Source organism: Schistocerca serialis, unplaced genomic scaffold (assembly GCF_023864345.2).
Source record: "Schistocerca serialis cubense isolate TAMUIC-IGC-003099 unplaced genomic scaffold, iqSchSeri2.2 HiC_scaffold_72, whole genome shotgun sequence".
Lineage (NCBI taxonomy): Eukaryota > Metazoa > Arthropoda > Insecta > Orthoptera > Acrididae > Schistocerca > Schistocerca serialis.
This window is the reverse complement of record NW_026048321.1, coordinates 105,128-177,216: the sequence shown is the minus strand read 5'-3', so window position 1 is coordinate 177,216 and position 72,089 is coordinate 105,128. Positions and strand designations below refer to the sequence as shown.

The following is a 72,089-nucleotide window of genomic DNA, read 5'->3' as shown; positions in this document are numbered from 1 at the left end:
ACGGAAAGAAACAAACAAACAACACAGCGCACACACGCAGCAACAACAACACAGACTCTTTCGCACTTTTCAACTTCCGAACAGTGTGGTGGCCCTGAAAAGGGCCGTTTTCTAGTCTCTCCCACCCACAAGCACGGCCGCGGGAAGGCCAGCGCCCGCTGCGACGCAGCCTAACCGCCGAAACCGTACAGGGTGCGCCCCTGCCTCTTCAGGGCGTACACCACGTCCATGGCCGTCACAGTCTTGCGCTTGGCGTGCTCAGTGTACGTCACCGCGTCGCGGATCACGTTCTCCAGGAACACCTTCAGCACCCCGCGGGTCTCCTCGTAGATCAGACCAGAGATGCGCTTCACGCCGCCCCTGCGAGCCAGGCGGCGGATGGCGGGCTTCGTGATGCCCTGGATGTTGTCGCGCAACACCTTGCGGTGCCGCTTGGCGCCACCCTTGCCGAGCCCCTTTCCTCCCTTGCCGCGGCCTGTCATCCTTCCTTCCTCGGGCAAAGCAAAACGTGCACAAACAGCAGCTGCAGCGGCTGGCGAGTCGGCTACGGTCTGCGCCCAGCGCGCCCGCCGCCCCCCTATATAGACTCTGGCCCGCCCTCCCCCCACCACGCGCAACCGAGGGCATATAAGCGCAGCACGGAGGCGCGCGGGCCCGTTGTCAAGGCAGCACCGGACGCCGCGCCGCACCTAACCTCCACGCATGCACGCCGCTCCGCTACCGCTACCGCTATGGCCCGCACAAAGCAAACGGCCCGCAAGTCCACCGGCGGAAAGGCGCCGCGCAAACAGCTCGCCACCAAGGCGGCGAGGAAGAGCGCGCCCGCCACCGGAGGCGTCAAGAAGCCCCACCGCTACAGGCCGGGCACCGTCGCCCTGCGAGAAATCAGGCGCTACCAGAAGAGCACAGAGCTGCTCATCCGCAAGCTGCCATTCCAGCGCCTAGTGCGCGAGATCGCCCAGGACTTCAAGACCGACCTGCGCTTCCAGAGCTCCGCAGTCATGGCCCTGCAGGAGGCCAGCGAGGCCTACCTCGTCGGCCTCTTCGAAGACACCAACCTGTGCGCAATCCACGCCAAGCGCGTCACCATCATGCCCAAGGACATCCAGCTCGCGCGCCGCATCCGCGGCGAGCGCGCCTAAACCGCGCCGCGGCACCGCACCGCACAAACAAAAACGGCCCTTTTCAGGGCCACTAACATCTCTCCGTCGCGAGCAAACTTTGTCGGTCGCCTGCCTCTCGCCCCGCAACCCAAAAACAAAAACCACCACTTCCCGTCCGTCCGCCACACCCGCTCACTCTGCCTGCCTGCTAGCAGCGCGCAACAATCACACATCATCCCTCCCCGGCGCTCAAAGCGCACAATACCCAACGGCCGACGTCACACCGCACGGGTGGCTGGCCGGCCGCCGCTTTCGTTTCGAAAACAAAAAAAAACCCGCACTCCAACTCCGACGGCCAACGGCCAGGCAGGCGCGCTCGCTCGCTCTACACGCCACCGAAATCCCCCGCCGACTCCTTCCACATCTCAACGTGCCCCCCGTTGCAAAACATAACACACACACACAAAGAAACAAAACAAAGACCAGACACGACTCGACAAGACAGACATCCGAGAAGAACGAACGCAGGCAAGCCAACCAACGTATTCAAACAAAACAACGTGACAGAAAACCAACCGTCGGCCGCCGCCACAAACACGGCGACAATCAACCACGACAACAACAACAACAACAACAACAACAACAACACCGCTTACCGCTACCGCCGCCCACACCCGCCACCGACCCCCGCAATCCAACCACCACGGCACGCAAACAGCATCCCCACGGGCATACAGAAACGCCAGACAGACACCCACACCAGACGCAACACGACAATCAAAACCTTCCCCGACGTGCTTTGATGGCCCTGAGAAGGGCCGTTTTGGGCCGCGCGTCTCTTGCGCGCCACTAGACGACGACGGGGGGTGGGGACGACGGAGTCAAGCGCCAAACCCTTCCTTTCTCCCATCTCTTTCTCCTCTACTCTACTTCTTCTTCTTGGGCGAAGCCTTCGCCTTAGACGGCGTCGTCGCCTTCTTCGGGCGCGGCGCCTTCGGCTTCTTCGTCGGAACCTTGGCGGCCTTCTTCGCCTTCGACGGCGACTTGGCCTTGGCCGGCTTGGCCGCAGCCGCCTTCTTCGCACCCGCGGGAGCGGCCGACGCCGCAGACGCCTTCTTGGCGGCGCCCGCCTTCCGACCGGTCGCCGCCTTCACGCCACCAGCCTTCTTTGCGCCGGCCGCACGGGCGCCCTTCTTCTCCTTGCTGGCCGGAGCGGCGCGCTTCTTCTTGGCACCGCCAGCACGAGCCTTGCCGCCCTCGGCCGCCCCCCCGCCGCCGGCGCCGGCGAGCTTGAACGAGCCGGACGCGCCCTTCCCCTTCGTCTGCACCAGCTCGCCCGCCACGACGGCCGACTTGAGGTACTTCTTGATAAACGGCGCCAGCTTCTCCGCGTCCAGCTTGTAGTGCGCGGCTATGTACTTCTTGATCGCCTGCAGCGACGACCCGCCGCGCTCCTTCAGACTCTTGATGGCGGCCGTCACCATCTCAGAGGTGCGCGGGTGCGCAGGCTTGGCGCGCGGCTTCTTCGCAGACGACGCAGACTTGGCCTTCTTCGTAGTGCCGGTGGCGGCGGGTGCCGCAGCAGTCTCGTTCGTAGCCGCCTGATCTGCCATTTCGACGACGCGCGTAACACACAGCGAGAGCGAGAGCGAGCGGGACGGCAGGCAGGCACGCAAGCACAGCACAGCAGCAGAGCAGAGAATCACACGGCCCAGCCAGTGTCGCGGGCGGGCGCGGACGGCCGAGAGAGCGGCCGCCACTCTGCGCGCCGCCGCGCCGCGCCTCCCGCGCTTGCTACCGCCCAACGTCCGACAGCCTGTGCGGAGCAGCCCCAAACCTGCGCCACAACCGCCCGCGCCTTTCAAACCACCGAGGATGGGGCTACACACAGCCACACCACAGTCGCCAACCAGTCGCCACGGCAGCGCCGCAAACCACGGCCAAACTGCAGCTACCGCGCGCTACAGCCTGGGTCGGCCCGCCGAGAATCGCCGCCCCCGCCCAAATGCCGCCCCCACAGCCCCAGCCGACGACCCGCCACAATGGCCAAACCTTCGGCAAAACTCCCACACCGTCGCCGCGGCAGCCCGGCCAGCGCGGCCGGCGCCACAGCCACACAAGCCGAGGCGTGCGGCGATGACGGCCGTGCAAACGCGCCTCCGCCGCCCCATCGCCTTCCGTCGCCCTCCCGCCGTTTCCCGATCGGCCCGCAGCCGTCGGGCCACATCGCGCGCCGTCCTCCTCCTCTCGCCCGCCAACATTCACAGCCGTTTCTCAACAATTGCCCGCCGCAAACGGACGCCGCCTGCGCAACAGGCGCCGCCGCCCCTCGCCGCTTCCGACCCAACCCCTCGACCGAGGCAAACCGCAATCCGAATCTACAGACCAACCCAATCTGCCGTCAGCACACACGACAGCCGACCTTACACGTTACGCGTTACACATTACGTTTACACGTCTAGGTTAGGTTAGGTTAGGTTAGGTTAGGTTAGGTGGACGTGGGTTAGGTTAAGCGTCAAACTTAGGTTAAGCATTCAAACACGTCAGGCGTCACAGGCTAGGTTAGGTTAGGTTAGGTTAGGTTAGGTTAGGTTACACGTTAGGTTAAGGGGTCAGTGCTAGGTTAAGAAGCGTCAAACGTAGGTTAAAAAAAAAAAAAAGCGTTCAAACGTGAGGCGTGAGCCGGACAGCTTACCTTACGTAGACGTTAGGGGCTCACAGGCTGAGCTCACCTCACCTCGCCACACCACGGGTTAGGTTCGGTTCGCTCGGCTCAGCGTAAAGCGCCGAGGTCAGGGTTACGTTCGTTCACCTTCGGGCGCCACACTTTCGGTTGAAAGGTCGCGACGGGACGACGTCGGCAGGCACGCCGCAAACGAACAAAAACGTACAGACGACGTCGAAAACCGCCGACAGACGGGGGAGCAGCACGACCACGACCAGATACCGAGCGCGAACGAGACACACGCGAACCACCCCCACCGGCCAAAGGGCACCACACAACAACCCAGAGAGCACCACGTGTCGACACCAGAGCAACCCGCCGCTCACGCGACATGGCTGGCACCGAAGGGCAACCGCCCGCAACTGCGCTTTCCGCGCCGGCCCGGATGCACGTCGTGCTACAACAACACCACTACCGTACACAGCCGCTGTTCACAACATCACTATCATGCGCGCCCGCGGCTCGCCGCCGTCGCAGTCGCAGTCGCAGCCGCAGCCGCAGCCCCAACGCCAGCACTTTTGCACCACCATTCACACGCACCGCAACACAGCTCGCCGACACAGCCGAACAAAACAAACACCACACAACAACAGCAGCAACAACGCCGCCGCCTCTACTTGTGCCGGCGACCCACCCCGCCGATGGCGCACCTTTCGCCAGCCGGCAATCGACACACACGCACCCACCCACCCACCCACCCCCCCGGGGCCCAGTGCAAAAAAAAAAAAACCACACAAAAACAAAAAAAACACAACAAAAACAAAACAACACAAACGACACGGGAAGCGCACACCGCCACTTCGCGCGCACGCCACCAACCAGTCGTCGTCTCAAAATAACAAACACAAACAAAATAAACTAACAACTAGGGCAACACAAAACAAAAACGCCTCGCACGAACCGCCCACAAAAAGGACAAGCACACGCACAGCCTCTGCTGACGACCACGACGCAGCGGCACGCTGCTCCTGTCCCGCGCCCCGCGCCCCACTCGATTCACAACTCACGCGACACCGTCAACGACGGGCTCGCTTCCCGCAACCTACCACCTTTCCGCCACGACGCACAGCCCCAGCCCCACCCGACGACGCCCGTGCCAACGACTGCACTTCCACCACCGCCTCCCCCTTCCCCCCCAAAACACACACACACACACACACACAGCCAGCCAAAAACGCACTCGCGACCCACACATGCACGTGCATCGGCACACGCCAACCAGTCAACGTCGACAACCACACGCAAGGCTCGAAACGAAACCGGCGTCCTTCCACGTTGCCATCAAGCTACGCGACACAAGACACAAGGAACCAACACAACAGCCGGCCCCACTAATTCCCACTCTCACGCCGCAAAAAGCACACCGAAACCGCCAAACGCACGCACATTCCCCTTCGCACTGACACCGACCGGCTCGCTACCACACACCTCTCGGCAGCCGTTTCACGCCAATTCGCCACACCGCCCACACAGTCGACAAGCGCCCGCCCTGTACGGCACACGCAACGACGCAGCGCAGCAAAGGGCGCCCGCAACACATACCTCTCCGCCGCCCGACGCGCCAACCGCCACACCACACCGCCAGCCACTCGCAAATTGTGCACTGCCACCAGCCACACGTCCAACACGCCGCGCCGCCTCCGGCCACCCGCCAGGGGGCGCTCACGTCCGCGACAACAGCGCGGCCCGCCGGGCCGGGCCGAACCGAACCGAACCGGGCCGCCGCTGCTCTGCACTCGGCACGGCCACACCCTGCTGCAGACCGGGCTCGTCTCTCTGTACGCGTCTGCCTGCGCATCAACACAACACGACCTTTTTTTTTTTTTTTTTTTTTTTTTTCCTTCTTCCTCTCTACCGCCACCCCTTCTTCTCGCGTTTTTACTCGTTGTTGCAGCAGCGGCGCACACCTACACATCCACAGCCCCAGCCGAGCCGGCCTCACCTCAGGGCCCGCCGCCAGCGTCTCCTCCTCGGGCACAGGTGCGGTGCTGTGGCCGCCCATCCAACCGCATTGCTGGCCGTCCAGCCGCCAGGCGTTCCCACTGCCGCGAGCCACGCCGCGCACCGACCCTGCTGCAGAAAACGAAGCATAGCCAGAGACCGACCGGTACACAAAGCAAGCCGTCGCCTCGCCTCTTGTCCTTCCTGCCTTCCTTCCGCCCCCGCCCTTCTCACACCACCGCCTCTCCACTTTCGCCCCCCCCCCCCTCCTTTTTTTTGTTTTCTTCTTTCTTTCTTCCTTTCTTTCTTTCTTTGGCCCTCTCTCCTTCCCGCCATGGCGGTTACGGCACCGCCTGCAGCGGCAGATTTTTTGCGCCCACAAGCCTACTCCTACCACCATTAACCTTGCCCTGCCCTGCCCTGCCCATCAACGTCGCAGTCGAACCGACGCTTGCCAACACACTGCCCACGTTCCTTTCTCTTTTCGGCCTACGCCCATTACGCGCCGCCGCCACAGCACCTTCCCTTCCCACAACACACCGACGTCACCACACGCACCCAAAACAGGGGCCACGACCGTGTTCCTCGCCCACTCCCATCCCGCACGGTACGCACATTCCCAACTACTACCGCGCACCCTCCCTTTCCAATCTGTGTGTCTCTGTGTCCTGTCCGCGCGTGACGCCTCTCAACATCCGCCGTCCCCCGTCCCGTTTTCGCCCCCATGCCGTCGTCGCGCCGCCTCCTCCCCGTCCACCGCCGCCCCTGTCCGCCCCGCACCACACCATACACCGCTGCTTGTCCCGGCCGTTGCCACCAAAGGCGCCGACCGCAAACGCGCCACGCCGCAGCCCCCGTGCGTCTCGCGCTCGCTTGCATCTCCGTGCCGGCGCTGCCTCTCTTCCCGCTCGCACTCGACCTCGACAACACAGTCTTTGGCTCCGCCACTGCGTGTTCCGGTGGTACGCACGCTGCAACACGTACGTATTCATTACCAGAGCGATAGCGAGGCATGACAGCATCTCTGTCTGACCAGGGAGTTATTTATCGTTGCTAGTCGGCGCTTGGACCGCGCCAGACGACAGTAGTGGCACGCACCGGGTCGCCAGGAACAGTTGTTATATATATTGTAGCGCGAGTCGGGAGAGGTAGTAGTCGGTCGACAGTAGTAGCGGGTGGACGGTTGTACTGAGCGGGCGTCGGCGGCGTGCTCTGCTCGTCTCGCGACTCTGGTCACGGTTCGGGACGATGTATAGTATATTGTGTTATAATCAAAAGGTAGTGTGAAGCTGCATTGCGCAAATCTGATAACGTATGTTCATTGTACTTATTTTGTTCAACAACAAAAGCCCCACTATTACTTTTTTCTAAAGTAACTCTTGTCTTTTAACGAAAAACATTCACTTTTTAAAGACTACTTCCTATGGCATTTCCCTCCAAGGAGTGCAATTAATTACCAGCCAGCACTCATTCATTGCACACAGCTGTGTAAGGGGTATCTACAATTGAGGGGCGGATATAAATGCAATTTTTTTTTTTGTTTTGTTTTTTTTTTTTTTTTTTTTTTTTTTTTTGTGTGTGTTGTAACCTCCCCGCAAAATTTAAACTAATGGACAATGTTATTTACGGACGCTAATGGACATTGCGCTAATTGTAACCTCGCCCACAATGAGAGGTATTGAAAATGGCAACAAAAATGTGACATTCGCAATCTGACTCAAATATAAATTCTTCACAACATTTAAAGTCCGTTCAGCGACAGGAAACTTCAATTAAACCGAAATATCGGTCTTTGGCCCTGTGCAAAACAATCAGAATTAAAGTCTTACCTCAGAATAAATGGATGTCACATTTCTGCTCTTGTTGTTGCGCAGCGCTTGGAGGAACTGCATTGCAAATAATAATATTCTCTTTTTTTTTGTGATTCTAGTGAAATTTTTCTTCAAAGAAGTGGAATGAAATGTGAAGTGCAACGAACTCTTTAGTTCAATAAAAAAATTAAATGTTTGAAAAATGCTTTTGAAATACATATTATTATTGGGGAACTTGTTGGAGAATAATTACAATAAATAAAATTCTTCATTATCTAATGATTATATTAATTAACAGTATACCTTATTCACCATCTTGACCAGTGTTGCCGACCGCCTACATCACACAACCGCACTCGGCTGCTACTACTGACCGACCGCTCTGCATGACGACTATTAGCGTACTGCACGCGACGACTACTGACAGAGTACAGCCCTCAACTAGACAGAGCTACAGACTCGCAACGACTGACTGACTGACTGACTGAGAACCGCTCGCAACACTCGCGCGGTCCAGCGCAAACTCTCTGGTCACAGATGCTACAATGTCTCGCCATCGCTGCTATGTTACATTACATACGTGTTTCAGTGTCTTTTTCATTGGGGTAACGATCTTTGGCTCTTTTTATTCTGAATACAGGGCCAAAGGTCAACGCTGCTGCCCTTACACAATTTATCACGTTTCATTATGTCTGTTGCAATGTTACATACGGTTCATTCTTTCATTAATCTTATCGTTGGGTTTGTTTTGTAGGGACGTTAACATTCTTCTGGCACATTTTTATTATCATCGGACTCTCTGCTATTTGTGCAGGGAGGTTATACCTGGGTCCATTTCCATTTCCATTTACATTTTAATATTGATAGACGTTTTGTGTTCTTTTTTGTTTCTTGTTGTTTTTCCTTCTTTTTTTTTTGTTGTTTTTTTTTTTTTTTTTGTTTTCTTTTTCCCGCTCTCACCACCACCGCCGCATCACGCCTTCCGTTTTCTTGGTTTCTTTTCTGTTCTTCAACTGCTTCAACATCACCGCGCCCCATTTCCACACCACAGCCATCAGCCTCCAAGACGGGCAGGCGCAGTGTGCCATTTCCGGCGCACAAGCACACCCGTACGGTACTCTCCTCGCCCCCACGCCACCAACAACACAGCGACCACGCGGCTTTCAGGCACGGCACGGCACGGCACCGGCGAAATGCGCCGCCCCCGCCCCTCCGCGCATATCCGTCCGTCTCGCCACGTTCACTGACAGCCGCGTCTGCGGCTACACCACAACACCGCTCCCCTCCCTGGCAACTCATTGTTTTTCTCCTCCTCTTTTGCACAAACCACAACGCCGAGCACAGGCGCAAGCCACCCACACCGCGCCCCTCCCCGTCCCGTCTTTGGCCGCCGCTCCTCGTTTCCTCGTTTGCCCCCTCCCATCTCCCGAAATGCCATGCCAGCAGCGTTACGCATGCCCCTCCCCTGTCCACACAACACTACCGCCAAACGAACAGCCTTCCGGGCCACATGCAGGGCACGCCCACCTCCAAACACTGCCAATTCACGGACGCACACACACACACACACACACACACACACACACACACACTTTCTCGACACCTTTCTGTACGGAGGGTGCGTCATCTCGACCGTGACAGAGTGACGGCAACTATCGACGATCCATTTCCCCCCACTGGTACAACATGTCCACCAACACCTACATACATCATTCAAGTACACAGACAATAGCATACACACAATGGGAGGGCACACGAACATGGACGGCACGGCACTGTCATACACTCTTCCTCAGAACCATATCAACAAACGTTACGTACATCCGGGAAAGCGAAAGCGAAAGCGAAAGCAAAGGCAAAGGCCCAATGCAGCCGTCAAAGGTAACGTTCACCACGGCAGACACTTGCAGCCGCGCCGCCGTTAAACGCATTTCAGTGCGGCTCCAATACGCCTCCGACGCGGGAACGTTCCGTTGCTCTACGAATGCGTTTCTCCCCCTTTTTCCCTTCCTCTCTCTTTTGCCCCCCCTCTGTCCTTTCCTCCTTGCACTCTTGCCTCATTCCTCACGTTCTGCCCAGACATTCCGACCGATCAAAGTCAACCTTTCGTTACCGTTCTCAGCGCGACGGTGTACAACAGTATGACGGGTGTGCCCAAGACTTCGGTTCAGTTGCGTGACGCCGGTCTATCGCGCCGATCGACAGTTACTCAGGGGGCGACGGATCGGACCACGTCACCGACACACAAAACACTTTCAAACAAACAAATACATACATACCGGATGGACACAGACAAACACGTGTACAGACATTCGCCAAACAAACGACGACCGCCGCCGCCGTCGTCGTCGTCTAGCGTCGCGCTTACTGTACCTGCACTGGACACGCGTGCATCTTGAATGACGACATCGGTGTGCGTGCGTCGTACGCAATCAGTCAGACACGGCTATCAAAAATCAGAGTCGAATGGTAACATCATCGTGCGTGTCGCCGTACACGTACAGTACAATACAACAACAATGCCGTCTTAATGGCACGTTCATTTCAACGTCACTCACACACCTCCACGCTGCAGTTGCGTCGCACCATTGTCAAACTCGGCGTACAGCAAAGGGAATAGTGGGCGGCAAAAACAACCAAACAAAAACATTTCACATTTCACCCTCGCCATGTATGATGTGCAAAAAACAAACCCGCAAACGGCCGTCGTTACGGCGACACAAAAGTCGCCGATCGCACTGTCCCCCCCTCGCAGACAGGTAACACACACACACACACACCCCAACACCAATGGGTCAAAAACCACTCCAACGAGGCGTGCCACCATTCCACGCCACGGCGACCAACCTCGTGGCCGTACCCCGCAACACGCTTTGACGCGCCCCCCCCCCACCCACAATCAAAATGCACACATACATCACAGCCGTCCACACAAACAACAACAACAATTCCGCCCTTCCCGCAAAAGGCAAGTTGGTGGCCCTGAAAAGGGGCCGTTTTGCCGCTCTCGCAACGGAGGAGCCTTCTCCATCCTTCCATTCCAGAGCCACCTCCTTACTTGGAGCTCGTGTACTTGGTCACCGCCTTCGTGCCCTCGCTCACCTGGCGTGCTTGGCCAGCTCGCCAGGCAGCAACAGCCGCACAGCGGTCTGGATCTCGCGGACGTGATGGTCGAGCGCTTGTTGTAGTGCGCCAGGCGAGAAGCCCTCGGCCGCAATGTCGCTCGAAAATGTCGTTCACGAAGCTGTTCATGATGCTCATCGCCTTCGACGAGATGCCCGTGTCAGGGTGCACCTGCTTCAGCACCTTGTAGATGTAGATGGCATAGCTCTCCTTCCTCTTGCGCTTCTTCTTCTTGTCGCCCTTCGAAATGTTCTTCTGCGCCTTGCCAGCCTTCTTGGCGGCCTTCCCGCTAGTCTTGGGCGGCATCTCGAACGAACGTACGGGCAGCAGCAACACCAGTAGCAAGCGCTCCGCTCTAGTCAGCGTCTCCCCACACAGTGGCACCCGCCGCCAGCCGCCGCCGCACCTTTACCAGCTCGCCCTGTTGCGGCCTGCCGACCAATGGGGCGCGCGCGCAACCGGCCGCCGCACCCGAGCCCATAAAGCACCCCCACCCCTGCCTGCGCCGGCACGCACTCCCGCTGCTCGACTCGCTGCCGCTCGCACCGGTCGTTTTCGTTTCCGTTTCGTGTGCACCGTCGCTAGCCCCAATCGCCATGTCCGGACGCGGAAAGGGAGGCAAAGTCAAGGGCAAGTCAAAGTCCCGCTCAAGCAGGGCTGGGCTCCAGTTCCCGGTCGGCAGAATCCACCGCCTCCTGCGCAAGGGAAACTACGCAGAGCGCGTCGGCGCCGGGGCGCCCGTCTACCTCGCCGCCGTCATGGAGTACCTCGCGGCTGAGGTGCTCGAGCTGGCCGGAAACGCGGCCCGCGACAACAAGAAGACGCGCATCATCCCCGCGCCACCTGCAGCTTGCCATCCGCAACGACGAGGAGCTCAACAAGCTCCTGTCGGGCGTCACCATCGCACAGGGTGGTGTCCTGCCCAACATCCAGGCCGTCCTGCTGCCAAAGAAGACCGAGAAGAAGGCCTAAAGGAGGCCAGGCAATCGCAGCGCCGCGTGCTCCCCCTGCACGCAACGCGCTTTGCCGGCTCGGCTCGGCCCACAACAATCGGCCCTTTTCAGGGCCACCACACAAACCTACGTCCAAAGCAAAATTTCAGTCGTCGTCCTCGCCGCACCTTGTTTTGTTTTTAACTTTTGCACTTTCACAGCACAGCCGCCGCCGGCGCACGTCCGCCATCTTGTCGTCCACACAGCCCGTGTGGCCCAACACACACATTTTGCACGGTCGCAGTCGCCTTCCAAACGACAACGGCAGCAATAATGACCATTGTTAAAGGGAGGCGTGTCGACACACCGCCCTCCACTCCCGCGCGCCGCAACGGCCGTCGACACGAACGAAACAGCTGATCCGGCCGCCTATGCCCACACGCCTAACACACAGAGCCAAACCACGCAAGCAAATAATCACCGCCTCTCGCACAACAACACACAGCCCGCCATCTCCATCGCGATCGATACAAAGACACACAATAACAAACACACAAACGAAGCAGCTCCACTCTCTCACACACACACACACAGCCAGCCAGCCACATGACACGTTTCCTTTCCTTCTCCCCTCCCCAGCCACATCACGTCGCTCAAACGGAAAGAAACAAACAAACAACACAGCGCACACACGCAGCAACAACAACACAGACTCTTTCGCACTTTTCAACTTCCGAACAGTGTGGTGGCCCTGAAAAGGGGCCGTTTTTCTAGTCTCTCCCACCCACAAAGCACGGCCGCGGGAAGGCCAGCGCCCGCTGCGACGCAGCCTAACCGCCGAAACCGTACAGGGTGCGCCCCTGCCTCTTCAGGGCGTACACCACGTCCATGGCCGTCACAGTCTTGCGCTTGGCGTGCTCAGTGTACGTCACCGCGTCGCGGATCACGTTCTCCCAGGAACACCTTCAGCACCCCGCGGGTCTCCTCGTAGATCAGACCAGAGATGCGCTTCACGCCGCCCCTGCGAGCCAGGCGGCGGATGGCGGGCCTTCGTGATGCCCTGGATGTTGTCGCGCAACACCTTGCGGTGCCGCTTGGCGCCACCCTTGCCGAGCCCCTTTCCTCCCCTTGCCGCGGCCTGTCATCCTTCCTTCCTCGGGCAAAGCAAAACGTGCACAAACAGCAGCTGCAGCGGCTGGCGAGTCGGCTACGGTCTGCGCCCAGCGACTCCGACTCCGTTACTCATGTGCCTACCTGAGGCACGTGTGTGAGCAGGGTAAGCACTTGTGTGCTGTTCCTGCAGGACCTGAAAGAGATGTTTTTGAAAAAGACTTCCTAACTGTTGTTGGGGTCCTCTCGGTGTATATCTCGTGGGTCCTGGTGTTGTTGGGGGAAGGGTTATTCCCGCAACAGGTCCGGCCAACGGGTAGTTGGTCGATGGTGTTGCTGCTGGCCCAAGCCCCGAATGAGCCGATTGCGGGATTGACCCGCTTTTTGGTTAAAACTGACGTGCTAGGACTCGGAATCGGTCTCCGCAACGTCAGGATGCCCGTGTCTTCATGGAGAAAGGTGGTTGGGTAGAACCTGGGAAGGCCCAGCGCAAGCTTCAGCGCCTTGTTTTGGACGCATTGTAGCGATCGTATCGAGGAGTCGGCGGCATTGCCCCACACCACGGCCGCGTACTCTAACACTGGACGTACCAGTGTCAGATACAGCGTGATGCCGTGACGGGAGGGCAATGTGGACTCCCTATCGCCTTGTTTCGGATCCACTGGATGTGTGGGGCCCAGGTGAGCCGCTGGTCTAGTCTCACTCCGAGGTAGGTAGCTGTTTTTGACCACGGGATCGGGCCTCCCGCGATGTGTAGGGCTTCTAGGTTTGGCGGTACTCTGCGCTTCGTGAACGCCACCGCCTGGCTCTTGCCAGCGTTAAATTTAAGGCGCCACATGGTGGCCCAAGCACCAAGCGCTTCACATCCTTGCTGGAGGCGACGCCCCATGGTATGCGCGTTCATGCTCCGGGTGAACAGAGCAGTGTCGTCCGCATAGAGGGCCAACTCTACTCCGTTCACTCGCGGAGCGTCGGCGGTGAAGAGCGAGTAGAGTATGGGGCCTAGTACCGATCCCTGCGGTACGCCGGCACGTATGGGTCTGTTTGTGGACCTTCCCTGTTCAGCCCTGACGTGGAAAGTCCTGCCAGATAAGTAGGACCTGAGAAGCACTCCGTGCGACGTCGGTACCCCGAGTACAAACAACTTGTAGACGAGGCCGTCATGCCACACGGAGTCGAAGGCGCGTGAGACGTCCAGGAATACCGCCCCAAGGTATTCCCTCGTCTCCAGCGCCCTCATAGCTGGTTCCACGAGGCGGAGCAGCTGGTGGGTCGTGGAGTGACCTCCACGAAAACCAAACTGTTCGTCTGGCAGTATGTCTTCCTGGTCCACGTGTTGCAGAAGTCGCCGCACGTAAAGTCTCTCGAAAACCTTCGAGAGACATGGGAGGAGGCTGATGGGTCTGTAGCTGGATGGCGACCGGGGGTCCTTGTCTTGCTTCGGGATGGCCACCACCTCGGCATGTTTCCACACCGAGGGGTAGACACCCGAGGCCAGGATTTCGTTAAAGACTGTGGCCAGGTATTGCTCGTACTCCTGAGGAAGATTTCTAAGGAGTGAGTTCGGGATGCCGTCGATGCCACCTGCCCTCCGGGCATTGAGCGATCGGAGTTGCAATGCGACTTCTTCGGCGGTGATGGGGTCTATGCTGTCACCCTCCTCTCGTGCTTCGAGGAAGACTGGGAGACGTTCTTCCACTAGACGGACGTGGGCCACGTCGATGTCTTCTACCACGGGTCGGAAGTTTGCCTCAAAGGTGTCCGCTAGGACACTTGCCTTGGCGTCCGGCTCGCAGTAGTGGTCCTGACCGAGTTGCAGGGGGGGAATGCGCTGCCTGCGGCGCAGAAAACCTCTCACGACTCGCCATGCACTGCCGTCATCTGGGTCGAGGGACTCGACAAGGTCGGCCCATGCTTGGTTGCGGTGTTCGCGGACGGCCGCAGTGATGGCACGACGCATGCGGTTTACGCGGCGTTTCGTTTCTGGCTGTCGCGTTAGTTGCCACTCACGGAAGAGATGGTTCTTCGCAACTATAAGCTCCCGTATTGCTTGCGGGAGGCGACGCGACCTGTCTTGCGGCTGACGTGTGCGACCAGGTGTGGCAGTCTCTGCAGCTCGCAGGAGCGCCTGATTTAGGGAGGTGATGGCGGCTTCCGCCCCCACCTCCTCCGGATCAGGGGCATCTGTGAGGTACTCCCGTACCTCGGTTTGGAAGTGCTCGACGTTGATATTTTTGAAGGATGGACGACCGGCCCGCACCGCCGCGCCGACGACGTCTATGTCGAAGATCACCGGCAAGTGATCTGATGACAAAGCCGTCCTCGTCTCGGCAGTCGTAAACCGATCGACCCCCCTCAGTATAGCAACGTCGAGAACGTCTGGTTGTCCGCGCACTGGGATGTGGGTTGGGTCGTAGGGCCCTAGAATGATGGCGCCGTGTCTGAGGGCGGCGCGTTCAAGTCGGCGCCCGCTGACATTTGTGAGGCGGGAGTTCCAGTGGGCGGACTTTGCGTTAAAGTCCCCCCCGATGAACAGCCTCCCCTCCATGTCCAGTAGGGTGTCGAAATCGGCCTCTTGCAGAACACCCCGCGGCGGCCGGTATGCCGCCACGAAGGTGATCTTGCCGACAGACGTGTTGACGGTCACGCCGGTGGCTTCAATGTGCACGAGTTGTGGCAGTTGCACCGGGTAGTGCCGCAGGGACGACCTAACATACGCCGCCGTTCCGCCGCCGTGGGTCGGCCGGTCGGTGCGGTAGCAGCTGTAGTTTGCGACCCTGACGTGCACACCGGGTTTTAGGAATGTTTCACAGACGAGGCAGATGTCTACTGCCTCGCTGTATAGAAATTCCCTGAATTCACCCTGCTGCGGTATGAGACTGTTTGCGTTAAAAACGCAAATAGTCAGGCCATGGGTATGGTCGTTATCCATGACTGGGGGGCTGGGCGATGGCCTGGAGGGCCGTCGCAGCTGCGGAGACTAGACTGGGTAGTTGTGTCATGATTCTGTTTAATGTTTGCAGTAGCGTCTGCAGATCATCTGTGATAGCGCTCGCGGCCGCGGTGGCGGGTGGCGCTGGGGCTGTACTAGGCTGGCACTGTTTTGCGATGGGTGTCTGCGCAGCAGGGGCAGCCTGTCCATTTTCGGCGCGGGTCGGGGGGGGCGGTGGGAGTAGCCCAGCAGCACTGGGTTCCGGCTGTGTGTTGGTAGGTGGTTGCAGGTTGCGGGCGGGTAGGCGGCGTTCACCGCGAGGCGGGGCCTGCTGTTCAGCAGCCCGTCTCCCGGCAACGGACGCAAAACTGACTCCTGGCTGCACTTTTTTGGCAGCCTTGCCACGCTTGCGGGATTTGAATGCGTTACAGCCCCTGTAGCTTGCAACATGCGGCTCACTGCAGTTGCAGCATTTGGGCTGTTCGTCGCGCTTTTTTACGCAATCACGGCTTTGGTGTGCACCTGCACACTTTACGCAACGCGCGGGCATGGTGCAGTTGTGTGCAACATGGTCTAAGCCTTGGCAAGAGTAACACTGAAGCCTCTTGCCTTTGGCCTTGAGTAGTTCGACTGAAACGTCGATGTCCGCAATTTTGTCGAGTTGGAAGATTTTCCTGTTGTCCTCGTTGTCCACTAGGACGACAAGGAACAACGGCATCTTTTTGTGCGTGCGCGGCGATGTCATTAATTCTACCGTGCGCGCGGAAAAACCCGACTCCGCGAGTTCTTGTTTAAGGTGGGTAGGGTCCATCTTGATTGGCAGGTGACGTATAACCACCTTTAGTAACTTCAGGGACTCGGTGTTGTGGGTATAGCAGTGGAGTCCCTGATCCCTAACGAGATCCATGAGCTTTTTGTGCTCGTCTATGGATGTTGGGAGGATCTTGTAGACGTTGTTCGCTTGGACTTTGAATGACTTTACTTCCACCACATCTTTAATCATGCGGCGGAGGTCCATGAACTCGTCGTCCCACGTCACGACTACTGGAGGGGGGCGTGTGTGTTTACGTGCTGGGGCGGCGGGTTCCGCTTCCATGACAACTTCGGTTGCCTCTGCGAACCGATTTGATGTGGCTGGCGGTGGGGCGAGCACCTTCTCCAGCCTTTTGGGCTTGGCAGTGTGCCGCCGGTTTGGTACGGTAAAACCGTCTTCCTCGGCTGCAGGGGGCGCTGTGGGGGCGTCTGCAGCAGCAGCCTTCTTTTTTGTTTGGCGCCCTTCAGGCGCGGTTGCTGCGGTTTGTTCCTCAGAGTCAGAGGTGGCTGGTCGTTTCCGTGATGCCTGTTGCACATCCATCGGCATTTCTGCCGATAAAAGTGTCCCCAGGTTGGCTTCAGGAATTTCTAGTAGATCTGGCGTTGTTGGGTGCCGTGTTGGGTTTGGGTGGTCGCTGTCAGTCAGTCCCTGCACGGCGAGGACTGGCGCACTAGCGGCTTCTTCGCTGGGATTGTCCGTTGGGGCGATCAGCAGCGCACTGGCTTCTTGAGTAGCCAAGACTGGTGACGCAACACCATTCGGGGCCGCCTCCGCCGGAGCAGCAACATCTTGAGTTGCTACACCCAGCAGGGCTCCCGGCGGAACAATCACCTCTTCTATGGCCGAGCGCGGCAGTTCACTCAGCGGAAAGGAAGACTCTGTTTGCGGCTGTTGTGCCAGGGCGGCGGCTAAGTCGTGGCGCACGAAATGTTCGTACGCCTTTGCCGCGGCCTCTTTTTCTGCGGGTGTATTTGGCTTTGCTATGCGATTCATAATCACATACAGCTCAACGGCAGAGATGGGGCGGTAGCCTGAGGGGGCGCAGGAAGCGCCGACCGTGGTCGCGGTATCGCTGTAGGCGGGTGGTGTGGCGGATGTTGCCGCCGACAGAGTGCGATCTGTCGGAACAACATCCTCTATGGCGGTTAGGCAACTATTATTCGGGTCCATGGGGCACCTGTAATTGAGAAAGAAAAGATGTAGATATCTAACTCTAGTGATCGCGGACTGGTCCCACGTGAAGGGGGTCCTGGATCACAGCGTGCCCTAACGTTCCCTAGGCGTGACGCAAATCGATTCCTGAATCGATTTGTGCCACAGCCAGTTGCAGATAACACGACAATTTTGCCGCTAACCAACCCGCGCGCGAGTAGTCAGCAGGAGAGACAAGCTTTTGCTTTTGCCACGCGGACGCCGTTGACCAACGCACCTTAACAAAGGCGCGCAGACAAAGACGCGCGAGAACAATAGCGCGAGCGAGACAATAGCAGCTGCGGTGAGCCAGAGCGTCCTCTCGCTACGGCGGCTCAGCGCAGACTTCTGCGCCCAGCGCGCCCGCCGCCCCCCTATATAGACTCTGGCCCGCCCTCCCCCCACCACGCGCAACCGAGGGCATATAAGCGCAGCACGGAGGCGCGCGGGCCCGTTGTCAAGGCAGCACCGGACGCCGCGCCGCACCTAACCTCCACGCACGCACGCCGCTCCGCTACCGCTACCGCTATGGCCCGCACAAAGCAAACGGCCCGCAAGTCCACCGGCGGAAAGGCGCCGCGCAAACAGCTCGCCACCAAGGCGGCGAGGAAGAGCGCGCCCGCCACCGGAGGCGTCAAGAAGCCCCACCGCTACAGGCCGGGCACCGTCGCCCTGCGAGAAATCAGGCGCTACCAGAAGAGCACAGAGCTGCTCATCCGCAAGCTGCCATTCCAGCGCCTAGTGCGCGAGATCGCCCAGGACTTCAAGACCGACCTGCGCTTCCAGAGCTCCGCAGTCATGGCCCTGCAGGAGGCCAGCGAGGCCTACCTCGTCGGCCTCTTCGAAGACACCAACCTGTGCGCAATCCACGCCAAGCGCGTCACCATCATGCCCAAGGACATCCAGCTCGCGCGCCGCATCCGCGGCGAGCGCGCCTAAACCGCGCCGCGGCACCGCACCGCACAAACAAAAACGGCCCTTTTCAGGGCCACTAACATCTCTCCGTCGCGAGCAAACTTTGTCGGTCGCCTGCCTCTCGCCCCGCAACCCAAAAACAAAAACCACCACTTCCCGTCCGTCCGCCACACCCGCTCACTCTGCCTGCCTGCTAGCAGCGCGCAACAATCACACATCATCCCTCCCCGGCGCTCAAAGCGCACAATACCCAACGGCCGACGTCACACCGCACGGGTGGCTGGCCGGCCGCCGCTTTCGTTTCGAAAACAAAAAAAAACCCGCACTCCAACTCCGACGGCCAACGGCCAGGCAGGCGCGCTCGCTCGCTCTACACGCCACCGAAATCCCCCGCCGACTCCTTCCACATCTCAACGTGCCCCCCGTTGCAAAACATAACACACACACACAAAGAAACAAAACAAAGACCAGACACGACTCGACAAGACAGACATCCGAGAAGAACGAACGCAGGCAAGCCAACCAACGTATTCAAACAAAACAACGTGACAGAAAACCAACCGTCGGCCGCCGCCACAAACACGGCGACAATCAACCACGACAACAACAACAACAACAACAACAACAACAACACCGCTTACCGCTACCGCCGCCCACACCCGCCACCGACCCCCGCAATCCAACCACCACGGCACGCAAACAGCATCCCCACGGGCATACAGAAACGCCAGACAGACACCCACACCAGACGCAACACGACAATCAAAACCTTCCCCGACGTGCTTTGATGGCCCTGAGAAGGGCCGTTTTGGGCCGCGCGTCTCTTGCGCGCCACTAGACGACGACGGGGGGTGGGGACGACGGAGTCAAGCGCCAAACCCTTCCTTTCTCCCATCTCTTTCTCCTCTACTCTACTTCTTCTTCTTGGGCGAAGCCTTCGCCTTAGACGGCGTCGTCGCCTTCTTCGGGCGCGGCGCCTTCGGCTTCTTCGTCGGAACCTTGGCGGCCTTCTTCGCCTTCGACGGCGACTTGGCCTTGGCCGGCTTGGCCGCAGCCGCCTTCTTCGCACCCGCGGGAGCGGCCGACGCCGCAGACGCCTTCTTGGCGGCGCCCGCCTTCCGACCGGTCGCCGCCTTCACGCCACCAGCCTTCTTTGCGCCGGCCGCACGGGCGCCCTTCTTCTCCTTGCTGGCCGGAGCGGCGCGCTTCTTCTTGGCACCGCCAGCACGAGCCTTGCCGCCCTCGGCCGCCCCCCGCCGCCGGCGCCGGCGAGCTTGAACGAGCCGGACGCGCCCTTCCCCTTCGTCTGCACCAGCTCGCCCGCCACGACGGCCGACTTGAGGTACTTCTTGATAAACGGCGCCAGCTTCTCCGCGTCCAGCTTGTAGTGCGCGGCTATGTACTTCTTGATCGCCTGCAGCGACGACCCGCCGCGCTCCTTCAGACTCTTGATGGCGGCCGTCACCATCTCAGAGGTGCGCGGGTGCGCAGGCTTGGCGCGCGGCTTCTTCGCAGACGACGCAGACTTGGCCTTCTTCGTAGTGCCGGTGGCGGCGGGTGCCGCAGCAGTCTCGTTCGTAGCCGCCTGATCTGCCATTTCGACGACGCGCGTAACACACAGCGAGAGCGAGAGCGAGCGGGACGGCAGGCAGGCACGCAAGCACAGCACAGCAGCAGAGCAGAGAATCACACGGCCCAGCCAGTGTCGCGGGCGGGCGCGGACGGCCGAGAGAGCGGCCGCCACTCTGCGCGCCGCCGCGCCGCGCCTCCCGCGCTTGCTACCGCCCAACGTCCGACAGCCTGTGCGGAGCAGCCCCAAACCTGCGCCACAACCGCCCGCGCCTTTCAAACCACCGAGGATGGGGCTACACACAGCCACACCACAGTCGCCAACCAGTCGCCACGGCAGCGCCGCAAACCACGGCCAAACTGCAGCTACCGCGCGCTACAGCCTGGGTCGGCCCGCCGAGAATCGCCGCCCCCGCCCAAATGCCGCCCCCACAGCCCCAGCCGACGACCCGCCACAATGGCCAAACCTTCGGCAAAACTCCCACACCGTCGCCGCGGCAGCCCGGCCAGCGCGGCCGGCGCCACAGCCACACAAGCCGAGGCGTGCGGCGATGACGGCCGTGCAAACGCGCCTCCGCCGCCCCATCGCCTTCCGTCGCCCTCCCGCCGTTTCCCGATCGGCCCGCAGCCGTCGGGCCACATCGCGCGCCGTCCTCCTCCTCTCGCCCGCCAACATTCACAGCCGTTTCTCAACAATTGCCCGCCGCAAACGGACGCCGCCTGCGCAACAGGCGCCGCCGCCCCTCGCCGCTTCCGACCCAACCCCTCGACCGAGGCAAACCGCAATCCGAATCTACAGACCAACCCAATCTGCCGTCAGCACACACGACAGCCGACCTTACACGTTACGCGTTACACATTACGTTTACACGTCTAGGTTAGGTTAGGTTAGGTTAGGTTAGGTTAGGTGGACGTGGGTTAGGTTAAGCGTCAAACTTAGGTTAAGCATTCAAACACGTCAGGCGTCACAGGCTAGGTTAGGTTAGGTTAGGTTAGGTTAGGTTAGGTTACACGTTAGGTTAAGGGGTCAGCGCTAGGTTAAGAAGCGTCAAACGTAGGTTAAAAAAAAAAAAAAGCGTTCAAACGTGAGGCGTGAGCCGGACAGCTTACCTTACGTAGACGTTAGGGGCTCACAGGCTGAGCTCACCTCACCTCGCCACACCACGGGTTAGGTTCGGTTCGCTCGGCTCAGCGTAAAGCGCCGAGGTCAGGGTTACGTTCGTTCACCTTCGGGCGCCACACTTTCGGTTGAAAGGTCGCGACGGGACGACGTCGGCAGGCACGCCGCAAACGAACAAAAACGTACAGACGACGTCGAAAACCGCCGACAGACGGGGGAGCAGCACGACCACGACCAGATACCGAGCGCGAACGAGACACACGCGAACCACCCCCACCGGCCAAAGGGCACCACACAACAACCCAGAGAGCACCACGTGTCGACACCAGAGCAACCCGCCGCTCACGCGACATGGCTGGCACCGAAGGGCAACCGCCCGCAACTGCGCTTTCCGCGCCGGCCCGGATGCACGTCGTGCTACAACAACACCACTACCGTACACAGCCGCTGTTCACAACATCACTATCATGCGCGCCCGCGGCTCGCCGCCGTCGCAGTCGCAGTCGCAGCCGCAGCCGCAGCCCCAACGCCAGCACTTTTGCACCACCATTCACACGCACCGCAACACAGCTCGCCGACACAGCCGAACAAAACAAACACCACACAACAACAGCAGCAACAACGCCGCCGCCTCTACTTGTGCCGGCGACCCACCCCGCCGATGGCGCACCTTTCGCCAGCCGGCAATCGACACACACGCACCCACCCACCCACCCACCCCCCCGGGGCCCAGTGCAAAAAAAAAAAAAACCACACAAAAACAAAAAAAACACAACAAAAACAAAACAACACAAACGACACGGGAAGCGCACACCGCCACTTCGCGCGCACGCCACCAACCAGTCGTCGTCTCAAAATAACAAACACAAACAAAATAAACTAACAACTAGGGCAACACAAAACAAAAACGCCTCGCACGAACCGCCCACAAAAAGGACAAGCACACGCACAGCCTCTGCTGACGACCACGACGCAGCGGCACGCTGCTCCTGTCCCGCGCCCCGCGCCCCACTCGATTCACAACTCACGCGACACCGTCAACGACGGGCTCGCTTCCCGCAACCTACCACCTTTCCGCCACGACGCACAGCCCCAGCCCCACCCGACGACGCCCGTGCCAACGACTGCACTTCCACCACCGCCTCCCCCTTCCCCCCCAAAACACACACACACACACACACACAGCCAGCCAAAAACGCACTCGCGACCCACACATGCACGTGCATCGGCACACGCCAACCAGTCAACGTCGACAACCACACGCAAGGCTCGAAACGAAACCGGCGTCCTTCCACGTTGCCATCAAGCTACGCGACACAAGACACAAGGAACCAACACAACAGCCGGCCCCACTAATTCCCACTCTCACGCCGCAAAAAGCACACCGAAACCGCCAAACGCACGCACATTCCCCTTCGCACTGACACCGACCGGCTCGCTACCACACACCTCTCGGCAGCCGTTTCACGCCAATTCGCCACACCGCCCACACAGTCGACAAGCGCCCGCCCTGTACGGCACACGCAACGACGCAGCGCAGCAAAGGGCGCCCGCAACACATACCTCTCCGCCGCCCGACGCGCCAACCGCCACACCACACCGCCAGCCACTCGCAAATTGTGCACTGCCACCAGCCACACGTCCAACACGCCGCGCCGCCTCCGGCCACCCGCCAGGGGGCGCTCACGTCCGCGACAACAGCGCGGCCCGCCGGGCCGGGCCGAACCGAACCGAACCGGGCCGCCGCTGCTCTGCACTCGGCACGGCCACACCCTGCTGCAGACCGGGCTCGTCTCTCTGTACGCGTCTGCCTGCGCATCAACACAACACGACCTTTTTTTTTTTTTTTTTTTTTTTTTCCTTCTTCCTCTCTACCGCCACCCCTTCTTCTCGCGTTTTTACTCGTTGTTGCAGCAGCGGCGCACACCTACACATCCACAGCCCCAGCCGAGCCGGCCTCACCTCAGGGCCCGCCGCCAGCGTCTCCTCCTCGGGCACAGGTGCGGTGCTGTGGCCGCCCATCCAACCGCATTGCTGGCCGTCCAGCCGCCAGGCGTTCCCACTGCCGCGAGCCACGCCGCGCACCGACCCTGCTGCAGAAAACGAAGCATAGCCAGAGACCGACCGGTACACAAAGCAAGCCGTCGCCTCGCCTCTTGTCCTTCCTGCCTTCCTTCCGCCCCCGCCCTTCTCACACCACCGCCTCTCCACTTTCGCCCCCCCCCCCCTCCTTTTTTTTGTTTTCTTCTTTCTTTCTTCCTTTCTTTCTTTCTTTGGCCCTCTCTCCTTCCCGCCATGGCGGTTACGGCACCGCCTGCAGCGGCAGATTTTTTGCGCCCACAAGCCTACTCCTACCACCATTAACCTTGCCCTGCCCTGCCCTGCCCATCAACGTCGCAGTCGAACCGACGCTTGCCAACACACTGCCCACGTTCCTTTCTCTTTTCGGCCTACGCCCATTACGCGCCGCCGCCACAGCACCTTCCCTTCCCACAACACACCGACGTCACCACACGCACCCAAAACAGGGGCCACGACCGTGTTCCTCGCCCACTCCCATCCCGCACGGTACGCACATTCCCAACTACTACCGCGCACCCTCCCTTTCCAATCTGTGTGTCTCTGTGTCCTGTCCGCGCGTGACGCCTCTCAACATCCGCCGTCCCCCGTCCCGTTTTCGCCCCCATGCCGTCGTCGCGCCGCCTCCTCCCCGTCCACCGCCGCCCCTGTCCGCCCCGCACCACACCATACACCGCTGCTTGTCCCGGCCGTTGCCACCAAAGGCGCCGACCGCAAACGCGCCACGCCGCAGCCCCCGTGCGTCTCGCGCTCGCTTGCATCTCCGTGCCGGCGCTGCCTCTCTTCCCGCTCGCACTCGACCTCGACAACACAGTCTTTGGCTCCGCCACTGCGTGTTCCGGTGGTACGCACGCTGCAACACGTACGTATTCATTACCAGAGCGATAGCGAGGCATGACAGCATCTCTGTCTGACCAGGGAGTTATTTATCGTTGCTAGTCGGCGCTTGGACCGCGCCAGACGACAGTAGTGGCACGCACCGGGTCGCCAGGAACAGTTGTTATATATATTGTAGCGCGAGTCGGGAGAGGTAGTAGTCGGTCGACAGTAGTAGCGGGTGGACGGTTGTACTGAGCGGGCGTCGGCGGCGTGCTCTGCTCGTCTCGCGACTCTGGTCACGGTTCGGGACGATGTATAGTATATTGTGTTATAATCAAAAGGTAGTGTGAAGCTGCATTGCGCAAATCTGATAACGTATGTTCATTGTACTTATTTTGTTCAACAACAAAAGCCCCACTATTACTTTTTTCTAAAGTAACTCTTGTCTTTTAACGAAAAACATTCACTTTTTAAAGACTACTTCCTATGGCATTTCCCTCCAAGGAGTGCAATTAATTACCAGCCAGCACTCATTCATTGCACACAGCTGTGTAAGGGGTATCTACAATTGAGGGGCGGATATAAATGCAATTTTTTTTTTTTGTTTTGTTTTTTTTTTTTTTTTTTTTTTTTTTTTGTGTGTGTTGTAACCTCCCCGCAAAATTTAAACTAATGGACAATGTTATTTACGGACGCTAATGGACATTGCGCTAATTGTAACCTCGCCCACAATGAGAGGTATTGAAAATGGCAACAAAAATGTGACATTCGCAATCTGACTCAAATATAAATTCTTCACAACATTTAAAGTCCGTTCAGCGACAGGAAACTTCAATTAAACCGAAATATCGGTCTTTGGCCCTGTGCAAAACAATCAGAATTAAAGTCTTACCTCAGAATAAATGGATGTCACATTTCTGCTCTTGTTGTTGCGCAGCGCTTGGAGGAACTGCATTGCAAATAATAATATTCTCTTTTTTTTTGTGATTCTAGTGAAATTTTTCTTCAAAGAAGTGGAATGAAATGTGAAGTGCAACGAACTCTTTAGTTCAATAAAAAAATTAAATGTTTGAAAAATGCTTTTGAAATACATATTATTATTGGGGAACTTGTTGGAGAATAATTACAATAAATAAAATTCTTCATTATCTAATGATTATATTAATTAACAGTATACCTTATTCACCATCTTGACCAGTGTTGCCGACCGCCTACATCACACAACCGCACTCGGCTGCTACTACTGACCGACCGCTCTGCATGACGACTATTAGCGTACTGCACGCGACGACTACTGACAGAGTACAGCCCTCAACTAGACAGAGCTACAGACTCGCAACGACTGACTGACTGACTGACTGAGAACCGCTCGCAACACTCGCGCGGTCCAGCGCAAACTCTCTGGTCACAGATGCTACAATGTCTCGCCATCGCTGCTATGTTACATTACATACGTGTTTCAGTGTCTTTTTCATTGGGGTAACGATCTTTGGCTCTTTTTATTCTGAATACAGGGCCAAAGGTCAACGCTGCTGCCCTTACACAATTTATCACGTTTCATTATGTCTGTTGCAATGTTACATACGGTTCATTCTTTCATTAATCTTATCGTTGGGTTTGTTTTGTAGGGACGTTAACATTCTTCTGGCACATTTTTATTATCATCGGACTCTCTGCTATTTGTGCAGGGAGGTTATACCTGGGTCCATTTCCATTTCCATTTACATTTTAATATTGATAGACGTTTTGTGTTCTTTTTTGTTTCTTGTTGTTTTTCCTTCTTTTTTTTTGTTGTTTTTTTTTTTTTTTTTTGTTTTCTTTTTCCCGCTCTCACCACCACCGCCGCATCACGCCTTCCGTTTTCTTGGTTTCTTTTCTGTTCTTCAACTGCTTCAACATCACCGCGCCCCATTTCCACACCACAGCCATCAGCCTCCAAGACGGGCAGGCGCAGTGTGCCATTTCCGGCGCACAAGCACACCCGTACGGTACTCTCCTCGCCCCCACGCCACCAACAACACAGCGACCACGCGGCTTTCAGGCACGGCACGGCACGGCACCGGCGAAATGCGCCGCCCCCGCCCCTCCGCGCATATCCGTCCGTCTCGCCACGTTCACTGACAGCCGCGTCTGCGGCTACACCACAACACCGCTCCCCTCCCTGGCAACTCATTGTTTTTCTCCTCCTCTTTTGCACAAACCACAACGCCGAGCACAGGCGCAAGCCACCCACACCGCGCCCCTCCCCGTCCCGTCTTTGGCCGCCGCTCCTCGTTTCCTCGTTTGCCCCCTCCCATCTCCCGAAATGCCATGCCAGCAGCGTTACGCATGCCCCTCCCCTGTCCACACAACACTACCGCCAAACGAACAGCCTTCCGGGCCACATGCAGGGCACGCCCACCTCCAAACACTGCCAATTCACGGACGCACACACACACACACACACACACACACACACACACACACACTTTCTCGACACCTTTCTGTACGGAGGGTGCGTCATCTCGACCGTGACAGAGTGACGGCAACTATCGACGATCCATTTCCCCCCACTGGTACAACATGTCCACCAACACCTACATACATCATTCAAGTACACAGACAATAGCATACACACAATGGGAGGGCACACGAACATGGACGGCACGGCACTGTCATACACTCTTCCTCAGAACCATATCAACAAACGTTACGTACATCCGGGAAAGCGAAAGCGAAAGCGAAAGCGAAAGCAAAGGCAAAGCCCAATGCAGCCGTCAAAGGTAACGTTCACCACGGCAGACACTTGCAGCCGCGCCGCCGTTAAACGCATTTCAGTGCGGCTCCAATACGCCTCCGACGCGGGAACGTTCCGTTGCTCTACGAATGCGTTTCTCCCCTTTTTCCCTTCCTCTCTCTTTTGCCCCCCCTCTGTCCTTTCCTCCTTGCACTCTTGCCTCATTCCTCACGTTCTGCCCAGACATTCGACCGATCAAAGTCAACCTTTCGTTACCGTTCTCAGCGCGACGGTGTACAACAGTATGACGGGTGTGCCCAAGACTTCGGTTCAGTTGCGTGACGCCGGTCTATCGCGCCGATCGACAGTTACTCAGGGGGCGACGGATCGGACCACGTCACCGACACACAAAACACTTTCAAACAAACAAATACATACATACCGGATGGACACAGACAAACACGTGTACAGACATTCGCCAAACAAACGACGACCGCCGCCGCCGTCGTCGTCGTCTAGCGTCGCGCTTACTGTACTGCACTGGACACGCGTGCATCTTGAATGACGACATCGGTGTGCGTGCGTCGTACGCAATCAGTCAGACACGGCTATCAAAAATCAGAGTCGAATGGTACATCATCGTGCGTGTCGCCGTACACGTACAGTACAATACAACAACAATGCGTCTTAATGGCACGTTCATTTCAACGTCACTCACACACCTCCACGCTGCAGTTGCGTCGCACCATTGTCAAACTCGGCGTACAGCAAAGGGAATAGTGGGCGGCAAAAACAACCAAACAAAAACATTTCACATTTCACCCTCGCCATGTATGATGTGCAAAAAACAAACCCGCAAACGGCCGTCGTTACGGCGACACAAAAGTCGCCGATCGCACTGTCCCCCCTCGCAGACAGGTAACACACACACACACACACCCCAACACCAATGGGTCAAAAACCACTCCAACGAGGCGTGCCACCATTCCACGCCACGGCGACCAACCTCGTGGCCGTACCCCGCAACACGCTTTGACGCGCCCCCCCCCACCCACAATCAAAATGCACACATACATCACAGCCGTCCACACAAACAACAACAACAATTCCGCCCTTCCCGCAAAAGGCAAGTTGGTGGCCCTGAAAAGGGCCGTTTTGCCGCTCTCGCAACGGAGGAGCCTTCTCCATCCTTCCATTCCAGAGCCACCTCCTTACTTGGAGCTCGTGTACTTGGTCACCGCCTTCGTGCCCTCGCTCACGGCGTGCTTGGCCAGCTCGCCAGGCAGCAACAGCCGCACAGCGGTCTGGATCTCGCGGGACGTGATGGTCGAGCGCTTGTTGTAGTGCGCCAGGCGAGAAGCCTCGGCCGCAATGCGCTCGAAAATGTCGTTCACGAAGCTGTTCATGATGCTCATCGCCTTCGACGAGATGCCCGTGTCAGGGTGCACCTGCTTCAGCACCTTGTAGATGTAGATGGCATAGCTCTCCTTCCTCTTGCGCTTCTTCTTCTTGTCGCCCTTCGAAATGTTCTTCTGCGCCTTGCCAGCCTTCTTGGCGGCCTTCCCGCTAGTCTTGGGCGGCATCTCGAACGAACGTACGGCAGCAGCAACACCAGTAGCAAGCGCTCCGCTCTAGTCAGCGTCTCCCCACACAGTGGCACCCGCCGCCAGCCGCCGCCGCACCTTTACCAGCTCGCCCTGTTGCGGCCGCCGACCAATGGGGCGCGCGCGCAACCGGCCGCCGCACCCGAGCCCATAAAGCACCCCCACCCCTGCTGCGCCGGCACGCACGCACGCACGCACGCGTCTGCGCCGAGCCGCCGCAGCGTCAGGTCGCTTGGGCTCTCCGCAGCGCTTTGTCCGTCGCGCGCCTTTGTTCACGAGCGCCTTTGTTCTCGCGCGCCTTTGTCAAGGCACGCGGGCCGAAGGTGGCCACGTGGCAGAAGCGGTAGCGGACTTCTCCAGCTAACGACTCGCTTGCGAGTTCGTCTAGCGGCAAAATTGTGTGTTACCGTTATCGTGGCTGCAATACAAATTGATCAGCATCAATTTGTATTGCGCCTAGGGACTGTTAGGGCACGCCGTGAGTCAGGACCCCCTTCACGTGGGACCAGTCCGCGCTCACTCGCTTAGCACCCACCCTCAAGAGCTCCTGTCTTCCCCATGGAAGGCAATAACATCGCTGCGAACGTCGCGGCGGTGGTCGCCGCGTCAGAGCACGCTCTGGTGGCGGCCTCCAATGCTCCGACCCCCGCGACCGCTCCTCCAGGGTATCGCCCACTCACAACGGTCGAACTCTTTGTTGTAATGAACCGCATGGCCAAAGCCGCCACCGCCTCTGAACGCGAGGCCGCGGAAAAGGCTTACATAAGGTTCTTACAGTACGACCTCCCCGCCGCACTGCCAGGCGCAGCCAGTGAAGAGGCCAAGGTACCGCCGGGAGCCCCGCCAGGCGTGTCCACGCAAGAGGACACTGCACTGCCGGAGGCGGCCCCGAAGGGAGCAGAGCCACCAGGCGTGGCGTCTCATGCACCCACTGCCCTGCTGGCTCCCCCCACGGTACAGGCCAGTCAAGAGGCTGCTGACCTGCCAGCAGCATCTCACGAGGACGTTATTCCAGAAGCCAACCTGGAAAAATTAATCCACGATGGCGAGGCTATGGAAGTCTCACTCCCATCGCGTAAAAGGCCGGCGGATGACGATGAGTCGTCCGAAAGCACCCCTTCTTCTGCCCACAGAATGCCGCAGCAGAAGAAGAAGCAAACCGCGCCTGAAGGCGCCACAGAAGACATTGAAGCCGCAGAGGAGGAAGAAGATGAGTTTGTCGTCCCCAAGCGGAAGCACACGGCTCGGGCAAGGAAGCTCGAGCAGGTGCAGCCGCTCCCGACGGCAAACTCGTTCGAGTCCGCCCCAATCGACACCGAGGCTATGGAGGAAGCGCCAAGGCCGCCCAAAAGGGTGGCCCCACCACCAATCAATGTCCTTTGGAAGGACACCTTTCGAGCCTTCCTAGAAAAATTCTCTGAGGGTGTGTCCGCACCACCCAAAATAAAGTCCCTTGGGCGCGAGATGTTGCGCATCACACCTGCAAACATGGACGACTACCGCGCAACCATGAGTAAGATTCGGGAGGAGGGGCTGTTCTGCTACACTCATGATGCAGAGCGGCTCCCTCTCCTGAAGGTAGTCTTCCGCCGTTTGCCCATGAGTATGGAACCTGATCACCTCAAGGAGGAACTCCTCGCCTTGGGGTACAGCGTTAGATCAGCAGGCCTCATGAAGTCACCCAGGACACGGAGGGACATGCCACTGTTCCTCGTTGTCCTGGTGGACAGCATCGAGGCCAGAAAGATATTTCAACTTAAAACAATAGCCACAGTCGACGTAGAAGTTGAGCCGCTCCGGGCCAAGGGGCGAAGAGCACAGTGCTTCTCGTGCCAAGGCCTGGATCATGTGGCACACTTCTGCACAATGCCTGCCCGTTGCGTCAAATGCGCGGGCTCCCATCAAAGCAGAGACTGCAAAAAGAGCAAAGATGAACCGCCGAAATGCTGCAACTGCAGTGAACAACACGTGGCTAGCTACAGGGGCTGCAACCTATTTAAAAAGACCAGGCGCCGCGGACGCGGACGTGGAACGTCACGCCCAGTCCAGCAAGGCACCAGCTATGCCGCAGCCGCAAAAGGCGCGGCCCCAGCCCACCAGGAGCGACAGCAAGCACCCCCAGACGCCACGAACAAGCCGGCTGCCACAAACCAGTCACCAGCAGCCCAGCCAGGCCCCACCCCACCCGCAACAAGCACCAAAGACTGCAGTCAGGGCCCACTGCGTCCCACCCCCAGCTCCCCACACCAAACATGTCAGGCAAACGCACAGGTGGCCAGTCGCACGGCACCTGCTGCACACATCCCACCGGTTCGCAATACTGCAACAGCCATTCCTGAACCCCACAATAAACCCTGTTTGGAGACAACACAGCTAAATGCCCTCCTGCACTCGCTGACGTCAATGCTCCAGCAACTCCCAGTACTAGTGCAGGCAGTCACGGCGGCCCTCCAGGCCAGCACCGTCCCAGCCCCACACCATGGATAACCCGCACATACATGGGCTAACCGTCTGCGGATTCAACGCAAACGGCCTGGTAAGGCAACAAGGTGAGTTTCGCAACTTTCTGCAGGACGAAGCAGTTGATATATGTCTCGTTTGCGAAACCCACCTTAAGCCTGGAGTCCAAGTCAGGGCAGCCAATTACGCCTGTTACCGCTATGATAGGCCGACTGCCGGTGGTGGGACGGCCGTGTATGTTCGACGTGCACTGATGCACCATGCCACCCACCTCCCTGACCTAGTATCGGTGGAAGCCACAGCAGTCAGCGTGTCCACCGCAATAGGACAGATAACCTTCGTTGCTGCCTATAAGCCCCCACGCGCTACTCTTGCCGACCAGGATATCGACGCGCTACTGGCGGCTGGGGGGCGGGTTTTCATTGCGGGTGACTTCAACTCGAAGCACGCGGAATGGAACTCCCGCCTCACAAATGCCAATGGCCGCCGTCTCCTCAGAGCTGCCCAGAGAAACGGCGCCATAGCTCTGGGGCCATTCGAACATACCATCTTCCCAGCTCGCCAGGACCTGTTGTCCGATGTGCTGGACATAGCAATTCTCAAAGGTATAGGGCACCACATCTCCGCATCGACGCGCTGTGCACTGTCATCAGATCACGTCCCAGTGATCTATGACGTGGACATCGTCGGTGCGGCCCTTCCGCCACGTCGTCCGAACTTCAGGCACCTAAATCGAGAGCGCTATCAGGAGGAGGTCCTCCCTCTCCTGACAGACGCCCCAGACCCTTCTGAGGTTGGCACGGACACTGCCCTGCAGTACCTGAGCGAAAAACTGCTCCAGGCCGCCGAGGCAGCCTCACCGCCTCCCGCACAACATCCACTGGTAAACTCCCGTCGCCTCCCGCCCGAAATCAGGGAGACGATCCGGGAGAAAAACCGGCTCTTCCGAGAGTGGCAAATTACACGCCAACGTCACACGAAGGCCCGGCTGAACCACATGCGCCGGGAGATCAAGGCTGCAGTCGAGGCCCACCGAAACAGGGAATGGGCGGCCCTAGTGGAAACCCTTGACCCTGCTGACGGCAACGCCTGGCGCGTCGCAAAATCATTTTTGAGACGACGTAGGCGCGTCCCACCAATTCAGGTAGGCCAGGAGGTCTTCAGCCATCCCGATGAAAAGGCGAACGTGTTGGCCGACCACTTCGCGGCGTCTTTCACGCCCGTGGCGGACGTCGTGGACGCCGATCACGTTCGCCTGGTAGAAACACAGCTCCCCACCTTCCTAGCGGCCAGAGAAGACGGAGACAACATTGAGCTGATAACAGTGGAAGAAGTGGCCCTGCAGCTACGGACAATCAGCCCAAAAAAGGCGGGAGGGGATGATGGCATCGTCGGCATCCTCCTGCGCGAACTCCCAGCAGAGGCATACCAGACGCTCGCAGACATCTTCAACACCATCCTACGCACGGGAATCTACCCTTCCGAGTGGAAACACGCGGAAGTGGTAGCAATCCCTAAGACAGACAAGGACCCCCGTCTGGCGGCCTCCTACCGCCCGATCAGCCTCCTGCCCACACTCTCGAAAGTATTCGAGCGCCTCTACGCCAAACGCCTCCTCAGACACGTGGAGGCCGAACATCTGCTTCCAGATGAACAGTTCGGTTTTCGCAGGGGCCACTCCACAGTACACCAACTCATGCGTGTCGTGGAGGAAGCCATGAGAGCCCTGGAGACCCGGGAATACCTTGGGGCGGTGTTCCTGGACGTCTCTAGGGCATTTGACTCCGTGTGGCACGACGGGCTCGTGTACAAACTATTCGTGCACGGGATCCCGACGTCGCACGGGGTGCTACTGAAGTCCTACCTCGAAGACCGGACCTTTCATGTGCGCCTTGAGGAGGGTGTGTCTACCCAACGACCGATCCAGGCTGGAGTGCCGCAGGGGTCCGTACTCGGCCCCCTGCTGTACTCCCTCTACACCGCAGATGCTCCGCGAGTGGCGCGGGTGTCGCTCGCATTATATGCCGACGACACTGCGCTGCTCGTCCGGAGCATGAACCTGCAAGAAATGAGACGGCGTCTCCAGCTAGGGTGTGAGGCTTTAGGAAGCTGGTCGACGAAATGGCGGCTGAAATTTAATGCTGCCAAAAGTCAGGCAGTAATATTCACAAAGAGAATGCTGCCTCGTGACTTAGAGCCGGTGACGATCACGGGAGGCCCCATCCCGTGGTGTAAAACCGCGAAATACCTCGGGGTAACCTTAGACCAGCGGTTAACATGGCGCCCCCACATACAGGAGGCAAAGGGTAGGGCTGCAGGGCGTCTTCGTGTCCTGTACCCTCTACTCAACCCGACTTCGACGCTTCCCCCTCGCCACGGCATCACCCTATACCTGGCACTGGTTCGCCCGGTGCTGGAGTACGCTGCCGTGGTGTGGGGAAATGCGGCCGAAACCCACATTGTTGAGCTCCAGAGGGTGCAGAACCGAGCACTTCGGCTCGCCCTCCGTCTACCCTGGCGCTACCCAACTGCCCAGCTACACCAACAAACTGGTATACCTCTGCTGAGAGATCGCTTCCGACAATCAGCGCGACAGTTTTATCAAGAGGCCCACAGGTCTCACAATAGGCTCATCCAGGCACTGGGCCACCAAATCCACCACAGGCCGACCACACGTTGGCCCGACCTGTTGCAAGCATAAAAACCTTGCAACAACCAATGGATGCAACGCATCCGATAGGCCAGCCCGAAATAAGTCAGTTCCCTTCCACATCTTATAAGTAAATATTTGCAGGAATAGCACCCGATGCTCACCCTGCCCCTTCACGAGCAAAGGACTGCTCGCAAGTAAAAGTGAGTGAGTGAGTGCGCCGGCACGCACTCCGCTGCTCGACTCGCTGCCGCTCGCACCGGTCGTTTTCGTTTCCGTTTCGTGTGCACCGTCGCTAGCCCAATCGCCATGTCCGGACGCGGAAAGGGAGGCAAAGTCAAGGGCAAGTCAAAGTCCCGCTCAAGCAGGGCTGGGCTCCAGTTCCCGGTCGGCAGAATCCACCGCCTCCTGCGCAAGGGAAACTACGCAGAGCGCGTCGGCGCCGGGGCGCCCGTCTACCTCGCCGCCGTCATGGAGTACCTCGCGGCTGAGGTGCTCGAGCTGGCCGGAAACGCGGCCCGCGACAACAAGAAGACGCGCATCATCCCGCGCCACCTGCAGCTTGCCATCCGCAACGACGAGGAGCTCAACAAGCTCCTGTCGGGCGTCACCATCGCACAGGGTGGTGTCCTGCCCAACATCCAGGCCGTCCTGCTGCCAAAGAAGACCGAGAAGAAGGCCTAAAGGAGGCCAGGCAATCGCAGCGCCGCGTGCTCCCCTGCACGCAACGCGCTTTGCCGGCTCGGCTCGGCCCACAACAATCGGCCCTTTTCAGGGCCACCACACAAACCTACGTCCAAAGCAAAATTTCAGTCGTCCTCGCCGCACCTTGTTTTGTTTTTAACTTTGCACTTTCACAGCACAGCCGCCGCCGGCGCACGTCCGCCATCTTGTCGTCCACACAGCCCGTGTGGCCCAACACACACATTTTGCACGGTCGCAGTCGCCTTCCAAACGACAACGGCAGCAATAATGACCATTGTTAAAGGGAGGCGTGTCGACACACCGCCCTCCACTCCCGCGCGCCGCAACGGCCGTCGACACGAACGAAACAGCTGATCCGGCCGCCTATGCCCACACGCCTAACACACAGAGCCAAACCACGCAAGCAAATAATCACCGCCTCTCGCACAACAACACACAGCCCGCCATCTCCATCGCGATCGATACAAAGACACACAATAACAAACACACAAACGAAGCAGCTCCACTCTCTCACACACACACACACAGCCAGCCAGCCACATGACACGTTTCCTTTCCTTCTCCCCTCCCAGCCACATCACGTCGCTCAAACGGAAAGAAACAAACAAACAACACAGCGCACACACGCAGCAACAACAACACAGACTCTTTCGCACTTTTCAACTTCCGAACAGTGTGGTGGCCCTGAAAAGGGCCGTTTTCTAGTCTCTCCCACCCACAAGCACGGCCGCGGGAAGGCCAGCGCCCGCTGCGACGCAGCCTAACCGCCGAAACCGTACAGGGTGCGCCCCTGCCTCTTCAGGGCGTACACCACGTCCATGGCCGTCACAGTCTTGCGCTTGGCGTGCTCAGTGTACGTCACCGCGTCGCGGATCACGTTCTCCAGGAACACCTTCAGCACCCCGCGGGTCTCCTCGTAGATCAGACCAGAGATGCGCTTCACGCCGCCCCTGCGAGCCAGGCGGCGGATGGCGGGCTTCGTGATGCCCTGGATGTTGTCGCGCAACACCTTGCGGTGCCGCTTGGCGCCACCCTTGCCGAGCCCCTTTCCTCCCTTGCCGCGGCCTGTCATCCTTCCTTCCTCGGGCAAAGCAAAACGTGCACAAACAGCAGCTGCAGCGGCTGGCGAGTCGGCTACGGTCTGCGCCCAGCGCGCCCGCCGCCCCCCTATATAGACTCTGGCCCGCCCTCCCCCCACCACGCGCAACCGAGGGCATATAAGCGCAGCACGGAGGCGCGCGGGCCCGTTGTCAAGGCAGCACCGGACGCCGCGCCGCACCTAACCTCCACGCACGCACGCCGCTCCGCTACCGCTACCGCTATGGCCCGCACAAAGCAAACGGCCCGCAAGTCCACCGGCGGAAAGGCGCCGCGCAAACAGCTCGCCACCAAGGCGGCGAGGAAGAGCGCGCCCGCCACCGGAGGCGTCAAGAAGCCCCACCGCTACAGGCCGGGCACCGTCGCCCTGCGAGAAATCAGGCGCTACCAGAAGAGCACAGAGCTGCTCATCCGCAAGCTGCCATTCCAGCGCCTAGTGCGCGAGATCGCCCAGGACTTCAAGACCGACCTGCGCTTCCAGAGCTCCGCAGTCATGGCCCTGCAGGAGGCCAGCGAGGCCTACCTCGTCGGCCTCTTCGAAGACACCAACCTGTGCGCAATCCACGCCAAGCGCGTCACCATCATGCCCAAGGACATCCAGCTCGCGCGCCGCATCCGCGGCGAGCGCGCCTAAACCGCGCCGCGGCACCGCACCGCACAAACAAAAACGGCCCTTTTCAGGGCCACTAACATCTCTCCGTCGCGAGCAAACTTTGTCGGTCGCCTGCCTCTCGCCCCGCAACCCAAAAACAAAAACCACCACTTCCCGTCCGTCCGCCACACCCGCTCACTCTGCCTGCCTGCTAGCAGCGCGCAACAATCACACATCATCCCTCCCCGGCGCTCAAAGCGCACAATACCCAACGGCCGACGTCACACCGCACGGGTGGCTGGCCGGCCGCCGCTTTCGTTTCGAAAACAAAAAAAAACCCGCACTCCAACTCCGACGGCCAACGGCCAGGCAGGCGCGCTCGCTCGCTCTACACGCCACCGAAATCCCCCGCCGACTCCTTCCACATCTCAACGTGCCCCCCGTTGCAAAACATAACACACACACACAAAGAAACAAAACAAAGACCAGACACGACTCGACAAGACAGACATCCGAGAAGAACGAACGCAGGCAAGCCAACCAACGTATTCAAACAAAACAACGTGACAGAAAACCAACCGTCGGCCGCCGCCACAAACACGGCGACAATCAACCACGACAACAACAACAACAACAACAACAACAACAACACCGCTTACCGCTACCGCCGCCCACACCCGCCACCGACCCCCGCAATCCAACCACCACGGTTTTTTGTGATTCTAGTGAAATTTTTCTTCAAAGAAGTGGAATGAAATGTGAAGTGCAACGAACTCTTTAGTTCAATAAAAAAATTAAATGTTTGAAAAATGCTTTTGAAATACATATTATTATTGGGGAACTTGTTGGAGAATAATTACAATAAATAAAATTCTTCATTATCTAATGATTATATTAATTAACAGTATACCTTATTCACCATCTTGACCAGTGTTGCCGACCGCCTACATCACACAACCGCACTCGGCTGCTACTACTGACCGACCGCTCTGCATGACGACTATTAGCGTACTGCACGCGACGACTACTGACAGAGTACAGCCCTCAACTAGACAGAGCTACAGACTCGCAACGACTGACTGACTGACTGACTGAGAACCGCTCGCAACACTCGCGCGGTCCAGCGCAAACTCTCTGGTCACAGATGCTACAATGTCTCGCCATCGCTGCTATGTTACATTACATACGTGTTTCAGTGTCTTTTTCATTGGGGTAACGATCTTTGGCTCTTTTTATTCTGAATACAGGGCCAAAGGTCAACGCTGCTGCCCTTACACAATTTATCACGTTTCATTATGTCTGTTGCAATGTTACATACGGTTCATTCTTTCATTAATCTTATCGTTGGGTTTGTTTTGTAGGGACGTTAACATTCTTCTGGCACATTTTTATTATCATCGGACTCTCTGCTATTTGTGCAGGGAGGTTATACCTGGGTCCATTTCCATTTCCATTTACATTTTAATATTGATAGACGTTTTGTGTTCTTTTTTGTTTCTTGTTGTTTTTCCTTCTTTTTTTTTGTTTTTTTTTTTTTTTTTTTGTTTTCTTTTTCCCGCTCTCACCACCACCGCCGCATCACGCCTTCCGTTTTCTTGGTTTCTTTTCTGTTCTTCAACTGCTTCAACATCACCGCGCCCCATTTCCACACCACAGCCATCAGCCTCCAAGACGGGCAGGCGCAGTGTGCCATTTCCGGCGCACAAGCACACCCGTACGGTACTCTCCTCGCCCCCACGCCACCAACAACACAGCGACCACGCGGCTTTCAGGCACGGCACGGCACGGCACCGGCGAAATGCGCCGCCCCCGCCCCTCCGCGCATATCCGTCCGTCTCGCCACGTTCACTGACAGCCGCGTCTGCGGCTACACCACAACACCGCTCCCCTCCCTGGCAACTCATTGTTTTTCTCCTCCTCTTTTGCACAAACCACAACGCCGAGCACAGGCGCAAGCCACCCACACCGCGCCCCTCCCCGTCCCGTCTTTGGCCGCCGCTCCTCGTTTCCTCGTTTGCCCCCTCCCATCTCCCGAAATGCCATGCCAGCAGCGTTACGCATGCCCCTCCCCTGTCCACACAACACTACCGCCAAACGAACAGCCTTCCGGGCCACATGCAGGGCACGCCCACCTCCAAACACTGCCAATTCACGGACGCACACACACACACACACACACACACACACACACACACACTTTCTCGACACCTTTCTGTACGGAGGGTGCGTCATCTCGACCGTGACAGAGTGACGGCAACTATCGACGATCCATTTCCCCCCACTGGTACAACATGTCCACCAACACCTACATACATCATTCAAGTACACAGACAATAGCATACACACAATGGGAGGGCACACGAACATGGACGGCACGGCACTGTCATACACTCTTCCTCAGAACCATATCAACAAACGTTACGTACATCCGGGAAAGCGAAAGCGAAAGCGAAAGCGAAAGCAAAGGCAAAGCCCAATGCAGCCGTCAAAGGTAACGTTCACCACGGCAGACACTTGCAGCCGCGCCGCCGTTAAACGCATTTCAGTGCGGCTCCAATACGCCTCCGACGCGGGAACGTTCCGTTGCTCTACGAATGCGTTTCTCCCCTTTTTCCCTTCCTCTCTCTTTTGCCCCCCCTCTGTCCTTTCCTCCTTGCACTCTTGCCTCATTCCTCACGTTCTGCCCAGACATTCGACCGATCAAAGTCAACCTTTCGTTACCGTTCTCAGCGCGACGGTGTACAACAGTATGACGGGTGTGCCCAAGACTTCGGTTCAGTTGCGTGACGCCGGTCTATCGCGCCGATCGACAGTTACTCAGGGGGCGACGGATCGGACCACGTCACCGACACACAAAACACTTTCAAACAAACAAATACATACATACCGGATGGACACAGACAAACACGTGTACAGACATTCGCCAAACAAACGACGACCGCCGCCGCCGTCGTCGTCGTCTAGCGTCGCGCTTACTGTACTGCACTGGACACGCGTGCATCTTGAATGACGACATCGGTGTGCGTGCGTCGTACGCAATCAGTCAGACACGGCTATCAAAAATCAGAGTCGAATGGTACATCATCGTGCGTGTCGCCGTACACGTACAGTACAATACAACAACAATGCGTCTTAATGGCACGTTCATTTCAACGTCACTCACACACCTCCACGCTGCAGTTGCGTCGCACCATTGTCAAACTCGGCGTACAGCAAAGGGAATAGTGGGCGGCAAAAACAACCAAACAAAAACATTTCACATTTCACCCTCGCCATGTATGATGTGCAAAAAACAAACCCGCAAACGGCCGTCGTTACGGCGACACAAAAGTCGCCGATCGCACTGTCCCCCCTCGCAGACAGGTAACACACACACACACACACCCCAACACCAATGGGTCAAAAACCACTCCAACGAGGCGTGCCACCATTCCACGCCACGGCGACCAACCTCGTGGCCGTACCCCGCAACACGCTTTGACGCGCCCCCCCCCACCCACAATCAAAATGCACACATACATCACAGCCGTCCACACAAACAACAACAACAATTCCGCCCTTCCCGCAAAAGGCAAGTTGGTGGCCCTGAAAAGGGCCGTTTTGCCGCTCTCGCAACGGAGGAGCCTTCTCCATCCTTCCATTCCAGAGCCACCTCCTTACTTGGAGCTCGTGTACTTGGTCACCGCCTTCGTGCCCTCGCTCACGGCGTGCTTGGCCAGCTCGCCAGGCAGCAACAGCCGCACAGCGGTCTGGATCTCGCGGGACGTGATGGTCGAGCGCTTGTTGTAGTGCGCCAGGCGAGAAGCCTCGGCCGCAATGCGCTCGAAAATGTCGTTCACGAAGCTGTTCATGATGCTCATCGCCTTCGACGAGATGCCCGTGTCAGGGTGCACCTGCTTCAGCACCTTGTAGATGTAGATGGCATAGCTCTCCTTCCTCTTGCGCTTCTTCTTCTTGTCGCCCTTCGAAATGTTCTTCTGCGCCTTGCCAGCCTTCTTGGCGGCCTTCCCGCTAGTCTTGGGCGGCATCTCGAACGAACGTACGGCAGCAGCAACACCAGTAGCAAGCGCTCCGCTCTAGTCAGCGTCTCCCCACACAGTGGCACCCGCCGCCAGCCGCCGCCGCACCTTTACCAGCTCGCCCTGTTGCGGCCGCCGACCAATGGGGCGCGCGCGCAACCGGCCGCCGCACCCGAGCCCATAAAGCACCCCCACCCCTGCTGCGCCGGCATACGCTGAGCAGCAGCCGGTGCGAACGCACGCGTGTTAGGCTACGCTAGTTCCACCGACCGCGCTGACTGTGAAGCCTTAGGAACTTCGCTTGCGAGGAACACTGCGGGGGCATTTGGTGAATTCCAGTGCAGCCCCGAGTGAGAAGTGTCCCGGTTGTGTTCTTGTTAGGGCACAAACGGGCCTTGTAGGGCCAGCGGTTTCATTTAGAATCGTGCAAGGCGGCACCCTGAGCTTTTTAGCGTCAGCGGGAGCCGTTGGGCAAATTGTCGTTGTGTTTGGTGAGTTGGAGCGGCGCCTTGGGAGTCGCTGCAGTTATTACTGCCGCGACGCGAGGCGCGTCTTCTTGTTGCCGTGGGCTGTTCTGCCGCCCGGCTCGGGCGCCCCAGCTGCCGCGGGGTATCTCCCTGCTCCCCCGAGAAGTAGGGCATTTACGTGTCAGGGCCTGGAAGACGACCAGAACCGCCAGGAACTGCTCGCCGGCCAGTATACCCGCGCACGTCAGACGTTAGGGCTGAGTGTTGGCCGGAAACGTATAACGGTGTCAACAAAGGCCTCACTCAGCAATCCCTTGGCAGCCCTTGACTTTGCCGCCCCCACCCTGCGCATGGAGATGGAAGACTCGCTGGAGATCCATGTGGCGAGAGAAGGGACGAGTTTCACGATAGAAAGGAGGGACCGCAGGGGATTAGGCTCGATACTCAATTGCCCGCTAATTCAGAATGTCCTTCCACACCTCGACCCCGAAGAGGAGAAGAGGCTGATGGAGAGAGTTATTAGGACGGAAAAACGTAGGGAACGGAGGAGAGAGGAACAACGGAGGGAACAGACAAGACAAGACACAAAAATCAGTAGGGAAATAGAGAGGAAAGCAGAAAGGAAAATTCTCCCAAAGGCGACAGCAAAACTGCTCGTCAGGGAGAAAAGGAAACGCGCTAAGTCACCAAAGCGCAAAGCAGATGCGCCTGTGCTCCCTTCTCTAGCTTTCCAAACACAGACAGACATAGATAGGGCGGACACAGTTGCAGGGCAGGCCAAACCAGGCCCAAGCAACACACACGTGAGGGAACCGACTGCGACTGACGAGCCCTCCGCAGACGCACTAGCGACAGACGGGACTGCAAATGACGAACCAAAAGCAGGCACGACTGCGACAGACGCGCCTCCCGCTGACGCACTAGTGACAGACGAGACTGCAAATGACGAACCAAAAGCAGACACGTCCTCCCTAACACACAACACACATGACACACCGGCCCAAATACACAACACACACAACACCATACACGACACACCGGCCACGGACTCACCCCAGAGCCCAGAGCCGGCACACACAGGCACCAGCGCAGCAGCAGAGAATTCGCCCGCCACAGCCGAGGAACCGGAAGATAACGGGACCTTCGAGCTGGCGCGGCGCACGGCCAAGGCCACGCCACCACCAACCGCGGCCGGCACTGCATGCGCCACACAAAATAAATTCGCCGCGCTCGATGAAGACGCACAAGCACAAGCACCACCACCACCGACAAAACAAAACGCACACACCCCAAAACACGAGAAACTGCCACCCATAGTAGCCACATTCCCTGACACATACAAAAAGATGTACGATCTTATCACCGCCGCCATAGGCGAAGAGCGCTTCCACGCAAAATCCGCCGGCGGAGATAAGATAAAAATTACACTAAAAACACTAGAAGACTACACCACCGTCAAGAACACGCTAAAAACTCACAAAATAGCACATTACACCTACCCAACAGGCGCACAGAAGACCCTGAAAGTCGTTCTGAGAGGCTTTCCCACACGCACCGATCCCGTCGATATCAAAGAAGCCATAACGGCGAAAGGATACGACGTAAGATCGGTACGCAAACAGGGCTCAAACAACCGAGACCCGCTCTACTGTGCCACTCTAACCGACACTCCACAGCACCGGAAGCTGTTCCAGGAAACCCGACTAATGGGCCTTGGAATAACTACGGAACCACTGAAGCAGAGAGCAAGGGCACCTCAGTGCTTCAATTGCCAAATCATCGGGCATGTTAACTATCACTGCGATATGCCACCACGCTGCGTGAAGTGCGCTGGCAACCACGCGTCCAGGGAGTGTCGAATGACGCCCCAAGACAAGCCAAAATGCGCAAACTGCAGCGGCGCACACACAGCCAGTTACCAAGGCTGTCCAGCTCACAAGAGGGCCAAGGCCCGACAAACAGGGCAGATCACAAACAACAAAAACACTAACCAAGCACTAACACGAAACAATACAAACAAACCAACCAGCACCACTCAAAAAACGCATACAGAAGACACTAAAACAAAACCACGAAACAAAGAAAAAGAAGACAACACAAACACACAAACTTCCAGCCCAAGTACACGAATACAGGACGACACACGCTCTTACGCAAGAGCAGTATCACCCGCACAGACCCCCACAACAGAAAACACGAACCCAGCAGCAGCAACAACAACACAAACAAGCAACACACCCATACACCACTTCTCCCAAGCCCTGACGGAAGTCATCAAGCTCATGGACAAGCTGATGCAGACCATGACAAAGAAATTTGATCAGCTCTCCGCCGACATCTCATCGGCAGTTAGGCCCTCGCAGTCCACTGCGACAACAAGCGCTACAACACCGCAACATGGCTAGGCCAGCAATTCAGGGTTTCAAACTATGCACGTTTAACGCCATGAGCCTCTTCCCTCAGGGTCTAGAATTTAGACAATTCCTGGCGGAAGAAGAGATAGACATATGCATGGTGCAGGAGACCAACCTGAAACCGGGAATCAGAGTTTCTGCACCAAACTACCTCTGCTACAGACGAGACCGACCAACTGCAGGGGGCGGGGTAGCAATCTACATAAAAAGGGGGATTCCGCACCACCAGATTCACACACCAGAAATGACGCAGTTGGAAACAGTAGCATTAGAGGTACAGACATCCACAGGACCGGTAACTGTGGTGTCAGCATATCGACAACCCAAAAACCACAGGTTAGTTGAAGACGACATCGTCAAATTAGGACAAATTGGAGGCAAGCTGATACTTGGAGGAGACCTTAACTCCAAGCACTCCGACTGGAATTCCAGGAGGACAAACCAAGCCGGCCGACAATTAAAAAGCATTGCGCGCATCCACCACATGCACGTGTGGGCCCCCGAGGAGCCCACACACTTTCCCAGAAACGGAAACAACCCGGACGTAATCGATGTAGCAATCACCAAAGGTCTCACAGGGTTTGTGACGGCGCATTCGCTGAATAGAATGTCGTCCGATCACAACCCTGTCACATTCGAGATTGACATGGGCGGCTGGTTACCGCGCAACCAGCATACAACCTCGTACAAACGCATCGACTGGGAAAGATTCAAAACACAAGTCATGGAAGAACTCACCAACACCCCGCTCCCGACAGAGGACACAGAACAAACGCTGAGTACCTTCACAGACGCGGTCCTGCAAGCAGCACAGGGCGCAACACCTGAACTACCTCCGCCCCCTCCCCACACACAGCGACTGCCACCCCAGCTGCTTGCCCAGATTAGGCACAAAAACAGGACCGCGAAGGAATGGAAACTTACGCGAAATCCGGACACCAGGAAGCTGCTTAATAGGCTACAGAGAGAACTTAAGGTGGCGCTCACTGAGCACAGAAACCAGCAATGGTCAAACCGCCTTACAGCTCTCAAAGTGCAGGATAACAGCCTCTGGCAAGCCACCAAGCAGTTCACTAAAAGACGCGCAAGAATGCCGCCTCTGCACGGCGAGAGAGGACTAGTGTTCAGCGCCCAAGATAAAGCCAACGCACTCGCCGACGTCTTTGAGAAACAGTTCACACCAGCAGAGGCGCAGGATCACGAACATGAAAGAATGGTCCGCAGACAACTAACCGCATTTCTGGCAGCGGATGACGACGTCGATGACGATGCACCTGCCTTCTCCACGGAGGAGGTAGCGAAAGCCATCAAAACGCTGCCCAACAAGAAAGCCCCAGGACACGATCTCCTCACCAATGAACTGCTTAAGCACCTGCCCCAGCTAGCGATAGAAAAATTGACAGAAACGTTCAACGAAATCACGCGATCACAAAAATTCCCGAAACAGTGGAAACACGCGGAAGTGGTCGCGATCGCTAAGCCTGGAAAAGACCCCATCTTTCCCCAGCACCATCGCCCCATAAGCCTACTCCCAACACTGAGTAAGCTGTACGAGCGCCTCATCTTAGTGCACATAGACAGGCACATAAGAAGAGAGAACATGCTCCCCAAATTCCAGTTCGGATTTCGCAACCAACACTCAGCACCCCGACAACTCATGCGAGTGGTCGAAGCCGCAACAGAAGCCTTTAACCGGAAAGGCTACTGTGGACTAGTGCTGCTAGACGTAGCCAAGGCCTTCGACAGTGTGTGGCACACTGGACTACTGTACAAATTGTACACGTTAGGATTCCCCGGCCATGTCGTTAAGCTCCTGAAGAGCTACCTAGCCAACCGCACATTTTGCGTCAAAGTGGACACTGCGAGGTCCTCAAAGCGCACCATCAAAGCTGGAGTACCACAGGGATCGGTGTTAGGCCCAATACTGTACAACCTGTACACGGCCGACACACCGTCTGCCCCACAGACTCAGACAGCCCAATACGCCGACGACACGGCATTCTTCGCCGTTAGTACAAATAGGGGGATAGTGACGACAAGACTCCAAAACCTACTACACCAGACGGAAGCCTGGGCCAGGAAATGGCGGATTACAATAAATGGGGAGAAAACACAAGCGATAATGCTCACCCAAAGGAAAGGCAAACGCAACCCTGCCCACCGCCATCGACAAAACAGACAACTAAGACTACACAGACGCGACATCCCATGGAGGGCCACGGCCAAATACCTGGGTGTCACCCTTGACAAAAGACTGACATGGCGCGCACATATCGACGACATCAGAAGGAAGGCCAGCGCCAGACTTAACGACATTTACCCCATACTAAATACTGAAAGCAGCCTGGCGGCAACTACAGGAGTGAGGCTGTACTGTACGCTTGTCCGCCCCATCATCGAATATGCCTGTCCAGTCTGGGGCTATGCAGCCAAAACGCACCTGCAAAGGCTGCAGAGAGTCCAAAATCGGGCACTCAGACGGGCAATTCATGTCAGGACGCGCTTCCCCACTGCCGACACCCACGAGGCAACGGAAGTAAAGATGCTGAAAGACAGGTTCAGAGAACTCGCGGTAGCATTCTACCAAACTGCGAGCCAATCTGAAAACCAGCTAATTAAACACTTAGGCAATTACAACACCTACAACCTCAAATACAGGAGGCCAAAATGCATCCTAAATTAAACACAAAATAATTACCATAAACACAAAATAGTGGTTCAGAAAAACTAGCATAAAAAGCAAGGACAAAACTAAAAGTAAGGTGCATTCTACATGCAAAATTTAACGTACAGGCTTGGAGGAAATGTCAAAGGACAAAGAACCTCCACCACAAGACTACTCAACGTCCGAGTACGTCATATATGCGAGAGAGAGAGAGCTGCGCCGGCACGCACTCCGCTGCTCGACTCGCTGCCGCTCGCACCGGTCGTTTTCGTTTCCGTTTCGTGTGCACCGTCGCTAGCCCAATCGCCATGTCCGGACGCGGAAAGGGAGGCAAAGTCAAGGGCAAGTCAAAGTCCCGCTCAAGCAGGGCTGGGCTCCAGTTCCCGGTCGGCAGAATCCACCGCCTCCTGCGCAAGGGAAACTACGCAGAGCGCGTCGGCGCCGGGGCGCCCGTCTACCTCGCCGCCGTCATGGAGTACCTCGCGGCTGAGGTGCTCGAGCTGGCCGGAAACGCGGCCCGCGACAACAAGAAGACGCGCATCATCCCGCGCCACCTGCAGCTTGCCATCCGCAACGACGAGGAGCTCAACAAGCTCCTGTCGGGCGTCACCATCGCACAGGGTGGTGTCCTGCCCAACATCCAGGCCGTCCTGCTGCCAAAGAAGACCGAGAAGAAGGCCTAAAGGAGGCCAGGCAATCGCAGCGCCGCGTGCTCCCCTGCACGCAACGCGCTTTGCCGGCTCGGCTCGGCCCACAACAATCGGCCCTTTTCAGGGCCACCACACAAACCTACGTCCAAAGCAAAATTTCAGTCGTCCTCGCCGCACCTTGTTTTGTTTTTAACTTTGCACTTTCACAGCACAGCCGCCGCCGGCGCACGTCCGCCATCTTGTCGTCCACACAGCCCGTGTGGCCCAACACACACATTTTGCACGGTCGCAGTCGCCTTCCAAACGACAACGGCAGCAATAATGACCATTGTTAAAGGGAGGCGTGTCGACACACCGCCCTCCACTCCCGCGCGCCGCAACGGCCGTCGACACGAACGAAACAGCTGATCCGGCCGCCTATGCCCACACGCCTAACACACAGAGCCAAACCACGCAAGCAAATAATCACCGCCTCTCGCACAACAACACACAGCCCGCCATCTCCATCGCGATCGATACAAAGACACACAATAACAAACACACAAACGAAGCAGCTCCACTCTCTCACACACACACACACAGCCAGCCAGCCACATGACACGTTTCCTTTCCTTCTCCCCTCCCAGCCACATCACGTCGCTCAAACGGAAAGAAACAAACAAACAACACAGCGCACACACGCAGCAACAACAACACAGACTCTTTCGCACTTTTCAACTTCCGAACAGTGTGGTGGCCCTGAAAAGGGCCGTTTTCTAGTCTCTCCCACCCACAAGCACGGCCGCGGGAAGGCCAGCGCCCGCTGCGACGCAGCCTAACCGCCGAAACCGTACAGGGTGCGCCCCTGCCTCTTCAGGGCGTACACCACGTCCATGGCCGTCACAGTCTTGCGCTTGGCGTGCTCAGTGTACGTCACCACGTCGCGGATCACGTTCTCCAGGAACACCTTCAGCACCCCGCGGGTCTCCTCGTAGATCAGACCAGAGATGCGCTTCACGCCGCCCCTGCGAGCCAGGCGGCGGATGGCGGGCTTCGTGATGCCCTGGATGTTGTCGCGCAACACCTTGCGGTGCCGCTTGGCGCCACCCTTGCCGAGCCCCTTTCCTCCCTTGCCGCGGCCTGTCATCCTTCCTTCCTCGGGCAAAGCAAAACGTGCACAAACAGCAGCTGCAGCGGCTGGCGAGTCGGCTACGGTCTGCGCCCAGCGCGCCCGCCGCCCCCCTATATAGACTCTGGCCCGCCCTCCCCCCACCACGCGCAACCGAGGGCATATAAGCGCAGCACGGAGGCGCGCGGGCCCGTTGTCAAGGCAGCACCGGACGCCGCGCCGCACCTAACCTCTACGCACGCACGCCGCTCCGCTACCGCTACCGCTATGGCCCGCACAAAGCAAACGGCCCGCAAGTCCACCGGCGGAAAGGCGCCGCGCAAACAGCTCGCCACCAAGGCGGCGAGGAAGAGCGCGCCCGCCACCGGAGGCGTCAAGAAGCCCCACCGCTACAGGCCGGGCACCGTCGCCCTGCGAGAAATCAGGCGCTACCAGAAGAGCACAGAGCTGCTCATCCGCAAGCTGCCATTCCAGCGCCTAGTGCGCGAGATCGCCCAGGACTTCAAGACCGACCTGCGCTTCCAGAGCTCCGCAGTCATGGCCCTGCAGGAGGCCAGCGAGGCCTACCTCGTCGGCCTCTTCGAAGACACCAACCTGTGCGCAATCCACGCCAAGCGCGTCACCATCATGCCCAAGGACATCCAGCTCGCGCGCCGCATCCGCGGCGAGCGCGCCTAAACCGCGCCGCGGCACCGCACCGCACAAACAAAAACGGCCCTTTTCAGGGCCACTAACATCTCTCCGTCGCGAGCAAACTTTGTCGGTCGCCTGCCTCTCGCCCCGCAACCCAAAAACAAAAACCACCACTTCCCGTCCGTCCGCCACACCCGCTCACTCTGCCTGCCTGCTAGCAGCGCGCAACAATCACACATCATCCCTCCCCGGCGCTCAAAGCGCACAATACCCAACGGCCGACGTCACACCGCACGGGTGGCTGGCCGGCCGCCGCTTTCGTTTCGAAAACAAAAAAAAACCCGCACTCCAACTCCGACGGCCAACGGCCAGGCAGGCGCGCTCGCTCGCTCTACACGCCACCGAAATCCCCCGCCGACTCCTTCCACATCTCAACGTGCCCCCCGTTGCAAAACATAACACACACACACAAAGAAACAAAACAAAGACCAGACACGACTCGACAAGACAGACATCCGAGAAGAACGAACGCAGGCAAGCCAACCAACGTATTCAAACAAAACAACGTGACAGAAAACCAACCGTCGGCCGCCGCCACAAACACGGCGACAATCAACCACGACAACAACAACAACAACAACAACAACAACAACAACACCGCTTACCGCTACCGCCGCCCACACCCGCCACCGACCCCCGCAATCCAACCACCACGGCACGCAAACAGCATCCCCACGGGCATACAGAAACGCCAGACAGACACCCACACCAGACGCAACACGACAATCAAAACCTTCCCCGACGTGCTTTGATGGCCCTGAGAAGGGCCGTTTTGGGCCGCGCGTCTCTTGCGCGCCACTAGACGACGACGGGGGGTGGGGACGACGGAGTCAAGCGCCAAACCCTTCCTTTCTCCCATCTCTTTCTCCTCTACTCTACTTCTTCTTCTTGGGCGAAGCCTTCGCCTTAGACGGCGTCGTCGCCTTCTTCGGGCGCGGCGCCTTCGGCTTCTTCGTCGGAACCTTGGCGGCCTTCTTCGCCTTCGACGGCGACTTGCCCTTGGCCGGCTTGGCCGCAGCCGCCTTCTTCGCACCCGCGGGAGCGGCCGACGCCGCAGACGCCTTCTTGGCGGCGCCCGCCTTCCGACCGGTCGCCGCCTTCACGCCACCAGCCTTCTTTGCGCCGGCCGCACGGGCGCCCTTCTTCTCCTTGCTGGCCGGAGCGGCGCGCTTCTTCTTGGCACCGCCAGCACGAGCCTTGCCGCCCTCGGCCGCCCCCCCGCCGCCGGCGCCGGCGAGCTTGAACGAGCCGGACGCGCCCTTCCCCTTCGTCTGCACCAGCTCGCCCGCCACGACGGCCGACTTGAGGTACTTCTTGATAAACGGCGCCAGCTTCTCCGCGTCCAGCTTGTAGTGCGCGGCTATGTACTTCTTGATCGCCTGCAGCGACGACCCGCCGCGCTCCTTCAGACTCTTGATGGCGGCCGTCACCATCTCAGAGGTGCGCGGGTGCGCAGGCTTGGCGCGCGGCTTCTTCGCAGACTACGCAGACTTGGCCTTCTTCGTAGTGCCGGTGGCGGCGGGTGCCGCAGCAGTCTCGTTCGTAGCCGCCTGATCTGCCATTTCGACGACGCGCGTAACACACAGCGAGAGCGAGAGCGAGCGGGACGGCAGGCAGGCACGCAAGCACAGCACAGCAGCAGAGCAGAGAATCACACGGCCCAGCCAGTGTCGCGGGCGGGCGCGGACGGCCGAGAGAGCGGCCGCCACTCTGCGCGCCGCCGCGCCGCGCCTCCCGCGCTTGCTACCGCCCAACGTCCGACAGCCTGTGCGGAGCAGCCCCAAACCTGCGCCACAACCGCCCGCGCCTTTCAAACCACCGAGGATGGGGCTACACACAGCCACACCACAGTCGCCAACCAGTCGCCACGGCAGCGCCGCAAACCACGGCCAAACTGCAGCTACCGCGCGCTACAGCCTGGGTCGGCCCGCCGAGAATCGCCGCCCCCGCCCAAATGCCGCCCCCACAGCCCCAGCCGACGACCCGCCACAATGGCCAAACCTTCGGCAAAACTCCCACACCGTCGCCGCGGCAGCCCGGCCAGCGCGGCCGGCGCCACAGCCACACAAGCCGAGGCGTGCGGCGATGACGGCCGTGCAAACGCGCCTCCGCCGCCCCATCGCCTTCCGTCGCCCTCCCGCCGTTTCCCGATCGGCCCGCAGCCGTCGGGCCACATCGCGCGCCGTCCTCCTCCTCTCGCCCGCCAACATTCACAGCCGTTTCTCAACAATTGCCCGCCGCAAACGGACGCCGCCTGCGCAACAGGCGCCGCCGCCCCTCGCCGCTTCCGACCCAACCCCTCGACCGAGGCAAACCGCAATCCGAATCTACAGACCAACCCAATCTGCCGTCAGCACACACGACAGCCGACCTTACACGTTACGCGTTACACATTACGTTTACACGTCTAGGTTAGGTTAGGTTAGGTTAGGTTAGGTTAGGTGGACGTGGGTTAGGTTAAGCGTCAAACTTAGGTTAAGCATTCAAACACGTCAGGCGTCACAGGCTAGGTTAGGTTAGGTTAGGTTAGGTTAGGTTAGGTTACACGTTAGGTTAAGGGGTCAGTGCTAGGTTAAGAAGCGTCAAACGTAGGTTAAAAAAAAAAAAAAGCGTTCAAACGTGAGGCGTGAGCCGGACAGCTTACCTTACGTAGACGTTAGGGGCTCACAGGCTGAGCTCACCTCACCTCGCCACACCACGGGTTAGGTTCGGTTCGCTCGGCTCAGCGTAAAGCGCCGAGGTCAGGGTTACGTTCGTTCACCTTCGGGCGCCACACTTTCGGTTGAAAGGTCGCGACGGGACGACGTCGGCAGGCACGCCGCAAACGAACAAAAACGTACAGACGACGTCGAAAACCGCCGACAGACGGGGGAGCAGCACGACCACGACCAGATACCGAGCGCGAACGAGACACACGCGAACCACCCCCACCGGCCAAAGGGCACCACACAACAACCCAGAGAGCACCACGTGTCGACACCAGAGCAACCCGCCGCTCACGCGACATGGCTGGCACCGAAGGGCAACCGCCCGCAACTGCGCTTTCCGCGCCGGCCCGGATGCACGTCGTGCTACAACAACACCACTACCGTACACAGCCGCTGTTCACAACATCACTATCATGCGCGCCCGCGGCTCGCCGCCGTCGCAGTCGCAGTCGCAGCCGCAGCCGCAGCCCCAACGCCAGCACTTTTGCACCACCATTCACACGCACCGCAACACAGCTCGCCGACACAGCCGAACAAAACAAACACCACACAACAACAGCAGCAACAACGCCGCCGCCTCTACTTGTGCCGGCGACCCACCCCGCCGATGGCGCACCTTTCGCCAGCCGGCAATCGACACACACGCACCCACCCACCCACCCACCCCCCCGGGGCCCAGTGCAAAAAAAAAAAAACCACACAAAAACAAAAAAAACACAACAAAAACAAAACAACACAAACGACACGGGAAGCGCACACCGCCACTTCGCGCGCACGCCACCAACCAGTCGTCGTCTCAAAATAACAAACACAAACAAAATAAACTAACAACTAGGGCAACACAAAACAAAAACGCCTCGCACGAACCGCCCACAAAAAGGACAAGCACACGCACAGCCTCTGCTGACGACCACGACGCAGCGGCACGCTGCTCCTGTCCCGCGCCCCGCGCCCCACTCGATTCACAACTCACGCGACACCGTCAACGACGGGCTCGCTTCCCGCAACCTACCACCTTTCCGCCACGACGCACAGCCCCAGCCCCACCCGACGACGCCCGTGCCAACGACTGCACTTCCACCACCGCCTCCCCCTTCCCCCCCAAAACACACACACACACACACACACAGCCAGCCAAAAACGCACTCGCGACCCACACATGCACGTGCATCGGCACACGCCAACCAGTCAACGTCGACAACCACACGCAAGGCTCGAAACGAAACCGGCGTCCTTCCACGTTGCCATCAAGCTACGCGACACAAGACACAAGGAACCAACACAACAGCCGGCCCCACTAATTCCCACTCTCACGCCGCAAAAAGCACACCGAAACCGCCAAACGCACGCACATTCCCCTTCGCACTGACACCGACCGGCTCGCTACCACACACCTCTCGGCAGCCGTTTCACGCCAATTCGCCACACCGCCCACACAGTCGACAAGCGCCCGCCCTGTACGGCACACGCAACGACGCAGCGCAGCAAAGGGCGCCCGCAACACATACCTCTCCGCCGCCCGACGCGCCAACCGCCACACCACACCGCCAGCCACTCGCAAATTGTGCACTGCCACCAGCCACACGTCCAACACGCCGCGCCGCCTCCGGCCACCCGCCAGGGGGCGCTCACGTCCGCGACAACAGCGCGGCCCGCCGGGCCGGGCCGAACCGAACCGAACCGGGCCGCCGCTGCTCTGCACTCGGCACGGCCACACCCTGCTGCAGACCGGGCTCGTCTCTCTGTACGCGTCTGCCTGCGCATCAACACAACACGACCTTTTTTTTTTTTTTTTTTTTTTTTCCTTCTTCCTCTCTACCGCCACCCCTTCTTCTCGCGTTTTTACTCGTTGTTGCAGCAGCGGCGCACACCTACACATCCACAGCCCCAGCCGAGCCGGCCTCACCTCAGGGCCCGCCGCCAGCGTCTCCTCCTCGGGCACAGGTGCGGTGCTGTGGCCGCCCATCCAACCGCATTGCTGGCCGTCCAGCCGCCAGGCGTTCCCACTGCCGCGAGCCACGCCGCGCACCGACCCTGCTGCAGAAAACGAAGCATAGCCAGAGACCGACCGGTACACAAAGCAAGCCGTCGCCTCGCCTCTTGTCCTTCCTGCCTTCCTTCCGCCCCCGCCCTTCTCACACCACCGCCTCTCCACTTTCGCCCCCCCCCCCCCTCCTTTTTTTTGTTTTCTTCTTTCTTTCTTCCTTTCTTTCTTTCTTTGGCCCTCTCTCCTTCCCGCCATGGCGGTTACGGCACCGCCTGCAGCGGCAGATTTTTTGCGCCCACAAGCCTACTCCTACCACCATTAACCTTGCCCTGCCCTGCCCTGCCCATCAACGTCGCAGTCGAACCGACGCTTGCCAACACACTGCCCACGTTCCTTTCTCTTTTCGGCCTACGCCCATTACGCGCCGCCGCCACAGCACCTTCCCTTCCCACAACACACCGACGTCACCACACGCACCCAAAACAGGGGCCACGACCGTGTTCCTCGCCCACTCCCATCCCGCACGGTACGCACATTCCCAACTACTACCGCGCACCCTCCCTTTCCAATCTGTGTGTCTCTGTGTCCTGTCCGCGCGTGACGCCTCTCAACATCCGCCGTCCCCCGTCCCGTTTTCGCCCCCATGCCGTCGTCGCGCCGCCTCCTCCCCGTCCACCGCCGCCCCTGTCCGCCCCGCACCACACCATACACCGCTGCTTGTCCCGGCCGTTGCCACCAAAGGCGCCGACCGCAAACGCGCCACGCCGCAGCCCCCGTGCGTCTCGCGCTCGCTTGCATCTCCGTGCCGGCGCTGCCTCTCTTCCCGCTCGCACTCGACCTCGACAACACAGTCTTTGGCTCCGCCACTGCGTGTTCCGGTGGTACGCACGCTGCAACACGTACGTATTCATTACCAGAGCGATAGCGAGGCATGACAGCATCTCTGTCTGACCAGGGAGTTATTTATCGTTGCTAGTCGGCGCTTGGACCGCGCCAGACGACAGTAGTGGCACGCACCGGGTCGCCAGGAACAGTTGTTATATATATTGTAGCGCGAGTCGGGAGAGGTAGTAGTCGGTCGACAGTAGTAGCGGGTGGACGGTTGTACTGAGCGGGCGTCGGCGGCGTGCTCTGCTCGTCTCGCGACTCTGGTCACGGTTCGGGACGATGTATAGTATATTGTGTTATAATCAAAAGGTAGTGTGAAGCTGCATTGCGCAAATCTGATAACGTATGTTCATTGTACTTATTTTGTTCAACAACAAAAGCCCCACTATTACTTTTTTCTAAAGTAACTCTTGTCTTTTAACGAAAAACATTCACTTTTTAAAGACTACTTCCTATGGCATTTCCCTCCAAGGAGTGCAATTAATTACCAGCCAGCACTCATTCATTGCACACAGCTGTGTAAGGGGTATCTACAATTGAGGGGCGGATATAAATGCAATTTTTTTTTTTGTTTTGTTTTTTTTGTTTTTTTTTTTTTTTTTTTTGTGTGTGTTGTAACCTCCCCGCAAAATTTAAACTAATGGACAATGTTATTTACGGACGCTAATGGACATTGCGCTAATTGTAACCTCGCCCACAATGAGAGGTATTGAAAATGGCAACAAAAATGTGACATTCGCAATCTGACTCAAATATAAATTCTTCACAACATTTAAAGTCCGTTCAGCGACAGGAAACTTCAATTAAACCGAAATATCGGTCTTTGGCCCTGTGCAAAACAATCAGAATTAAAGTCTTACCTCAGAATAAATGGATGTCACATTTCTGCTCTTGTTGTTGCGCAGCGCTTGGAGGAACTGCATTGCAAATAATAATATTCTCTTTTTTTTTGTGATTCTAGTGAAATTTTTCTTCAAAGAAGTGGAATGAAATGTGAAGTGCAACGAACTCTTTAGTTCAATAAAAAAATTAAATGTTTGAAAAATGCTTTTGAAATACATATTATTATTGGGGAACTTGTTGGAGAATAATTACAATAAATAAAATTCTTCATTATCTAATGATTATATTAATTAACAGTATACCTTATTCACCATCTTGACCAGTGTTGCCGACCGCCTACATCACACAACCGCACTCGGCTGCTACTACTGACCGACCGCTCTGCATGACGACTATTAGCGTACTGCACGCGACGACTACTGACAGAGTACAGCCCTCAACTAGACAGAGCTACAGACTCGCAACGACTGACTGACTGACTGACTGAGAACCGCTCGCAACACTCGCGCGGTCCAGCGCAAACTCTCTGGTCACAGATGCTACAATGTCTCGCCATCGCTGCTATGTTACATTACATACGTGTTTCAGTGTCTTTTTCATTGGGGTAACGATCTTTGGCTCTTTTTATTCTGAATACAGGGCCAAAGGTCAACGCTGCTGCCCTTACACAATTTATCACGTTTCATTATGTCTGTTGCAATGTTACATACGGTTCATTCTTTCATTAATCTTATCGTTGGGTTTGTTTTGTAGGGACGTTAACATTCTTCTGGCACATTTTTATTATCATCGGACTCTCTGCTATTTGTGCAGGGAGGTTATACCTGGGTCCATTTCCATTTCCATTTACATTTTAATATTGATAGACGTTTTGTGTTCTTTTTTGTTTCTTGTTGTTTTTCCTTCTTTTTTTTTGTTGTTTTTTTTTTTTTTTTGTTTTCTTTTTCCCGCTCTCACCACCACCGCCGCATCACGCCTTCCGTTTTCTTGGTTTCTTTTCTGTTCTTCAACTGCTTCAACATCACCGCGCCCCATTTCCACACCACAGCCATCAGCCTCCAAGACGGGCAGGCGCAGTGTGCCATTTCCGGCGCACAAGCACACCCGTACGGTACTCTCCTCGCCCCCACGCCACCAACAACACAGCGACCACGCGGCTTTCAGGCACGGCACGGCACGGCACCGGCGAAATGCGCCGCCCCCGCCCCTCCGCGCATATCCGTCCGTCTCGCCACGTTCACTGACAGCCGCGTCTGCGGCTACACCACAACACCGCTCCCCTCCCTGGCAACTCATTGTTTTTCTCCTCCTCTTTTGCACAAACCACAACGCCGAGCACAGGCGCAAGCCACCCACACCGCGCCCCTCCCCGTCCCGTCTTTGGCCGCCGCTCCTCGTTTCCTCGTTTGCCCCCTCCCATCTCCCGAAATGCCATGCCAGCAGCGTTACGCATGCCCCTCCCCTGTCCACACAACACTACCGCCAAACGAACAGCCTTCCGGGCCACATGCAGGGCACGCCCACCTCCAAACACTGCCAATTCACGGACGCACACACACACACACACACACACACACACACACACACACTTTCTCGACACCTTTCTGTACGGAGGGTGCGTCATCTCGACCGTGACAGAGTGACGGCAACTATCGACGATCCATTTCCCCCCACTGGTACAACATGTCCACCAACACCTACATACATCATTCAAGTACACAGACAATAGCATACACACAATGGGAGGGCACACGAACATGGACGGCACGGCACTGTCATACACTCTTCCTCAGAACCATATCAACAAACGTTACGTACATCCGGGAAAGCGAAAGCGAAAGCGAAAGCGAAAGCAAAGGCAAAGCCCAATGCAGCCGTCAAAGGTAACGTTCACCACGGCAGACACTTGCAGCCGCGCCGCCGTTAAACGCATTTCAGTGCGGCTCCAATACGCCTCCGACGCGGGAACGTTCCGTTGCTCTACGAATGCGTTTCTCCCCTTTTTCCCTTCCTCTCTCTTTTGCCCCCCCTCTGTCCTTTCCTCCTTGCACTCTTGCCTCATTCCTCACGTTCTGCCCAGACATTCGACCGATCAAAGTCAACCTTTCGTTACCGTTCTCAGCGCGACGGTGTACAACAGTATGACGGGTGTGCCCAAGACTTCGGTTCAGTTGCGTGACGCCGGTCTATCGCGCCGATCGACAGTTACTCAGGGGGCGACGGATCGGACCACGTCACCGACACACAAAACACTTTCAAACAAACAAATACATACATACCGGATGGACACAGACAAACACGTGTACAGACATTCGCCAAACAAACGACGACCGCCGCCGCCGTCGTCGTCGTCTAGCGTCGCGCTTACTGTACTGCACTGGACACGCGTGCATCTTGAATGACGACATCGGTGTGCGTGCGTCGTACGCAATCAGTCAGACACGGCTATCAAAAATCAGAGTCGAATGGTACATCATCGTGCGTGTCGCCGTACACGTACAGTACAATACAACAACAATGCGTCTTAATGGCACGTTCATTTCAACGTCACTCACACACCTCCACGCTGCAGTTGCGTCGCACCATTGTCAAACTCGGCGTACAGCAAAGGGAATAGTGGGCGGCAAAAACAACCAAACAAAAACATTTCACATTTCACCCTCGCCATGTATGATGTGCAAAAAACAAACCCGCAAACGGCCGTCGTTACGGCGACACAAAAGTCGCCGATCGCACTGTCCCCCCTCGCAGACAGGTAACACACACACACACACACCCCAACACCAATGGGTCAAAAACCACTCCAACGAGGCGTGCCACCATTCCACGCCACGGCGACCAACCTCGTGGCCGTACCCCGCAACACGCTTTGACGCGCCCCCCCCCACCCACAATCAAAATGCACACATACATCACAGCCGTCCACACAAACAACAACAACAATTCCGCCCTTCCCGCAAAAGGCAAGTTGGTGGCCCTGAAAAGGGCCGTTTTGCCGCTCTCGCAACGGAGGAGCCTTCTCCATCCTTCCATTCCAGAGCCACCTCCTTACTTGGAGCTCGTGTACTTGGTCACCGCCTTCGTGCCCTCGCTCACGGCGTGCTTGGCCAGCTCGCCAGGCAGCAACAGCCGCACAGCGGTCTGGATCTCGCGGGACGTGATGGTCGAGCGCTTGTTGTAGTGCGCCAGGCGAGAAGCCTCGGCCGCAATGCGCTCGAAAATGTCGTTCACGAAGCTGTTCATGATGCTCATCGCCTTCGACGAGATGCCCGTGTCAGGGTGCACCTGCTTCAGCACCTTGTAGATGTAGATGGCATAGCTCTCCTTCCTCTTGCGCTTCTTCTTCTTGTCGCCCTTCGAAATGTTCTTCTGCGCCTTGCCAGCCTTCTTGGCGGCCTTCCCGCTAGTCTTGGGCGGCATCTCGAACGAACGTACGGCAGCAGCAACACCAGTAGCAAGCGCTCCGCTCTAGTCAGCGTCTCCCCACACAGTGGCACCCGCCGACCTGATATGTTTGGGGTATTTTCCCCCTTTGTTAATTGAAGTACCGGCATCCTATTGATGCCCTGACTTTCGAGATGGTACCTTTAGGTTAAGATTGGCTTTTTGTCTGTATTTGATTGGGGGTCTTCCCCGGGTATATGAACTGTGTTTGATTAATGATGGTTATGATATGAGTGGATGAAAGTCAGTGTAGCTCGTCATCTGAACTGACGGTGAATGGTAGTGATGGGAGTTCTGTGTGTAGGGAGAATATCTGGTCCCAGGGATCTAATGAGGGGGAAAGGTGAAGAATGAGATGTTTCATAGAATTTCGTTGACTTGATTTTTATGAGATGGTTAAATGCTGGTTGGCCTAGCATACCTCTAATTTCCTCGTTACTGGAGAACCAGGGGGCATCTGTGATTATTCTAAACGTCTTATTTTGTATCACTTCTAGTGAGGCCAGGTGTGTGTTTGCCGCCATGCTCCACACCTCCGATCCATAAAGAATAACTGGCAAAATTATTGTTTTCCATATTCGGAGCTTCGCCTCTGTTGATAAGCCCCTGCCCTTAAGAAGGGGATACAGTTGGTAGAGCCGGGCGGAACCTTTGTTTTTGGCCTCTGTTATATGCTGTTTGAACGTGAGATTTTTGTCTATGTTCAGTCCCAGGTATTTTATAACTTTTCTCCATGGGAGTTGTTGTCCATTATGGTTGAGATTTCTGATGGGTCTCGTTATTTTGTGTGTGAAAATTATGGCTTGGCACTTGTCCGGATTTACTTTTACTTTCCACAAGTTACACCAGTGGTCGACCTTGTTGAGGTGCCGCTGGAGACTACACGTTATACGATTTATGTTACGCCCGCTGTGGTATAGCGCTGTGTCATCAGCGTAGAGCGCTATGTTCCCACCCGGCTCTTTTGGGATATCATTTGTGAACACAAGATAGAGGAGGGGGCCAAGCACAGATCCCTGTGGGACACCTGCTTCTATATTAGTTATTGGACTTTTCGCTCCATCAACTGAAGCGAAAAACCTCCTGTCTGTCAGGAATGAGTGAATCATTTTTAACAGGTGATTGGGGCAATTTAGCTTCGACAGCTTGTAGAGTAGGCCGTCATGCCAGACACGGTCAAACGCCTTCTCTATGTCGAGTGGCACCCGCCGCCAGCCGCCGCCGCACCTTTACCAGCTCGCCCTGTTGCGGCCGCCGACCAATGGGGCGCGCGCGCAACCGGCCGCCGCACCCGAGCCCATAAAGCACCCCCACCCCTGCTGCGCCGGCACGCACGCACGCGACGCACGCGACGACGCACGCGACGCACGACGCACGCGACGCACTCCGAGCTGAGATGTCGAGGCGAGAGGACGTGTTTGACGATCGAGCGAAGGGTGTGGCGGATCGCTGTCCGGCGGGGTCAGCTCAGGCGACTGAGTTGCTCCCGTCGGCGGCCCCATCCGGCCCCCCACTTATGACGAACCGGCACCGAATACCTGACACTGACTTGGACTTTTCTCTTGTTGATGTTTCTCGCTCCCAGGAGCGAATGGAAGTGCGCATGCACAAGCTTGCGCATGGGGGTGACTACCCCGGTCGTGAGGACGACGAAGCTGCCATGCTTGCGTACTGCAGGATATGGAAGGCTTCTGCACTGCCGGGCACGGGGCGACAGGCGACAGGTGAGCCGGTGGGGGCCTCGCCAGGCGCACTGGCTGCGTCCCTGGCGACGGCGGTCTCACAGGGTGCGCCACAGGGGCCGACCGTACAAGAGGTCGGTTCGCATGTGGCTGCTCCTACGGCCCTGAAACATCAAGAACCCGTAGCCACGCCAGTTTCTGCCCCGCCTTGCGCGAAGGGCTCTACCGCGGTCCTGGCGGTTGCAAAACCAGCCCAAGAGGCCGCAATGATTACCGACGACGACTTGCCAGACGCTAATCTTGCGGAGGCCATTGCTGACGCTGACAGACGTGACGCTGACGATGCTCGTGCGCTCCGGAAGCGCCGGGCTGACGCGACGGACGACTCTGACGGCCGCTCCCAAGCCTCCGACACTGCTCGGCCGCGGAAGAAGGCCACTAAGGCCTCCCGCGCCGCCGCTGCCACTGCGGCCCAGGCGGTCGAGACGACGGTGTGCGCGAGGGAACAGAGGTCCTCCTCTGGGCCTGCTGCTGCGCGCCACCTTGATGAGGACGGTTTTGTTACCCCTGCTAGGCGGCACACGGCAAGGGCGGCTGTCCTACAGCCTGCGCTGCCGCTGCCGACCGCCAACGCCTTCCAGGACGTTTCTGATGATATCTCGGACGACGCCGGGGTGCCGCGCCGGCCTGCTGCGCCGCGCCCCCCGCCGATTGTCGTCCAATGGGACGGCCCTTATCGGCTGTTCGAGCAGAAGATCGCCAGGGTGGCGCCATCTGCCAGCGTCAGGACCGCTGGCAATAATCTCTACCGTCTTGTCACGACTTCTGCTGAGGACTACCGTGCAGTCATGGAGGTCATCTGCAAAGATGGCCTCCATTGCTACACGCACCCAACGGAACCACTCAAACTGCTGAAGGTGGTGTTCCGCCGCCTCCCCCTCCAGTTTGGGGCGGATTATCTACGCGAAGAACTGGAGGACATGGGCTTCGGCATCCGACACACGGGGCTCATGAACTCCCCACGCACCCACCGACCAATGCCGCTGTACCTGGTTGTCCTTGTTGACAACCTGGAAAATCGCAAGATTTTCCAGGTGCGGCGGGTTGGGCGGGTCGATGTCGCAGTGGAGCCATTGAGGGCCAAGGGCAGGAGGGCCCAGTGTTTCTCCTGCCAACGGCTCGACCATGTGTCGCGCTATTGTTCGATGCCGCCTCGCTGTGTCAAGTGCGGGGCCCAGCATCAGAGCAAGGAATGCCCGCTCCCGCGAGAGGACAAACCGACGTGCTGCAACTGCAGCGGAGCGCACGTTGCGAGCTACCGGGGATGTCCAGCCTTCCAACGTGGCCGCCAGCAGCATCGCGGCCGGGCTACCCCTTCCCGCAAGGTGCAGCCTGGCACCAGCTTCGCTGATGCCGCCAAGGGGGGGGCGCCCGCCCCCTTTACTCAGCGGCCTGCTGCCTCTGGTGGCGCTGCGCTGCAGCAGCCTGCCCCGTCCGATGTGGCTGCTCCTCCTGCACCCGCACCTTCCGCACCGGCTGCTTCCCCCCGCCGGCGCCGCCGACGGCCGCGGCGCACCGCCCCTGTGGCGGAACGTCCGGCCACTGCTGCCCCGCGACAACGGTCCGCCCCTCGGGCTGTGCCGCTGCAAACATCGCCTCCTGCGGTCCCACCGCAGCCTGCTGTTCCTGCCTTGGAGGCCGCCCCAGAGGCCCCCACGGCTCCTGATGCAGCTGAGCTCCGCACGCTTTTGCGTTCGTTGAGCCAGCTGCTCGAGCAGCTGCCGGTGCTAGTCACCGCCGTCACGTCCGCCCTCCAGGCCGGCGTTGTTCCTGCGGACCGCCATGGAAAATGAGCATGTCCATGGGCTCACCGTGTGCGGCTTTAACGCACGCGGCTTAGTTCACCAACAAGGGGAATTCCGTCAATTCCTCCGAGATGAGGCGATCGACATCTGTCTCGTCTGCGAGACGTTTCTTAAACCTGGCGTGGCCGTCGGTGTGGCGAACTATCGCTGCTACCGCACCGACCGGCCCACCCATGGTGGAGGCACCGCCATATACGTGAAAAACTCACTGAAGCACCATGCTGTCCTGCTGCCGCCTCTAGCTGCGGTGGAGGCCACTGGGGTGGCTGTCACCACCACAGCTGGTGTCATTACCTTCATCGCCGTCTACAGGCCACCGAGGGGCCACCTCCTGGAGGCCGATGTTGATGCCCTCCTAACGCTGCGTGGGAAACTATTCATTGCGGGTGACTTAAATGCCAAGAGCCCGCAATGGAATTCTCGAGTCACCAACGTCAGCGGGCGACGCCTTCTCCGCGTCACTGAACGTCACGGCGCCCTCGTTCTGGGTCCATTTGACCATACATTCTTTCCCAACAGAGGCCAGCCTGACGTGCTCGACGTCGCAGTCTTGAAAGGCGTCGGGCACTTTACGTCGGCTACCGTCCGCTGCGCCCTGTCCTCTGACCACCTTCCGGTGGTCTACGATATGGACGTCGTCGGCGCCTCCCTACCGCCTGCTCGCCGCACCTTCCGCGGAATCGACGAAGCCAGATTCCAAGCCGAACTGCTCGGCCGCTTTGAAGATGCTCCAGATCCTGCCCTGGAGGGGGCCGATGCTGCGCTGGCCTTTTTTACGCGGCACACCCTTAGCGCTGCTGCCGCTGCATCTCCCCGACAGCCGCGGCGGCCCCGAGAGATGTCTCGGCAGCTTCCACCGCACATACTGGAGGCTATAACGGCCAAAAACCGCCTCTTCCGCGAGTGGCAACTCACTAGGCAGCCTGCGACCAAGCGTCGCCTCAATCGGGCACGGCGCGAAATCCGGGCCGCCATCGACCAACACCGAAACCGTGACTGGGCTGGCCTTGTGGCCACCCTGAACACGACTGATGGGAGTGCCTGGCGGACCGCCAAGCGCTTCCTCCGCCGCCATCAGCCTGTTCCTCCGCTCCATGTTGGCGGCGAGGTTGTCTGCGCCCCGGACGCCAAGGCCAACGCACTCGCAGACGTGTTCGCCGACAACTTCCGACCGGTCGCGGATGTTTTCGACGCCGAACACGTCCAACTCGTGGAAGACCATCTACCAGTTTTCCTCGCCGCCAGGGCCGCTGACGATGTTATCACACCAATCTCAGCTGAAGAGGTTGGACTCCAGCTCCGCCGCCTCAACCCGAGGAAGGCAGGTGGCTCCGATGGAGTCACAAACCATCTCCTGCGGCTGCTGCCGCCGGCGCTCTATCAGCCACTAGCGGACACGTTCAACTGTGTCCTCAGCTCCGGGATTTACCCTTCCGCGTGGAAACACGCGGAAGTGGTGGCCATCCCGAAGGCTGGCAAGGATCCACGTCAGGTGGAGCACTACCGGCCGATCAGCCTGCTCCCGTCTCTCTCCAAGATTTTTGAGAGATTGTACGTGGAGCGGCTGTGGCGCCACGTCACTGCCGAAGGGCTCCTTCCAGCGGAGCAGTTCGGATTCCGGCGGGGCCACTCGACCACGCACCAGCTCCTACGCCTGGTGGAACAGGCGATGAGGGCGCTGGAGTCGCGGGAGTACCTTGGGGCGGTACTCCTCGACGTCTCCAAGGCGTTCGACAGCGTGTGGCACGAGGGCCTCGTGTACAAGCTCCTTGTACATGGGGTCCCGACGTCGCACGCACTTCTACTGCGGTCCTACCTCGAGGGCCGCACCTTCCACGTCCGGGCCGCCGGCGGCACATCCACCGACCGGCCGATTCGTGCAGGGGTACCGCAGGGGTCGGTTCTCGGCCCCCTGCTGTACACCTTGTACACCGCTGACGCACCGCGGGTGGCGCGCGTGGAGTTGGCTCTTTACGCCGACGACACTGCGCTGTTCACCCGCAGCATGAACGTGGCCGCGATGTGCCGCCGACTCCAACTTGCGTGCGACGTCCTGGGGGCGTGGTCCACCAAGTGGCGTCTCAAATTTAACGCCGCCAAGAGCCAGGCGGTCGTCTTCACTCGGAGACGACTGCCTCCTGCCCTGCCGCCTGTCTCGATCTCGGGAGGCCCCATCCCGTGGTCACCAACAGGCCAATACCTCGGTGTGCGGCTGGACCGGCATCTCACCTGGCTACCGCACATCCGTGACATCAGGGGGCGGGCGATTGGGCGTCTCCGGGCGCTCTACCCGCTGCTGAACCCCTCGTCCACTCTCCCCCCTCGGCACGGCCTGACCGTGTACTTGGCCCTCGTCCGGCCGGTACTCGAGTACGCCGCCGTGGTGTGGGGGAATGCCGCTCCGTCGCACGTTGCGATGCTCCAGCGTGTTCAAAATCGGGCGCTGCGACTCGCACTTCACAAGCCGCCTCGGTACTCCACGAGACTGCTTCATGAGGAAGCTGGCGTCCCGTTGCTACGGGATCGCATCAGGCAGTCCGCCAGGGTGTTCTATGCCTCTGCAGAACACTCTGGCAGTCATCTTATACGTGGACTGGGACACCAAGTCCACCGCAGGCCAACCACGCGCTGGCCTGACCTGCTGCGGGAGTAGCTTCTTCCGCAGCAGCTATGACGCATTTAACGCAGCGTCCGCCCTCACGCGGGCGCTCACATAGGCCAAACCAACAGTGAGGCCACACAACAGCTCTAGAGGTCCAAACAGGAACAGCAGCTTCGCTGCTTAGCCTGTCCCTCCTCCTGGTAGATGAAACCAGTGATTTGCAGTGCAGTGCAGTGCAGTGCGCCGGCACGCACTCCGCTGCTCGACTCGCTGCCGCTCGCACCGGTCGTTTTCGTTTCCGTTTCGTGTGCACCGTCGCTAGCCCAATCGCCATGTCCGGACGCGGAAAGGGAGGCAAAGTCAAGGGCAAGTCAAAGTCCCGCTCAAGCAGGGCTGGGCTCCAGTTCCCGGTCGGCAGAATCCACCGCCTCCTGCGCAAGGGAAACTACGCAGAGCGCGTCGGCGCCGGGGCGCCCGTCTACCTCGCCGCCGTCATGGAGTACCTCGCGGCTGAGGTGCTCGAGCTGGCCGGAAACGCGGCCCGCGACAACAAGAAGACGCGCATCATCCCGCGCCACCTGCAGCTTGCCATCCGCAACGACGAGGAGCTCAACAAGCTCCTGTCGGGCGTCACCATCGCACAGGGTGGTGTCCTGCCCAACATCCAGGCCGTCCTGCTGCCAAAGAAGACCGAGAAGAAGGCCTAAAGGAGGCCAGGCAATCGCAGCGCCGCGTGCTCCCCTGCACGCAACGCGCTTTGCCGGCTCGGCTCGGCCCACAACAATCGGCCCTTTTCAGGGCCACCACACAAACCTACGTCCAAAGCAAAATTTCAGTCGTCCTCGCCGCACCTTGTTTTGTTTTTAACTTTGCACTTTCACAGCACAGCCGCCGCCGGCGCACGTCCGCCATCTTGTCGTCCACACAGCCCGTGTGGCCCAACACACACATTTTGCACGGTCGCAGTCGCCTTCCAAACGACAACGGCAGCAATAATGACCATTGTTAAAGGGAGGCGTGTCGACACACCGCCCTCCACTCCCGCGCGCCGCAACGGCCGTCGACACGAACGAAACAGCTGATCCGGCCGCCTATGCCCACACGCCTAACACACAGAGCCAAACCACGCAAGCAAATAATCACCGCCTCTCGCACAACAACACACAGCCCGCCATCTCCATCGCGATCGATACAAAGACACACAATAACAAACACACAAACGAAGCAGCTCCACTCTCTCACACACACACACACAGCCAGCCAGCCACATGACACGTTTCCTTTCCTTCTCCCCTCCCAGCCACATCACGTCGCTCAAACGGAAAGAAACAAACAAACAACACAGCGCACACACGCAGCAACAACAACACAGACTCTTTCGCACTTTTCAACTTCCGAACAGTGTGGTGGCCCTGAAAAGGGCCGTTTTCTAGTCTCTCCCACCCACAAGCACGGCCGCGGGAAGGCCAGCGCCCGCTGCGACGCAGCCTAACCGCCGAAACCGTACAGGGTGCGCCCCTGCCTCTTCAGGGCGTACACCACGTCCATGGCCGTCACAGTCTTGCGCTTGGCGTGCTCAGTGTACGTCACCGCGTCGCGGATCACGTTCTCCAGGAACACCTTCAGCACCCCGCGGGTCTCCTCGTAGATCAGACCAGAGATGCGCTTCACGCCGCCCCTGCGAGCCAGGCGGCGGATGGCGGGCTTCGTGATGCCCTGGATGTTGTCGCGCAACACCTTGCGGTGCCGCTTGGCGCCACCCTTGCCGAGCCCCTTTCCTCCCTTGCCGCGGCCTGTCATCCTTCCTTCCTCGGGCAAAGCAAAACGTGCACAAACAGCAGCTGCAGCGGCTGGCGAGTCGGCTACGGTCTGCGCTAGAGGTGGCAAAAAATAACGTAACTGATAGAAATAACCGGTTACTGAGAAGTAACGGTTACTGCGATAACCGTTCCTCTGATTCTGGCAGTTATTTCAATAACTGTTTAGTGTCAACAGTGCCTCGCGCCATCTGTTGACCGAAGATCGTACTGCGCATTTGGAGGCGTTCTATAGACCATGGGAATAACTGTGAGACTGCGCGCCATCTGTTGATAAGAACTGTGTACTATTTCGTGGGCCTTCGTTACTTTTAGCATAAACAATTAAATAAAGTTAATGTCCGAGCCGTGGCTGATAGGAGCTGCAGTACAGGCATTAAAAAGTACGGTCGTTCCCTTAAGCCACCGCCTTACGTGTTAATTTAGCTTGGACGGGTAGTACAAGGAAAGTTACTAAGGAGTTCGAGCGACTATGGAAATAACTGTCAGAGCCGGTATTCTCCTCTGGCAGTTATCGTTATTGGCTCGTAGTTCTAGTTCTCTGGTAGTTATCGGGGTACCACCACAGATAACCTGGAAGCTGGTAACGGAATAACTGTGTGTCTAGACGTTCCTGACTCGGTGACTCCAGTTAAAGGTCATAGTTCCAGGTGATATTTCCAGAGAGGATAGTAACTGGAGCGAACAAATATTTTCGTACTGCTACGGAAATAGCCGCTGGCCATCACGAATGACAAATAACATGTCAGAAAGTATAACATAATACAGTGGAATATAATAATTATTATCCTCATCATTTGTCAGGAGATTGTCAAAATATGTGAATATATCACAGTAACTGCTAATATTTACAGAATTGGTACACTGACAGAATAAAACACAGTTACGTACTTTTAATAAATTTATCGTACACAGAATACCCGATCTTGACTGTTGCAACCAAGTGCTGCCAAAACTGAAATATAGCAGAATTTTTACCTAAGCTGGTCTATCAGTCTCTGTTACGATATTCATCTACAGAGTAGAAGGAGGGGTCACTGGAAGCGTCTGATTCCACCCGTCTGCTTCGACGTAAAGGTGTTGTGGTGTGTGAATGTCATTACGGCACGGTGTTTATGAGTTGGTGTGTGTGTGTGTGTGTGTGTGTGTGTGTGTGTGTGGGGGGGGGGGGGGGGGGGCTGGCTGTCGATCTAGGTTGCAAAGCCGGAATTTGCTGGTGGTAATTAATTTTTTTTTTTTCTAGCTGTGATGTTTTGTGTATTTATGAAGTATTGAATGTGATTTAATTTATGTAGGGATGATTGATTTGTGGACTTTTGGGATTGTGGTTTTATTTTTCGCAGTTGTAGGTGTTGGTTTTTTGGCATCAGTAGCTGTGGTGGACCTATATAGGTCACCGGATAATGACCGATTCCCATTTTCATAATTGCGTGTGTTGATGTTTTAGTATCGTCATCTGAGGTTGACCTATGTAGGTCAAGGGAAATGTCTGATTCCAATTTGCGTACTTTTAGTTGTGGGTATTGGTGTTTTGGTATGGTCACCTATAGTTGACCTATATTGTTCAAGGGAAGTGTCCGATTCCTGCAGAATTTTGTTGGTGTAGCAGAATGCTGTATTTTTTTTCTTTTTGTTCTTCATTTTGTGTTTTGGGATCGTGGTGTGCTTTTTTTACTAGCTTGTCCTCACCCTATAACCCCCAACTTCCCGCAGTTGTCCCATTGGTTTGATTGTATTTTTGGTGGGAAATGTTATTGTATTATTTATATGTATCTTCGTGTTTGTTGCCATGTGTATGTAGTGACGTCATAGACACACTTAAAATAGACATTTCCGGCATATTGATGATGGGTGGAATCAGACACTTACGTATCAAATAGTCATTCAAACACACTGTAAACCGTGCCTTATCTGAAACCAAGTTTTTAATGGTTGCTGGCAGCTTATTGAAAATGCATGTTCCTGAATATTGGACCCCTTTTGGACCAAGGTAAGTAATTTTAGGTCTTTATGTAGATTGCTGTTCCCATTTCTAGTACTGATATTATGTATTAAGCTATTGGTTGGAAATACTTGTAACAAATTTCATTAAGGAATAAATATACTAGGAAGCAGTGGTTAGAATACAAAGTTCCTTGAACAGGTTCCTACATGATGTTCTTGAATTGATACCACAAACGATTTTTATTACACGCTTTTACGTGCGAAAAACTTTTGCTACGTTTGATGAGTTACCACAGAATATGTTCCCTTATGAAATAATAGAATCAAAAAATGTGGTATGCCCTTCCCAACTGAATTTATTATCGAGTTGTAGTCCCAGAAATGTAACACTGTCAACCTTTTCGATCTGCATGTCTTCATATGTTATAAACATGCTGTGGCTGGAGAAATCGAGCAGTTTGCAAATCTGACATAAAACTTGGATTAGCGTACTCACACTTTCCCCAATAGGACTAGCTTTTACAGCACAGGAGTAAACGAATCTGTCACATTACGTATATTTTTTGTTGTATTACAAGGCTGTACACTTTATTCTATTATGTGAGCAGCACAAGAAATTAAGCTTCGAATTTAACCTACAGTACTCAGTTTACATATTACTTCATACTTAAAAACGCACGTTGTTAACATTTTACTTAAACAGTGCTTTGGCGAAGTTCCGCGTACTTTCTGTCGCAGCTGCGAAGATAATATTTCTAATAGCGACCTATAACCTATAAACATATAATCTGAAACACTAATAATCGTTCTAACATCAACTAAAATGTACCCGGAGTTAATAAGCTGAGGTTATGACACGATTCATACGACATTCCTGCTATTTCGCACTACTCGCAGTTATACTGATAACTAAACTGATGGATTCCAACTATGTCGTTATTTAACTGTCGGAGTTATCGGTATTCGCTAGCGAAAAATAACTTGGCAGTTATTAATAACCGTTAACGATAACGGTTATCAAAGAATAACTGGAACTGTGATAACGGTTACTCCAGAATAACCGTTTGGCCCACCTCTAGTCTGCGCCCAGCGCGCCCGCCGCCCCCCTATATAGACTCTGGCCCGCCCTCCCCCCACCACGCGCAACCGAGGGCATATAAGCGCAGCACGGAGGCGCGCGGGCCCGTTGTCAAGGCAGCACCGGACGCCGCGCCGCACCTAACCTCCACGCACGCACGCCGCTCCGCTACCGCTACCGCTATGGCCCGCACAAAGCAAACGGCCCGCAAGTCCACCGGCGGAAAGGCGCCGCGCAAACAGCTCGCCACCAAGGCGGCGAGGAAGAGCGCGCCCGCCACCGGAGGCGTCAAGAAGCCCCACCGCTACAGGCCGGGCACCGTCGCCCTGCGAGAAATCAGGCGCTACCAGAAGAGCACAGAGCTGCTCATCCGCAAGCTGCCATTCCAGCGCCTAGTGCGCGAGATCGCCCAGGACTTCAAGACCGACCTGCGCTTCCAGAGCTCCGCAGTCATGGCCCTGCAGGAGGCCAGCGAGGCCTACCTCGTCGGCCTCTTCGAAGACACCAACCTGTGCGCAATCCACGCCAAGCGCGTCACCATCATGCCCAAGGACATCCAGCTCGCGCGCCGCATCCGCGGCGAGCGCGCCTAAACCGCGCCGCGGCACCGCACCGCACAAACAAAAACGGCCCTTTTCAGGGCCACTAACATCTCTCCGTCGCGAGCAAACTTTGTCGGTCGCCTGCCTCTCGCCCCGCAACCCAAAAACAAAAACCACCACTTCCCGTCCGTCCGCCACACCCGCTCACTCTGCCTGCCTGCTAGCAGCGCGCAACAATCACACATCATCCCTCCCCGGCGCTCAAAGCGCACAATACCCAACGGCCGACGTCACACCGCACGGGTGGCTGGCCGGCCGCCGCTTTCGTTTCGAAAACAAAAAAAAAACCCGCACTCCAACTCCGACGGCCAACGGCCAGGCAGGCGCGCTCGCTCGCTCTACACGCCACCGAAATCCCCCGCCGACTCCTTCCACATCTCAACGTGCCCCCCGTTGCAAAACATAACACACACACACAAAGAAACAAAACAAAGACCAGACACGACTCGACAAGACAGACATCCGAGAAGAACGAACGCAGGCAAGCCAACCAACGTATTCAAACAAAACAACGTGACAGAAAACCAACCGTCGGCCGCCGCCACAAACACGGCGACAATCAACCACGACAACAACAACAACAACAACAACAACAACAACACCGCTTACCGCTACCGCCGCCCACACCCGCCACCGACCCCCGCAATCCAACCACCACGGCACGCAAACAGCATCCCCACGGGCATACAGAAACGCCAGACAGACACCCACACCAGACGCAACACGACAATCAAAACCTTCCCCGACGTGCTTTGATGGCCCTGAGAAGGGCCGTTTTGGGCCGCGCGTCTCTTGCGCGCCACTAGACGACGACGGGGGGTGGGGACGACGGAGTCAAGCGCCAAACCCTTCCTTTCTCCCATCTCTTTCTCCTCTACTCTACTTCTTCTTCTTGGGCGAAGCCTTCGCCTTAGACGGCGTCGTCGCCTTCTTCGGGCGCGGCGCCTTCGGCTTCTTCGTCGGAACCTTGGCGGCCTTCTTCGCCTTCGACGGCGACTTGGCCTTGGCCGGCTTGGCCGCAGCCGCCTTCTTCGCACCCGCGGGAGCGGCCGACGCCGCAGACGCCTTCTTGGCGGCGCCCGCCTTCCGACCGGTCGCCGCCTTCACGCCACCAGCCTTCTTTGCGCCGGCCGCACGGGCGCCCTTCTTCTCCTTGCTGGCCGGAGCGGCGCGCTTCTTCTTGGCACCGCCAGCACGAGCCTTGCCGCCCTCGGCCGCCCCCCCGCCGCCGGCGCCGGCGAGCTTGAACGAGCCGGACGCGCCCTTCCCCTTCGTCTGCACCAGCTCGCCCGCCACGACGGCCGACTTGAGGTACTTCTTGATAAACGGCGCCAGCTTCTCCGCGTCCAGCTTGTAGTGCGCGGCTATGTACTTCTTGATCGCCTGCAGCGACGACCCGCCGCGCTCCTTCAGACTCTTGATGGCGGCCGTCACCATCTCAGAGGTGCGCGGGTGCGCAGGCTTGGCGCGCGGCTTCTTCGCAGACGACGCAGACTTGGCCTTCTTCGTAGTGCCGGTGGCGGCGGGTGCCGCAGCAGTCTCGTTCGTAGCCGCCTGATCTGCCATTTCGACGACGCGCGTAACACACAGCGAGAGCGAGAGCTAGCGGGACGGCAGGCAGGCACGCAAGCACAGCACAGCAGCAGAGCAGAGAATCATTTTTTTTTTTTTTTTTTTTTTTTTTTTTTTTTTTTTTTTTTTTTTTTTTTTTACCTGTGTGGTGTCGTTGCCGAAGTGCTACCGCCTTTGGCGGCTGGACTTCCAAGGGTGAGAGGTAGGTTTGTACATCTTTATTGTTATCTTTTGTAGGACTTTGGGCTCACAGGGGTCCTTTTTGCCCTACATACCTTTGCTTCACTTTTCATTGTGTTGTGAGGGCCCTGGGGACCTTGACTTTATGCCATGGTTCAGGTTGGGTGGTTGCGATTCCTTCGAGTTGTCTCGTTGATACCCTTAAGTCGTCTATTTTGTTGATGAGACGCTGGACGTGTAGTTGGATTACTTGATCTATTGTTGAGACTTGCAGTTCATCATGTAAAGATATAATTCGGGACCACCTGGGCGCTTTGAGAATGATTCTTAGACACCGGTTTTGTAGTCGTTGTAGTTTGCGGATGTTGGTGGTGGATGTGATTCCCCACGTAGCGCAGCCATATAGCATCATCGGGAGTATTGTCGCGCGGTAGATGCGTAGCTTCGTAGCTACGTTTAGGTCAGTGCTTGCTAAGAAGGGGTATAGTCCATGGATGGCGCGAATGATTTTGAGGCTTTTGTCGTTGATGTGGGCTGAGAATGTGAGTTTATGGTCCAGGGTGACCCCTAAATATTTCGTCGTGGTGGACCATTCGATGGCGTGGTCATTGATCTGGAGGCGGCGGTGAAGAATCGGTCTCCGTCGAGTGAAAAGTATGGCCTTTGTCTTGAGTGCGTTGATAGTGATTTTATTATCAGTTGCCCACAAAAGGAGGATATCGATCTGGTGTTGCAAGCGGGTGATGGCTGTATCTAATGAACGGCTGCTGGTAAGGAGAGCCGTATCATCAGCGAACTGTGCTAGCATGATGTTCGGCAGTTTGGGCATGTCATTTACGTAGATGGTGAACA

General features: G+C 57.4%; 1 protein-coding gene across 1 annotated transcript; it reads left to right on the top strand.

Moving 5' to 3' along the window:
* The first annotated feature begins 29,062 nt into the window (after positions 1-29,062).
* Positions 29,063-61,430, top strand: LOC126449452 (nascent polypeptide-associated complex subunit alpha, muscle-specific form-like). Its single transcript, XM_050091019.1, has 4 exons — positions 29,063-30,017; positions 30,415-30,713; positions 59,481-60,372; positions 60,910-61,430. Exons 1-4 carry the CDS (start codon positions 29,063-29,065, stop codon positions 61,428-61,430), a joined length of 2,667 nt encoding a protein of 888 aa, XP_049946976.1.
* The last annotated feature ends 10,659 nt before the right edge of the window (positions 61,431-72,089 follow it).

Bases quoted from the DNA above. Each gene is read 5' to 3' on its own strand.
- LOC126449452 (XM_050091019.1), top strand. From the start codon at position 29,063: ATGGAAGGCAATAACATCGCTGCGAACGTCGCGGCGGTGGTCGCCGCG. The intron at 30,714-59,480 runs GTCAGGGCCCAC...TCTCGCTCCCAG, and splicing joins AACAAGCACCAAAGACTGCA to GAGCGAATGGAAGTGCGCAT. The intron at 60,373-60,909 runs GCAATAATCTCT...GGGGATGTCCAG, and splicing joins TGCCAGCGTCAGGACCGCTG to CCTTCCAACGTGGCCGCCAG.